Consider the following 72,089-nt stretch of genomic DNA (forward strand, 5'->3'; position numbering starts at 1 on the left):
TATATTATCTATTTTTGAGTGACCTTTGGTAGTGCCATCTTTCAAAGAATTTTTCTAATTTATTTAACTGTCAAATTTATTGCATAAAGTTCTCCATACTAGTCCCTTAACATCTCTTAAATCTCAGTGGGTGTTTAGTGGTGTCTCATTGTAGTTTTTACTTGCATTTCCCTAATAACTAATATGTTGAAAATATTTTCATGTATTTGTTATCCATTTGTATATCTTCATTGGAAAAATGTCTATTCAAGTCCTTTTCCCCTTTTTAAATTGAATTGCTTGTTTGCTGTTGTTGAGTTGTAAGAGTTTTTTATATATTCTGAATACTAGATTCTTGTCAGATATGTTATTTGCAAATATTTTATCCCATTCTTTAGATTATCCTCTCACTTTCTTGGTAGTGTCTTCTGCACAAAAAAAATTTTAATTTGGATGAAGGTGAATTTATCTATTTTTTATTTTGTTTCTTGTGTTTTTGGTGTCATATGTAAAATCCACTTCCAAATCCTATGTCATAAACATTTATCTCTGTTTTCTCCTAAGTGTTTTATCATTTTATCACTTACATATGGCTTTGATCCATTTTGAGTTTTTAAAAATATATAGTGTGCAATAGAGGTTCAATATTATTCTTTTTCATGTGGATATCCAATTGTCCCAGCACCATTCATTGAAGAGACTACTCTTTCCCTACTTAATGGTCTTGATGCTCTTGTCAATAATAGATTTATGGGTTTATTTCTAGACTATCAATTCTCTTTCATTCATCTGCATGTCTATCCTTATGCCTGTATCACACTGTTTCGATTACTGTAGCTTTGCAATAAGTTTTGAAGCCACATAGTACTCAAACTTGTTTTTCTTTTTCAAGAATAGTTTGACTATTTGGATCCCTTGCAATTCCCAATGAATTTAAGGATCAGGCTTTCCATTTCTGCCCCAAACAAACAAACAAACAACAACAACAACAACAAACAGCTGGGGGTTTGATATAGATTGTGTTGATTGCATTGATCAATTTGGGAAATTTTGTAATCTTAATAATATTAAGTCTTCTGATTCAGGAATATGGGATATTTTTCAATTTAATTAGAAATTCCCTAATTTCTTTCAGCAATGATTTGTAGTTTCCAGTGTAAAAATCTTATTACTTTTGTTCCTAAGTATTTTATTATTTTTGATGTTCTTGTATAGGAGTTGTTTCCTTAATTTCATTTTTGAATTGTTCATTGTTGGTCTGTAAAAATACAAATTACTTTTGTGTGCTAGTCTTGTGTCCTGCAACTTTATGAGCCCTAAAGTTTTTTGTGTGGGTTACTTAGCATTTTGTATATATAAGATCATCATTTATGAATAGATAAAATTTTATTTCTTCCTTTGCAAATTGGATTCCTTCTATTTTTTTTTTCTTACCTAATTGCACTGGCTAGAACTTCCAGTGCAATATTGAATTGAAGGGAAGAAAATGGGCATACTTATCTTGTTTCTGATATTAGAAAGCCTTCAATCTTTCATCATAAATATAATGCAAGCTGTAGGTTTTCTGCAAATGCCCACTCTCATGCTGACGATGTTAACTTCTATTCCTAGAGCAATGAATTTTTTTTTTTAATCATGAAGGGGTGTTACATTTTGTCAAATTCTGTTTCTGCACCAATTTATGTGATCATGTGATATTTTCCTTTATTCTACTTTACATGGCATATTATATTGACTGAGTTTTGCATGTTGAACCAAACTTCCACACCTGGAATAAATTCCAGCTGGTCATGATATATATAACCCTTTTAATATGATACTAGGTTCAGTTTGCTAGTATTTTGTTGAGGATTTCTATATTCCTAAAGGATATTGGATGATAGTTTTATTTTCTTGTTACATCTTTGTATGGCTTTTGTCTCAGGGTAATGCTGGCATCATAGAAAGAGTAAGGAAATATTCCCTCCTCTTCAAATATTTGTAAAACTTTGAGAAGGATTTGTGTAATTCTCTTTTAAATGTTTGATAAAATTTACTAGTGATGCTGTTTAATCTAGGATTTTCTTTCTTGGGAGCTTTATGCTTATTGATTACATTTCTTACTTGTTATTGGTCTGTTGAGATGTTCTATTTCTCCTTGAGTCAGTTTGGCAATTTGTGTTTCCTAAGAATTTTTCCATTTCATCTAGATTATCTAATTTGTTATGATTTCAAATTGCATATGATTGTTAAGAGTATTTCTTTATGATTCTTTTTTTTATTTTTGTAAGTTTGGTAGTAATATTCCCCCATTATTTCTGATTTTAGTAATTTGCATTCTTTCTTTTTTTAACTTGTCAAGCTAAAAATTTGCCAATTTTGTTGATCTTTTCAAATAACCAACTTTTAGTTTCATTAATTTTCTGTTTTAATTTTCTCTGTTTTTAATTTTATTTATCTATACTCCAATTTTTATTATTTTCCTTCTGCTGCTAGCTTTCAGTTTAGTTTATTCCTTGTAGTAGTTTGGTACAGTTATGAATTCCAAAAATAGATATTGGATTATGTATGTAATCTGGTCTATACCTGGGCATGATTAAGTTATGATTAGGGCTTTGATTGGGCCACATCATTAGGGTGTCCCCACTTGGTGGGGACTCACAGATAAAAGGTATGGCAAAGGACAGAGTTGAAGCTTTTTGATGCTGGGGGTTTTTGATGTTGGAGTTTGATGCTGAAGTCTTAAGGTGGAGCCCCAGGAAGTAAGCACACAGAGGAAAGAGAAGCAAGCCCTGGGAAGATAGAAACTGAGCCAGGAGAAGAACACAGAGAAATAGAAACAGCTCCTTAGACATGGCAGAAATCCCAGGAGGAGAGACAGAGCCATTCACCTGATAGTCTACAGCTGACCTTGTGGAGAAAACAGAGGAGCTGAGCCCAGAGGAACCCAGGAAGCCTGAACCCTCACAGATGTCAGCAGCCATCTTGTTCCAACACTTGAAAATAGACTTTGGTGAGGGAAGTAACTTATGCTTTATGGCCTATTAACTATAAGCTCCTACCTCAAATAAATACCCTTTATAAAAGCCAACAGGCTTCTGGTATTTTGTATTAGCAACACTTTGGCTGACAAATGCACTCCTTTTTCTAGATCTGCAGTTGTGAGGTTAGGTTAATGATTTAAGATATTTCTTCTTTTTTAGTATAGATACTTACAGCTACAAATTTCCCTATTACCCTGCTTTCACTACATTGCATAAGTTTTGGTATGTCATTCAAGGTATTTTCTAATTCCCCTTGTGATTTCTTCTTTTACCAATTCATTCTTTATCAATGTGTTATTTCCACATATGTGAGGATTAGCTGGTTTCCTTTTGTTATTGATTTCTAGTTTCATTCCATTGTGATTGAAGAAGATACTTTGTATGATTTTAATCTTTAAAATTTATCAAGACTTGTTTGTGACCCAACATACATTTGTCCTAGAGAATTTTTCATGTATATTGGAGAAGAACATGTATTCTGCTATTGTTGGGTGGAGTGTTCTATATATGTATATCGGGTATAACTGATTTATAGTCTTTTTTCAAGTCCTTTATTTCCATAATGATCTTCTGGTTGTCTGGTTGTTCTCTGCATTACTGAAAGTGCAGTATTGAAATCAGTAACAATTATTGTAGAACTGTTTCTTCAATAAATTCTGTCAATATTTGTTTCATATATTTGGGGCTCAATTGTTAGGTGAATATATATTTTTAATTGTGAATTGATCTTTTAGCAATACATAATGTCCTTCTTTGTCTCTTGTAGCAGTTTTTGACTTAAAGACTATATTGTCTGATATTAGTATAGTAATCCCAGCTCTATTTTGGTTACTATTTACATGAGATATCTTCCTTCATTCTTTCATTTTCAACCTATTTGTGTCTGGAACTAAAGTGTGTCTCTTTAGGACAGCAAATATTTGGGTCATGTCTTTTTATCCATTCTACTAATCTTTGCCTTCTGATTGAAGAGTTTAATCAATTTACATTTCATTTAAGGAAATTACAAATAAGGACGGACTTCTGCCATTTGTTTGTTTTCCAAATGTCTTATGTCTTTTTGTTTCTCAATTCCTCCATTACTCCCTAATTTGTGATTAATTGATTTTTTTCCCTAGTGAACACTTTTGGTTCACATCTCCTTTCTTTTTCTATATTCTTTGTTATTTCCTTAATTGTTACCCTATGTAGCTACTTTTTTAAAAAAGATTTATTTTTAATTTATTTCTTTCTTCTTCCCTCTCCTCCCCCCCAGTTGTCTGCTCTCTGTGTCCATTCACTGTGTGTTGTTCTTCTTTTTTTAATTACTCTACCTAACTTATCCACTTTATTTTTATTTCTTTCCCCTTCCCATCCCCCCTCCCCAGTTGTCTGTTCTCTGTGTCTATTTGCTGTGTGTTCTTCTTTTTCCACTTCTGTTGTTATCAGCAGCATGGGAGTCTGTGTTCCTTTTAGTTGCATCATCTTGTTGCGTCAGCTCTCTGTGTGTGCAGCACCATTCCTGGGAAGGCTAAACTTTCATGCTGGGTGGCTCTCCTTACGGGATGCACTCCTTGCGCATGGGGCTCCCCTACATGGGGGCATTCCCTGTGTGGCACAACACTCCTTGTGCACATCAGCATTGCACATGAGCCAGTTCCACATGGGCCAAGGAGACCCGGGATTTGACCTTCCATATGGTAGACAGATGCCGTAACCACTGGGCCAAGTCTGCTTCCCCATGGTTTCTGAATAGGTATTGACTACTAATTTTATTGAAGATCCCTTGTACATGACAAGTCACTTCTCTGAACAATTCAAGATTTTTTGTCTTTGTCTTTTGATAATTTGACTATAATGTGTATTGGTGTAGATCACTTTGTGTTCCTCCTGCTTGGAATTTGTTGAATTTTTTTGATGTGCTGCGGTCACCCCTCGGGCTGAAGCGTGGTTTGCTGGCCTGGCAGGGGAGCGGCCGCGGTAGGCCAAGCTGCTGCCCCCTTAATAGGGTGGTTGGTCGGGCCCACCGCCACCCCTGAAGGGAACTCAGCATGGGCGCAGAGTGCCCTCGGGTCTCCCCTTCTCGGCAGCCATGCTTCCGCGGCCGCCCCTCCTCCCGGATGGCGCCACACGATGCCTGTGGGGCGGCACCCTTCTTCTTCTTTCTCCCTGGGCAGGCGCAGGGCGGAAAATTCCAGTCTGCCCTTTTCCCCTCCCCCGACAGCAGCAACAGCCAGGCGTGGGCGGAAAATTCCAGTCTGCCCTTTTCCCCTCCCCCGACAGCAGCAACAGCCAGGCGTGGGTGGAAAAATCCAGTCTGCCCTTTTCCCCTCCCCCGACAGCAGCAACAGCCAGGCATGGGCGGAAAAATCCAGTCTGCCCTTTTCCCTTCCCCCGACAGCAGCAACAGCCAGGCGTGGGCGGGAAACTCAAGTCTGCCCTCCACCCCAGCAACAGCAGCCACCAATCCCTAAACCCTGCCCCTTCCCCCAGCAACAGCGACAGCCAATCCCTAACCACCACCCCTCCCCCGTCCAGTACCGCCCACTGACCTTTCACCAGCAACCAATCAGAACAGGGCGTGGCTTCGACCAATCAGCCTTCCCCAGCCCCTATAAAACTGTTGCCTCTCCCTCAATAAAGTGGACTTGCGTGTTTACCTTGTCTCCGCGGTAGTTCTTCTGCCGTGCGCCCTCCAGTCCTGAGAGCCCCCGACAAGGGCCTGGCCTCCCTTGTCCCCAGTTCGTCGCCTGCTTCGCCGGGCGACCCCGTCAGCCGAACCACGCAACCCCTTGTGAGACCGATCCCTCGTCTGCTGCCGGACCGACCCCTCGTCCCAGGTGGGACCGACCCCTCGTCCCAAGCGGGACCGACCCCTCGTCCAGAGCTGGACCGACCCCTCGTCCGCAGCCAGACCCCACCTCTACCGACCGAGCAAACCGTCGCAATGTGCAGATTCATGTTTTCCTTAAATTTAGGGAGTTTCCAGGAATTATTTCTTCAAGCATTTTTTTTTAGAGATTTATTTTTTTATTTTGCCCCCTTCCACTCCTCCCCACTGCTGTTTTTGCTGTGTTGTCTTCTCTCCTCTAGGATTCATTGGGATTCAATCCTGGAGATCTCTGATGTACAGAAAGGTTCCCTGTCAATTGTGCCACCTCAGTTCCTAGTTTCTGCTGTGCTTCACCTTGACTCTCCCCTTGTCTCTCTTTTGATGCATCATCATCTTGCTACATGACTCACTTGCACAGGCACTGGCTCACCATGCAGGCACTTGTGCTCACCACATGGGCACATATTCTCTTCTTTTTTTTCACCAGGAGTCATCAGGGATCAAACCCAGGTCCTCGCATATGGTAGGCAGAAGCTCTATCACTTGAGCCACAACTGCTTCCCTCTTCAAATAGTCTTTTTTCCCCCTTTCTCTCTCTCCTCTCCTCTGATACTCCCATTATGATTGTGTTGGTATGCTTGATGGTGTCCCACTTCAAGGCTCTGTTTATTTTCATCCATTTTTTCCTATTTCTGCTCTTCAGACTGAATAATCTTAATTGACCTATCTTCAAGTTCATTGACACTTTCTTTTGCTTGCTCAAATCGAACACATTTAGTGAATTTTTTCAATTTATTGTACTTTTCAACTCCAGAATTTCTATTGGTTCAATTTTTAAAATTTTCATCTCTTTATTAATATTCTCTATTGATGAAAACAGTGATCTCTTGGTGGTTTCCTTTAGTTTTTTTCCCCCCATAGGTTCCTTTACTTCTTTGAGTATATTTGATACATTTGATTTAATATCTTTGTTTTATAAATCCAATGCCTGGGATTCCTCATGAATAATTCCTATTAAATTTTTCCCCTGTGAATGGACCTTTATTTCTTGTTTCTTTACATGTATCATAATTTTTCACTGAAAGTTGGACATTTTAAATATTATAATATGGCATCTCTGGAAATAAAAAGGTACTCTCCTCCCACAGCTTTTTGTTGCTGCTTGATGTGGGTTGTTAACTGACTTTTCTAAACTACTTTTGTAAAGTCTGTATTTTTTGTCATGTGTGCCCACTGAAGTTGGTGTTTCATTAGCATAATGATCAGTTAGTGCTTTGGCAGAGATTCCCTAAATACCCTGAGGTAAGGGGATGTGGGTGGAGAAAAAAATTTTTAAAAAAGAAATAGAAAAACTCTTTCAGTCTTTGCAGATTAGCTCTTTGTTGGTACATTCCTTCCATGCATGGTCAGGCCCTTTATAACTTTACTTTGGCCTTCACTCCTTGCTTATGTGAAGCATGAATGTCAAACAGAAATTAAAACTTAGTGTCTCCCAGGCAGGTACATGCATATGGACTTATTTCCTGGTATATACATGAGCTCTTAACAGTCCTTATTCCTCCATACATGCCTGTTTCTAACCTTTCCTTCCCAGGCTTTTCAATGTGTCTATTGCTTGTCCCAACTATTGTTTCTTGTTCTAGGCTGTTGTCACTAATACTTTGGCCATTAATTGCATCTGAAAATGTCATCCAGGAGGTAGTCGCAACTCTGGAAATACTCTTGAGTCAGGCAAAAAAAAAAAAAAAAAAAAAAGGCATCTCTCTGTGCAGTCCTTTAGATAGCTGCCTGACAGGTTTAAAACATAACTACAATTCTTTGAAAGTAAGTTCCCTATTCTTCTGGCCATTGACCTTCATCAGGAATGTGGACTTTCATCCTCATGGCAGCTATCATCTGCATTATGGGGAATGGTAGACAGGCATTAAGAAATGCCAAACTTTTCTCTTGCCTGAAAGTAGCAACTTCTCCACTAAGCCTTTTCCTGCTTGTTTTTTTTTTTTCTTTTACTAGATTCCAGAGTTCTGCAAAAGTTGATTCTGACAGGTTTTAGTTGATTCCAACAGGTTTTGCTAGCCTCTTAGGGTGCTTTTATGGAGGGATGAATCCCTGGAGTTTCCTAGTCTACCATTTTTTGGTAACTTCACCCCCAAATTACGCTTGAATTTTAAAAGTTCTTTATATATTTTGGATACAAGTCTTTTTTCTGATTTTGTGATTTGCAAATATTTCTTCCAGTTTGTAGCTTGCTTCTTCTTTTTTTAAAAAATCTTAATGGTGTCTTTTATAAAGAAAAACTTTAAATTTTGGTAAACTCCATTTATAAGGGTTTTTTTTTCTTTTATTGATGGTCATTTTGGTATCATATTTAAGAATACTTTAGCTGGGAAGCAGACTTGGCCCAGTGGTTAGGGCGTCTATCTACCACATGGCAGGTCCGTGGTTCAAACCCCGGGCCTCCTAGACCCGTGTGGAGCTGGCCCATGAGCAGTGCTGATGCGCACAAAGAGTGCCTGCCACGCAGGGGTGTCCCCCACGTAGGGGAGCCCCACATGCAAGGAGTGCACCCCATAAGGAGAGCCGCCCAGTGCAAAAGAAAGTGCAGCCTGCCCAGGAATGGCACTGCACACACAGAGAGCTGATGCAACAAGATGATGCAACAAAAAGAAACACAGCTTCCTGTGCCACTGACAACAACAGAAGGGGACAAAGAACGTGCAGCAAATAGACACAGAGAAAAGACAACTGGGGTGTGGGGGGAGGGGAGAGATATAAATAAATAAATAAATAAATAAATAAATAAATAAATAAATAAATAAATAAATAAATCTTTAGGAAAAAAATACTTTAGCTAACATGACAGAACATGAAATTTCTCTCCTGCCTTTTTTTTCCTAAAAGTTTTATAGTTTTACATTTTATATTTAGATGTATGGCTTATTTTGCATTAATTTTTTATAGAGTATGAATTATAGGTTGAGTTTTTTTTTCATATATAGACCCCAGTTGTTCCATTTGATGAAGTCTGCCTTCTTTCCAATGAATTGCTTTGTACCTTCACATATTTGGTATGTTATGTTTCCATTTTTTTCTGTTTGAAATATTTTTTCATTTCTCCTCCTCTTTGACCTATGGATTATTTAGAAGCATGTGGATTAATTTTCAAACATTTAGAGTATTTTAAAGTTCCATATAACTTTTTAAATTAGCTTGCCTATATTAAAAACATATCAGGGAGATGTGGTTCCAAGTGGTTGAGCACCTGCTTCCCACATGGGAGGTCCCAGGTTTGGTTTCTAGTGCTTCCTAAAAACAAACAAACAAAAAACCAAAAAAACAACAAAGAGTCAAATGAAAAAACCAAATCAGGGGAGCCAATGTGGCTCAGTGATTGAGCTCTGGCTTCCTATTTATGAGGTCCTGAGTTCAATCCCCAGGCCTGGTAACAAAAAAACAAAACAAAACATATCCTGCTTGTATTTTGTTTGGAATTGTATTAAATCTATTGATCAATTTAGGGACAACTGGCATCTTAATTATAAATCTCTCCATTTCTTTGGGTGTGCTTTGATTTTCTTCATGAACATTTTGTAGATTTCATCATACAGATCCTGTCCATGTTTTGTTTGATTTATTCCTAAATAGAGGTTTGGGGAGAGCTATTATAGATCATATTGTTTTTTGTTATTTTTTTAAACTTTGGCTTACAATTATTCATTGTCAATATACATAAATATAATTGATTGGCTTTGTATCCTGCAAACTTGCCTTATTGCACTGGCTAGGTCTCCCAATACAATTTGGAACAGGAGTGGAGAGAGTGGACATCCTACTTTCTTCTCAGTTGTAGGGGGTAACATATTTAGGCTTTCCTCATTAAGTAGGATGTTAACTCTAGGTTTTTATTAGATGTCCTTTATCAGTTTGTGGAATTTTCTTTTTACTCTTATCATAAATGGAGGTTGAACTTTGTCAAAATGTTCTTGTATCAACTGATATAATCATGAGATTTTTCTTTAGACTATTAATGTGGTAGATTATTTTGATTGATTTTTGAATATTGAACCAACCTCAGAGCCCTGGGATAACCCTGTGTGGTCTTGTTGTTTTATTGTCTTATTCCTGGATCACTTTGTGTGGCATTTGATATTATTTATGAATTCCAAGAGAGATATTGATTATATTTGTAAATTGGTCTGTTTCTCTGGGTGTGATACCGTTTGATTGTATTAGATTCAGATAAGATGTCTGATTAAACTATTAGGGCTTTGATTCAAACACATCATTAGAGTGTGACTCAGCTTTGAGTCCCAGCCCTCTTGGACTTATAAATCAGACTCTCACATGGAAGTAAACACACAGAGAAGAACACAAAGGAAGAGAGACAGCTCATTCAATACAACTGAGGCCCTGGGAAGAGAGTTGAGTCATTTGCCTGATAGTTTACAGATGACCTTGTGAAGAGACCAAAACAGATGAGCCTGGAAGAAGAGGGGCCTGGGAAGAGAGATGAGCATAGGTGCCAGCCTGTAGCTGAGATAAGAAGAAATTGGACTTAAGAGGGAAGAGGAAGGCTGAACCCTTGCAGACATGACCCATCATCTTGTGTCAATATGTGGCAACAGACTCTGGGTGGGAAAGTATCTCTTACAATACCTTGAGTTGGACTCTTTAGGGCCTTGTCACTGTAAGTTTCTACCCCCAATAAATACCGTTTATAAAGGCCAAAAGATTTCTGGTACTTTGCGTCAGCACCCCTTTGGCTGACTAATACAGTTTGCTAATATTTTGTTGAGGATTTTTTTAACTATGTTCGTGAAAGATATTGGTTTGTAATTTCCCTTTTCTTGTACCTTGTCTAATGTTATGTCTTCTTTAAAGATTTGTTAGAATTTGCCAGTGAAGCCATTTGGGTGAGCAGGTTTCTTTTTAGAAAGGTGTTTTTGTTTTGTTCATACATAAAGCACTAGACAGGTTTTCTCTTTCTTTTTGACTTAGTTTTGGTATTTGGTGACTTTTAAGGAATTGGTCCATTTCATCTGCATAGTTCAGTTATGTGTATAGAGTTGTTTGGAATACTCCCTGTTATCCTTTTCATGTGTGTGAAGTTTTTTGTTTTTTTTTTAAGATTTATATTTTGTTTATTTCTCTCCCCTTCCCCACCCCCCCCACTTGTCTGCTCTCTGTGTCCATTTGCTGTATATTCTTCTGTGTCCCCTTGTATTCTTGTCAACAGCACCCAGAATTTGTGTTTCTTTTTGTTGCACCATCTTGTTGTGTCAGCTCTCCGTGTGTGCAGCACCATTCCCGGGCAGGCTGCACTTTTTTTGCACTGGGCCGGTCTCCTTACAGGGCGCACTCCTTGCATGTGGGACTCCCCTATGCAGGGGACACCCCTGTGTGGCATGGCACTCCTTGTGCATATCAGCACTGCATGTGGGCCAGCTCATCACCTGGGTCAGGATGCCCTGGATTTGAACCTTGGACCTCCCATGTAGTAGGCAGACACCCTGTCCATTGGGCCAAATTGACTTCCCATGTGTGTGAAGTTTGTAGATATTCCCTCTTTGATTCTTGATATTGATTTTTGTCTTCTGTCTTTTTGGCTTGTCATTATGTCAGTTAAAAAAAAACACCTTTGGTTTCACTGGGTTTTCTCTGTTGCTTTGTTTTCAAAATCACTGATTTCTACTCTTAATATTATTATTTCTACTACAATGTAAACTATTATCCATGTGGTGCAGTAGTGCTCCAAAATGTATTCATCAAATGCAATGAATGTGCTACATTGATGAAAGAGGTTGTTGGTGTGGGAGGAGTGGGGAGAGGGTGTGTGGGGGGTATATGGGAACTTCTTATATTTTTTTAATGTGACATTTTTAAAATTTTAAAAATTATTATTTCTTATTATTTCTTTTGAATTACTTTCTTTTTATTTTGCTTGCTCATATTTTTCTAGTTTCATAAGTAGAAAAATGAAGTCATTGATTTCAGACATTTCTTCTTTTAAATATAAGCATTTTAATGTTATAGACTTCCATATACATTCTGCTATAGTGGCCTCACATATTTTGGTATGCTATGTTTCCATTTTTTAATGTTTGAAATATTTTCTCATTTATCCTCCTCTTTGACCTATGGATTATTTAGAAGCATGTGGTTGAATTTTCAAATATTTAGAGTATTTTTAAGTTGTCTTTCTGTTTTTGATTTCTAGTATAATTCCATTCTGCTAAGAGAAGATACTTTACATGATTTCTAATTCCTTTATATCAATTTAGATATGCTTTACAAGCTAGGATATGGTCTGTCTCGGTTAATGTTCCATTTGCATTTGAGAATGTGTATTTTGCTGCAATAAGGTAGATCATCTATAAATGCGAATTTGATCCAGTTGGTTAATAATGTTGTTCCATTCTTGTCAAGTCTTTCTTAATCATTTTCTGTCTACCTATTCTGTCAACACTGAGAGAACACTGTTGAAGTCTTCGGGTTTCTTTTCAGTTCTGTCCTTTTTGCTGTAACCCATAGGTTTTGATATGTTGTATTATCATTTTCATTCATCTTCAGGTATTTACTGATTTCTCTTGCAATTTTTTTTCTTTGACACACTGATTATCTAAGTGTGCATTGTTTAATAACCATATATTTGTAAATTTTCCCTTTTTCTGTTTATTACTGATTTCCAGCTTCATTCTTTTAAGATCAGAGAAAGCACTTTGTATAATTTCAATCTTTTTAAATTACTGATACCTGTCTTGTGACCCAACAAATAGTCTATCCTGGAGAAGATCCCAGAGTGCTTGAAAAGAATGTATATCCTGCTGTTTTGGGGTATATTATTCTATAAATGTCTGTTAGGTCTAGTTTATTTATCATATTATTCAAGCAGTTTCTGTATTTATCCTCTGTTCAGATGTTCAATCCAATGCTGAGAGGAGAGTGTTGAAGTCTCCAAATATTATTGTAGAGACATCTATTTCTCCATTCAGTTTTGCTATTTTGTGCCTCCTGTATCTTGGGGTACCCAGTTTACATGCATAAATATTTATTACTTCTTGGTGAATTATCACTTTTTCTTCTTGGTGAATTATCACTTTTATTAATATACAATGACCTTATTAATCTCTTGTAACAGTTTTACATTTAAAATCTATTTTGTCCAATATTAGTATCACTACTCCAGAACTTTTTTGGTTCTTTGTGTGTGGAATATCTTTTTATAACCATTAACTTTCAACCTGATTGTTTTCTTACATCTGAGTTCTTTTGTACACAGCATATAGAGGGTTCATTTAAAAAATTTTTTATTATCCATTCTGTCAGTCTATGACTTTTGATTGGAGAGTTCAATCCATTAATGTTCAATGTTATTACTGTAAAGGTATTACTTCATCCATTTTATTCTTTGGATTTCTGTTGTCACATCTTACTATTGTCTTTTTGTTTACCCTTTAAGTTACCCTTACCAATAAACTTAATTTCCACATTCTTCTCCGTGTCTCTCATCATCTTTTCCATTCAGGCTGTAGCACTTCCTTTAGTATCTCTTATAAATCTGGCCTTTTGGTAACATGCTCCCTCAGTTTTTGTTTGTCTGTGAAGACTTTAAATTTACCCTCATTTTCGCAGGACAGTTTTGCCAGATATATTAGCCAAAGGGATGCTGATGCAAAGTACCAGAAATCTGCTGGGTTTTATAAAAGATATTTATTTGGGGTAGAAGCTTACAACTACCAGGCCATAACGCATAAGTTACTTCCCTCACCAAAGTCTGTTGCCATGTGTTGGAGCAAGGTGGCTACTGAAGTCAACTATAGTTCAGGCTTCCTCTCCCTCTTAAGGTTCCATGGTCCCACCTTCTTCCAATATCAGCTGTAGCCTGGGATAAGTCTAGTCTCTCTCCCAGGGCTTGTTTCTCTCCAGGATCAGCTGCTCTGCTTGCTCCCCAAGGCCACCTGTAGGTTATCAGGCAAATGGCTCATCTCTCTCCCTGGGGCCTCTGTCATGTCCAATGGGGCCTTCTCTTTTTCTTCAGGTATCTGCTTCTCTGTTTATTTACTTCCTGGGCTCCAGCATTAAAACTCTAATTTCCTTTCTCTGTGGTGCAGTTTCTCTGTAAGTCCCTGCCCACCAAGGGGGTGGGGACTCCATGCCTTCCTGATGTGGCCCAAACAGAGCCTTAATCATTATTTAATGAAGTAAAAGTGAAACCTGTGAATATAATATAATCTAATATGCCCAGAGAAACAGACCCGTTTACAAACATAATCCAATGGCTATTTTTGGAATTCATAAATAATATCAACCTTCTACACCAGAAAAAGAATTCTTGGCTGGCAGTTTTTCTCTTTCAGGACTTTAACTACATCATACCATTTTCTTCTTTCCTCCATGGTTTCTGATAAGAGATCAGCACTTAGTCTTACTGAGGTTCTTTGTATGTGATGCTTTGCTTTTCTCTCGCTGCTTCAGAATCCTCTCTCTATCTCTGGTATTTGTCATTCTGCATAGTAGGTGTCTCAGAGTAGGTCTACTCAGATTAATTATCTTTGGGCTGCATTGTCCTACTTGGATATTGATATATATGTCTTTCATAAGGATTGGGAAGTTTTCAGTCATTATTTCTTCAAATATTCTTTCTGTTCCTTTTCTGTTCTCTTCTCCTTCTGGAACACTGATAATGTGTATGTTTGTGCATTTTGCATTGTCATTCAATTCCCTGAGACATTGTTCAATTTTTTCCCTTTCTTTTATCTTTCTGTTCTCTTGTCTTTTTGAGTTCAGATGTGTGACCCTCCAGTTCACTAAATCTGTCCTCCACTAACTCAAATAAGCTGTTATAAGTCTCTAATGCATTTTTAATCTTATATATTGTATCTTTCATTCCCATAAGCTCTGATATTTTTATTTTCAGGCTTTCCAGTTGTTCTTATGCTCATGCAGTGTCTCCTCAATTTCTCTTTCTTGCCTAGTGGTTTTATTTCATAGTTCTTCTTTGATTTTTGGTTCAACTTATTCTGTCTTTAAAATTGCCCAGATTAAATTATCTAAATAGGGCCAGGGACTCACTAATGGGGTGCAGATCTGATCCAAGGGATTTGGGATAAGAGTTACCAAAAAGCATTTTTCTCCTTGCAGTGTCCCTGTTGGCGAGCAGATGGCACTTGTTGGCAAATCTTTCCATGAGAGGTCTCTTTCAAACTCTCTTGCCTGAGAGTCTAGTTTGGTCAGAGCTGACATTCAAAGCAGGCTCTGCTGGCTAAACTCACTGAAGAGATATCACTCTCCACCCTCCACCACACCCTGTCTCTTCCCAGGGAGGAAGACATCCATTCCCCTCTCTGTTGGCTGTATTGAGACACAGGTTTTATTCAGGCTGTTAGCCTTGAGTGTGAGTGACAGGGGCCATTTCTGCCATGGAGACTAGTAACTCACAGTTTTCATTTCAGTCTTTTTGTCCCTTGCCTTCCTGGATGATGTGTAACATTCTCCTGGTCTGCAGATCCCCAAAGTAGCTCCCTTAGATAACTTTTTGCCCTTCCTCCATTGATTTTTTTGTGAGTTAAGCCCTGCCTTCCTAATCCAATGCCATCTTCCCAGAAGCCCCCAGTTCTATCCTTTTTTGTTTCATGTAAATTGACTCTGTTCTCTGAAATCTCCACATTTAGCAGTTTAATGTCTTCTTAGTGAACTGATGCTTTCACTAGTCTGTAAATCCTTCTGTATCCCTGGAATTTCCTTGTTGTGAAGTATATTTTACCTGCATTAATAGAACCACTTTGGCTTCCTTTGATTAATGCTTTTATTTCTTAGTCTTTTGCTTTTAATCTACTTATTATATTTAAAACGTGTTTCTTCCTATGCTAAGTAATATGATATAGTTGGATCTTGTATTTTTTTATACATTTGGATAATTTCTGTCTTTTATTTGGTGCATTTAGAACACCTTTTAATGTAATATGATATATTTGGATTTAGGTTTACCATTTTATTTGTTTTCTTTTACTCTGTTTTTCATTCCTTTTTTCTTCTTTTCTGTCTTCTTTTGGATTATGTAAATACTTTAATATTGTTTTTTAATTTTTCATGTGATTTTGACAATATTGTTTTATTAATGGCTGCTCTAGACATTAAAATATACATAACTAATATTTTATATTCTACTTAAAATTAATAGACTGCTTCTTCAAGTGGAATATAGAAACTTTACAACCACAAAGGACATTTTATCCTCCCAATTCATGCTGTAGTTTTTATATATATATTACATCTGTATACACTGGAAATACCATCAAACATAATTTTTGTTTTCAACTGAAGAATTTCTTTAGCATGTCTTTTAAAGTAGATTTGCTTTTGACCAGTTATCTCAGTTCTCCTTTATCTGATTTCATCATCATTCCAGAAGGATATTTTCAATGCATATAGAATTCTGGGTTGACAGTTCTGGTTTTTCATTACTTTAAAAAATGTCAGGGGAATGGGGGTGGCTCAGTGGTTTGACCACCTGCTTCCTGTGTACAAGGTCCTGGGTTCAATACCTGGTACCTCCTAAAAAAAAAAAAGTTATTTTACTTCCTTTTGGCCTCCATGGCTCCTGATGAGACATCCTCAGTCATTTACATATATATTTTTCACTATATGAAATGTCAGGTTTCTCTGGGTGCTTTCAGGAGTTGTCTTTATTTGGGTTGGCAACACTTTAATTAGGATATGTCCAGGTATGAATTTATTTGTTTTACCTGTTTGCTGAGCTTCTTAAGTATCTAAGCTTATGTCTTTTGTCAAATTTGGTGGGTTTTCACTTTTTCTTCCATATTTTTTCTGCTTCATGTTTTTTTCTCCTCTCATTTTGTAACTCTAAAGACATAAATGTTAGACATTTTAATATTGTCCCATGGGTTTGAGAGACTCTTTTTCCCCAAAACTTTCCCCCCTCTATTATTTAGGTTGGATAATTTCTATTATCTTTTTTTTTAAAGATTTATTTTTATTTATTTCTCTCCCCCCCCACCCCCAGTTGTCTGCTCTCTGTTTCCATTTGCTGCATGTTCTTTGTCCACTTCTGTTGTCAGCGGCATGGGAATCTGTTTCTTTTTGTTGCATCATCTTGCTGTGTCAGCTCTCCATGTGTGCAGCACCATTCTTGGGCAGGCTGCACTTTCTTCCGCGCTGGGCGGCTCTCCTTACAGGGCACACTCCCTACGTGTGGGGCTCCCCCACGTGGGACGGCACTCCTTGCGTGCATCAGCACTACACATGGGCCAGCTCCACATGGGCCAAGGAGGCCTGGGGTTTGAACCACGGACCTCCCATGTGGTAGATGATGCCCTATCTATTGGGGCAAGTCCACTTCCCTCTATTATCTTTTAGTTCACTGATTTCCTTCCTCTTCATTTTGCTATTGGGCCTGTCCCTTATGTGCACTACTCAGTGGCCAGTATGGAGCCTGGGTGGTAGTCTACTCTGTAGCTCAGTTCTCAATGCCTGTAGCCTACTATTTAGGATCAGATCCTCACATGCATGGTTCAGAAGTGAGCAGAGGAGTTTATATACAAATTTAGAGGATCATACTTGATATTCCTTATCTTCACAATAATCCCAATATTCCAGCTTCCTGGGCCCTCCCTTTCTAGTCTTCCAGCTAGAAACCTGGGGTTTTAATTTCCCTTCCCTGTTGCTTACTTCTCCAAATTACATCTGCATCTACAACCAAGCAACGAGATGACACATTAAAAGCAATAGGGGATTTGCACCATGCTTTAGTATCGAACCTTCTCTGATCAGAGAGAGGGGTTCTCCTACTTCTGAGCTTAAGGTTCTTCCCAGCTACCATTGTCATTGCTTTGATGACAATGTAGCAATTGTCACTGTCACTGCTACTGCCACAGTATTCCTTGGTGGCAGGGGTGGGAAAGAAGGAAAAAACGACCAAAAAAAAGAAGCAATTTCTCCCATTTTCTTCGGACCCACAGGAACCCCCTTTTCTGCTCCTTGGATCAGAAACAAATCACTTCTCTCAGAGCTCTTTCTCTTCACCTTCTGTGTGCACTTGTGAATTTCAGGTTGCCTTTGAATCTAGGCAAGGAGATGCAAAGGAAGGAAAAAGGTAAATTCATTGCCAATTCAGTGGAACTTCAAATTCTGGTCATCTTCCCCAATCTGCTTTCTATAGTTTATTTTGAAGAATTCCCAGATAGCTTCTCCAAGCATTTAGCTCAGGATTTATCACTGCATTCAACAGGAGAGACAGGGTAGAGTGTGCTTACTTAATATTCCTGCAACCAGAGCATCTGCTCTTATTTTTTTAAGTCCTTTTTTCCCTTCTATTTATTTTACTTTTAAATTGCACTCCCCCCAACCACCCTGCCTTCTTAAGGTGGATAATTAGATTGTTGATTTTAAACCTTTCTTCTTTTCTAATATAAGCATTCAAGAGAATCATACATTTGAGCTTCGTCCCTACTTCTTTGATGTTTGCTTACTCTTCACTCTACTGTGTTGGCTTTATCTTCCAGCTGTTGCAACATTTCTTGTTTTCATAACCAGTCACAACAACATATGGAGATAGAAAGGTATTATTTTTTTCTGTGTGTCTCTCTCTCTTTTTTATAGGAAAGCAAACTTTTCCCAGAAGGCCCCAACAGGCTTTCCAACATGTCTCTTTGGCTCAGATTGTATGACATGCCCATTCCTAAACCAAAATCACTTACAGGTGGATTGGGATTACTGTGATTGATTTAAAAATCTGACATAGAATGGATAGAGAAGTCAACCTGTAACACCACAAAAGTTACAAAATTTAATAGTTAATGAATAAAAAGCAAAGTATAACAGGCCAATCCAGTTGTGATGCAGTGTCACTGACATTACTAGAGTTATTCTGCCTAAAACCTTGACAATTTCTTCTGTGACAATAGAATAGAGGCAGTAAAATTGCATAGGAAATGACAGATGTCTAACTGGCTGATCATAGCTCTGACACTAGAGGGCCACGCCTTATTTAATTTGCCTCTCAATGTGTCTGTAGCCTTTGAATAAAAATGACCCTTCAGTTTAAGATAAGCCAGCTAATCTCAGCTAAATTTTACTCAGCTAAAATTGAGATCCAGACAATATGGTACAATTTGCTGGGTAAAATTTCAAGAATCAATAAAGTAATTAATTTAGCTTTATACAAGGAAATATTTTGAATACACAATGGAAATCACAAGAAATTTTATTTTATTTTTTTTATTTTTTCCTTATTTCCCCCCCTCTGTTGTCTCCTCTCTGTGTCTGTTGTATTCTTATTACGGCGGCTCCAGGGACTCATCCTGGGACCTTCTGGATTGGGAGAGAGGTGAACATTCTCTTTCTCCACCTCAGCTCCCTAGTTCATTGTGTCTCATATTGTCTCTTCTCTGTGTCTCTTTTTTGTTGCGTTATCTTGCTGCGTCAGCCCTCCGTGTGGGTGGCTCCACTCCTGGGCGGTGTGCCCTCCTGCATGGGGCTGCACTCCTTGCACAGGGGCCAGTACTTGCGTAGGGGGGCACCTCTGTATGGGGGGACATGCCTTGTGCATGGCAGCACTCCACATAGGACAGCTCTTTATATGGGCCAGGAGGCCCTGGGTATTGAACCCTGGACCTCCTATATGGTAGGTGGAAGCTCTATCCATTGAGCCATATCCACTTCCCATAATTTTAATATTACTAGATGTCCAGTGTTTGTGGCCTTTCCCAGGGCTCCTCCAACAGTCTTATCATTGCTTGTCCTCAATGTTAGTAGCAAAAAAACCATTATTCAGGGTCACATACAATCAATTCTTTCACCAAGCAACTTGCCTGGATTTTATCTCCCAAATCCTTTGCTTTTTAACAACATTCATTTCATTTTTGGCCAGGAATTGTGCCAGATGTTTGGGAAACAATGGTGAATGTGGCAGGTCATACTCTAAAGAAGCATAAACCACTGAGGTCAATTCAGAAATACAGTGTCCATTTAGTGGGGGTAAAACAGTATCAGATTGTTTCTTAAATATTCAAAGATAAATGTAGTTTTGTTTTGTTTTTTAAATAAATGATAAAGTTTTAGTTTTTGAATCCCTACCTCATTAGAAGTGGTGGTAGAGTGGAATTAAATCATTCAGTACATAAGAACATAAGTTCAATCCTCTATCATGACTATTTCTCCTTCTCCACTTTTCTGCTAACTGGATTTTGGGGGAAGGGAAGCTTATGCTTCCTTGTGGTGGGGTAGTTTCGGGGAGAGGGTCTTAGATGGGCTTGCTGTCCTCTTGATCTTCTCTAGTTTCTATTCTGAGCAGCTGGTCTGCTCTTATGCTTACTCATCAGATCTGTAGCAACAATTTTTCTTTTCTTTTGGTTAGGTTGGGGCCAATATTCCTTTCTTGGTGATTTGACTCCACCTTGGTTCTAGGAGAAGCTATATATAGATCCCCTCAAAGGTTTGACTGAGGCTACAGCTGAGTCCAGTCCTGGTGGTCCTAAAGCTCTTAGCTACAAAATCCACAGTTACTTTGCACAACCTACCCAACTCTCCAGCTAGTACAATCTATTTCCAAGGTCCCCATTGGGCAGGGAGAACTGCTATTTATATTCCAAGCCACATACCAGCTGTCAGAGGATCAGGAGTATTAATTCAGGCCCTCTGCCTAACACTGCATTGCCATTTTACAAGAGTCCGGTGTTGGAACACAGACCAGCCTGCTCAGCAGTTGTCCTCCTAATACACTCAGTGACAAGTGGGCACAGTCTTTTTCCCCTTCAGCTTTCTACAAACCCCCTCCAGAATTTTTATAGGGGTTGGGGTGCAGAGGTAAAAGGATACCCTGTGTCTCACCCTATCTTTATCTCACTGTTCCCAGGGCAGAAGGACTTTAAAATTCTTCCTTTTGCTACCTCATGTCTCCTTCCTTCTCAAGGTGTCATTCATCATCCTGCCCTTCCTTAGAGCATATTTGCACTTTAGTATTTTCAAAATACTGTATTTCATTTTATAAATGTATTGTCAGGGATAAGAACAGATTGCTATGGAATCGACAACATGAAAGTGTGGTGGTGATTCCCAATCTACTCTCAGGGTGTTAGGGATGACTGGAAGAAGCAGTATCTAAACTAAGACCTGAAGAATACACAGGAGTTAGATGAAGTGTAGAAAATGGGTAAGAGTATAATGGGCAAAAGGAGTAGATACAAAGTCCCAGAGGCAGAAGGACTTCTGATAGCTTAGAATGGCTATAGCATAGAGTCTAAGAACAATGGCAAGAGATAAAGCTGTAGAGGTAAACTGTGATCAGATCATGAACAGCCTCAAATCCTTAAGGAGTTTTGACTTTATCTTAAAAAGAGTGGGAAGCCTATGTTTTCTTGTTTGTTTTGTTTTTTCTATCTGATTGCATCTTTGTCATTTTTGGTGCATGTTGCCTCGTTGGGCGGGGACCTGTGCCTCACTGCTGCAGGTCTGGGATACCGTTTTTCTTTTTTTTAAAAGGTTCCGGGGATCGAACCTGGGTCCTCTGTAAGGTAAACAGGAGCTCAAGTGCTTGAGCCACAGCTGCTTCCTGAAGCCTATGTTTTAAAACAGGAAAGGACATGATCATATTCGTGCTTTAGAGAGCCCACTCAGATCGAAGAGATGGATGCATATGAAAAGGGCAAAATTAGGGGCGGGCCTTTACCCAGGGATTGCCAGGGATAGCTACTATCCTGAATTTTGCAAGGATATGCTGGAATAATATAAAGCTGGATCAATGTATTTAGTGTATATAGGCTTGCATCAGTGTATTTAAATGCTGAAGGAAAAATCCTGAAGGAAGGCACAGGGCAAAGAAATAGCAAAAAGGGAATAACTGATGATTGTTAAGAACCCTCAGAGGTGGGAAGGAATGCTGAAGGATCAGAGAGGAATGGTCCCCCTTTCATTCTGAGAGGAGTGAGAGAGGAAGTGATGGGTGAGGATGTGGGTAAATTGGCAAATTTGGTGGCAGGAGGTTGTAATTTTCATCTTTTTTTCTTTTTTCCCCTGTAATTTAGGAGGCAAAAATCATAGTCATCTGCCCATAAAAGAGGAAGGTAGCAAAAGGGTCGTAGGGCACTGTTTTTGAGCCAACAGTTGTTACCAGTCCCCTTCTGCCCTGTGACTTTCCATTCTAGAGGCAGAAAAGACTGGCTGTACCAGACATATTTGTAGGAAGGGAACATAAATCGATTTTTGCTGGAGTTTCTTGGAAAGGTTTTCCTTTTCCTGATAAAGGAGGCAGGCATGGCTGGTGCCTCTCTTCCTAGCTCTTTCTAATTTGACCCCAGATATACTTCCTGGAGCTGGGGACAAGTGTCTTACAAATATGAGAAAACAAGTATGAGGAAAAAAAAAGCCAAAAGAAGGGCAGAGGTGCCAGCCAGATAGTCATCATCCAGCGGCTGACTGAGAGCCAGCAGCAACTTACCTTCCAGATTTCTGGTTGTAAGCTCCTATTGTTTAAGTTACCAAAGGTTCAAACATTCCTAACTATTCAGAAAGGTTTGAGTATGTGGCAAACATCTTTGTCTCTGAAGAGAACAGGAGAAAGATAACGAGGGAACACAGGATTACCAGGTAACATTGAAGACTCAGAGGAAGAAAATCACAAAAGTAAACCAATTTCATTGGAAATTAATCAATTTAAGAGGGATGCTAACATTTTTTTTATCATACCATTTTTTATCTAGGTCAGGCCAAATCAGATGTGAATAAGAGCTCTCCTTTTTGGATAAACTAATACCTTCTTCTCAATTAGGAAACCAATGTTAGTGCTAGATAACTCAGAGTACAGGGGTTCCTATACTTTTTTGTTCCATGGACCCCTTTGCCAGTCAGATGAAAACCATGGACCCCTTGTTAAGTCCATACTATACTGTGTATTATTAAATAAATAAATCACACCTGCACCAAAGCATCCCCACAAGAATGTTTTTTTTTAAAAATTTCAATTCAAGCTCACGGACCCCTTGTTAGGAACCCCTGGTATAGAGCAACACCCATTTTAAAGATTAACTCCCCAATTTGGACTTAGATTATATGATTAACACTACTTTCTGGGGAAGAAGTTCATGTTATTTACAATGAAGAGAAGACATCCTTACAAAATTTATGGCAGTACCAATTGAAGGAAGACACTCCAGAATAATTGATTTAGATTGTCTTTTTTATTCACTGGGTACTTAAGAAATCCTGTCTTTCCATAATTAAACAGTTACTTTACAATGTATATATCTCTAAGGCATTTGTTGCTTTGCTAGATGGCTTGTCTCTTCAATGGCAAAGAGAATGAGGCCAAAGAAAAAGATTCCCATATTCAAAGTAATTGAAAAAAAAGCCAAACCCAATATATATTCATATTCACTAGAGCTACAATTCAGTCACTAACTATCAGAAAATTCTATAATCAAAATTTGCATTATTTCTCCCCCTATTAATCTTATATTTATTAACAAACTAACTAACCAGAACATATCAATCCCACATTCATTTCTGGAGTTATTCTAAGCACTAGGTGAGGTTCTTTTTGAGAATGAAATGTTGACACCTCATGAAGACCCCAATCAGGCAAAGTTCACTATGAGCTTCCCCTTCCCTTTTCCTTCTAAGGACTTTCACTTCTGATGTTTCCCTCCATATTTAACTGTAGCATCTCAGGAAACAAAAGTGTATTATTATAATATATTACTACCCGCCTCCTAACAATGACCCTGGACAACTCAGCCTAGTCTTGAGGTACATATTCTTTTGGGTTTCCTCAATCCTATTCTCATATTGGGAGGCAAAATGGGAAGGGAAGAAAAAGGTATTTTAATCTTTGGTCTTTAGAATTGTACTGTGCAAATTATGATATAGAGAATATAAATTTTTACATTAACTTACATATTCCTTCTCAACAGGGAAAAAACAAAGAGTATACTAGTTCATTATTTGTGTTAATAATTGAAAATAGTAAACTAGTAAATAGCAAAACAATGTCTTTTCACAGGCAGACTGGGGAAGGAAATCTGAATTAAGAGTTTTGGAATTTCAATCATCTGAATTGACACTGCATTGGTAAGCAGAAGAGCAAACAATGGCCATAGAAAATATTCTAACTTTCCCCTCTGGCTTTCAGGAGCATTGATGTGAAACCTGTGCCCACTAAGACTGCTGATTAATACCAAAAGAATGTTTGTGCCTCATGTCTTTTTCCCTTTTTGAAATTATGTGCTTTGATTCCCTCATGATACTGATGGGACCTTCTCCCTAGTGTGTCTTTTCTTATGTCTGAAAAGATTCGAGCTCTGACTGAAGGCCTTCCCACATTCGTGGCATTTGTAGGGCCTTTCGCCAGTATGGGTTCTTCGATGTTGAATAAGTATTGCGCTTCGACTGAATGCCTTTGCACACTCGTCACATGCATATGGCTTCTCTCCACTATGGATTCTCTGATGTAGAATAAGAGCTGAGCTCTGACTAAAGATTTTTCCACATTCATCACACTTGTGTTGCTTTTTTTGAGAAGGGTTTCCCTGTCTTCTTTCAAACTTGCCATCTTGTTCACAGGTTCCTCTATATGTGAAATTCTGAAGGGTGTTAGAAACATTGTAATGCAGTTCTATGCCTGAAGAAATCTTCTGCCCTGAAGCTGATTCCACATTTCCAGTTTTGTTGTCTCCATCTGAAATAAATAGAACAGCGAATATTACCAGTTCTCTGTTCAGAAAAAAAAGGGAAACTGGAGTGATCCAAATGAAATGCACATGGATTAATTGTTCGTTAGTGTATTTATAAAAGAGCATCACAGGTGGATAATGGAGATGGTTAGAAAATACTGAGATGAGCATAAGGCAAAGAAAAAAGTTATATACTGAGGAGACTGTCAATTGTAAAGAGCCAAAGCTCTGTGGAAAACATAAAATGGTGACTGGTAGGGGTAATAGATTGGTCAAACTGAGGAAAACTTGAAGAATTACTGAAGAAGCAGAGAAGCAACCAGAAGGAGTCAAATGTGATAGTGGGTAGTAATAAGCAAGATTTAGCATGAGTATCAATAAACAAAAGCTTAATGATATATAAATGCATAATTAAACAAAGAAAGGGGCTAAAGAAAGCCAAGAGGTTGAAAAGGACTATGAAAATACAAGTTGGGCATAAAAAGGGAGGATTACAGAGTAGGATAACTGACGCCTCAAAGGACTAAGCATAGCACAGAGTAGCTCTAATCCTGTATGCATTTTTTTAGTACTGGTTGAATGGCTATGTATGCTACATTATTTGGGGTAATATTTAATATCTATGAAAAAATGTACATGGCTGCTTTGGGTCTGCAGCCATTCAGATCACACATAAATCTGGTTAGATACGGAAGGACTTTGGACTCAGGATATTAGGGGATCTGAAGCTCCAACGCAATTGTTAACTTGGATGTGAATACGCCAACCTAATTTACACGTATCAGCTGAAGGAATCACTTAGTGATCCTCATGGCAGCATATTATTTGAGGCTGTTGAAAGACAGCAGATTGGGAAAAGGACTTGGCCCAGTGGTTAGGGCATCCGTCTACCACACGGGAGGTTCGCGGTTCAAACCCTGGGCCTACTTGACCCGTGTGGAGCTGGCCCATGCGCAGTGCTGATGTGCGCAAGGAGTGTTGTGCCACGCAGGGTTGTCCCCCGTGTAGGGGAGCCCCAGGCGCAAGGAGTGCACCCATAAGGAGAGCCGCCCAGCGTGAAAGAAAGTGCAGCCTGCCCAGGAATGGCGCCGCCCACACTTCCCTTGCCGCTGACGACAAAAGAAGCGGACAAAGAAACAAGAGGCAGCAAACAGACACAGAGAACAGACAACCGGGGGAGAGGGGGGAATTAAAAATAAATAAATAAATCTTTAAAAAAAAAAAAAAGAAAGACAGCAGATTAGAATATAAGTCTGTAAAAGGAAAGTGTAGCAGTTTTTGTACATGGCTGTAGAAATGGCTTGGCTAAGGCTGACTGTATCTGATGGGGTATTTATCTGAGGTAATTATGTAAATGAAATGGAAGGGACTCCAGAGAGGATCTGCTGATTGGCAACCCATCTGAAGGCCTACTCAAAAGGATGATGTGAGATAGATGGTTTGGGAAGAGAAGTCAGTGAGTGAGTGTAACACTGGCTGAGAGAATTATGAATTTTTTTCTTAAAGATATGTTTTTCTTCCCTCCACCCCCCAGTTCCCTGCTCTGTGTCCATTTGCTGTTTTTAAGATTGAATCTTTTTTTTTAAAGATTTATTTATTTATTTCTCTCCCCTTCCCTCCCCACCCCAGTTGTCTGTTCTCTGTGTCTATTTTTGCTGCGTCTTCTTTGTCTGCTTCTGTTGTTGTCAGCGGCATGGGAATCTGGGTTTCTTTTTGTTGCGTCATCTTGTTTAAGTTCTCCGTGTGTGCAGTGCCATTCCTGAGCAGGCTGCACTTTGTTTCACGCTGGGTGGCTCTCCTTAAGGGGCGCACTCCTTGCGCGTGGGGCTCCCCTACACGGGGGACACCCCTACATGGCACGGCACTCCGTGTGCGCATCAGCACTGTGCATGCGCCAGCTCCACACGGGTCAAGGAGGCCCAGGGTTTGAACTGCGGACCTCCCATGTGGTAGGTGGGCGACCTATCCATTGGGCCAAGTCCGCTTCCCAGAACTTTGAATTTTTAAAAAGCTTAATGAAATTAATTTTAAATGGGTATAAATATAGTTATTACAAAATGAATTTTAAATTATTTCTTGTATTTGTTCAAAGTATAATATTCACTCATTAATTATTACTGGTTTAAATAGAAATCACTTCATAAATGGTAAGGATTCTGTCTCAAATTCTTTTCTTTGTAACTCATATTCCAAAGTGACCTAAATGATTAGTCACTACTATCAAAATCTTGGCAACAGTTAGCGCTTGACAGCAGAGACCAAGGTCACATGCAGTTGCTTTGATATGACCCAGTACCACAGATAGCATTTTACATACTTAAGAAATGGTTCTGTTATTCTATAATATGATAGGATCTGCCTTGTATTGCAGGATCTTGGGCTGTCTGATTTCTCTTTCAAATTTCTACACATCTTTTAAAATATAGGAGATTTTCTTCCATATATTCCTCCACTATCTTTTTTTTTTTTTTTTTTCATTTTATCTTCAAAGAAGCTTTAGATACAGAAAAGTCACATAGAGAATACAGGTGATTCCCATATTCCCAACACCCTCCCCTTTTCCCCCTCTCCCTTATTATTATTTTATGTGCAGATGGTACATTTATTGCAGTTGATGTACAAATATTGAAGCATTGCTACTAATCATGGTAAATGGTTTACATTATGGTTTACATTTTGGATTGTACACTTTTACAGGTTTTGATGAAACTGGAAGTGGCCTGTATCTTTTTTTTTTAATCCTCCCCTCCCTCTCCCCCCACCCCCCCGCCCGCTGCTGTGGCTTTTTGCATGCAGTCTGCTGTGTCCGCTTGCTGTGCGTTCTTCTGTGTATCTATTTTTATTTACTCCTGCCCTCTCTTGTGGCTTGCTTGCTGCCTGCTCTCTGTGGCCATTTGCTGCACTCTCTTCTGCGTTTTCGCTTGTCTCCCTTTTTGTTGCATCACCTTGCTGAGTCAGCTCTCCGTGGCGCTTGCGGGCCGGCAGCACTCCATAGTGCTTGTGGGCGTGCTGGCAGCACTCCATGGCGCCTGGGCCAGTGGCTCTCTGCAGCATGCGGGCAAGCCTGCCTTCACAAGGAGGGCCTAGGACGTGAACCCAGGGCCTCCCATATGGTAGACAGGAGCCCAACTGATTGAGTCACGGCCAATTCCCCTGTATCCGTTTTTGCAAGATCATGCTGAACAATTCTAATAGCCTAAAATGTCCTATGTTCACCATTCTTACTAGACAACAGATTTTACAGTGATGAAAGACACAGTGGCTAAAAAAAATTATTTCACTTAAAAATTTTTAATATTTTATTGGCTATTTTTAAAATTATTTCATTTTCTTATTGATTTTATTTGGTTATTGTGTTGCCTTCATTTTTGGAGAGGTTTTGGGTCACAACAGTGGTGGGGAAGGATCACTGGTGTGGGATATCAGTGATGAGGGGATGCAGGAAAGGGGTTTACCTGGGGTAAGCCTCTAAGGCATATGAATACATTCATGTGTTCATGGGGCATTGTCTCGGTGAGTGAAGATCCACATAATAACTGAAAGAATATTGAATTTCCATCCTAGGGAGTTCTGCTACATTCTCTAATAGGACAGCAAGAATCCCCAAGTGCAAGGGCAGTGCCTCGTGAAGGAAGACAGACTTATGCCAGGCCCTTGATATTGATGACTGTACTTATGAACTTTTTCTTGTGAAACTGAAACTTAGCCTACTATTATATACTGCCTAAGAGTTAAACTACTGAAAGCCTCCTTGTTGTTCAAATGTGGCCTCTCTCTAAGCCAAACTCTACATATAAATGTACTACCCTCCCACCAGAGTGACATGACTCCCAGGGATAAGCCTTCATGGCACCAAGGGATTATTACCAAGCACCAACTAGCAATGCATCTGGAAAAAGACCTTGGCAAAAAGGGGGAAATGGTAAATACAATTGAAGTTTTATGGCTAAGAGATTTCAGTGAGTCAGGAGGTCATTCCAGATGTTACACTTATGCAAGTCTCAGCAGGATCTCTTTGACTGCCACAGTAAACAGTGCCTCCAATAGGGGGGTTCCTGAGGGTTCTAGAGTCATCCAGATACTATAAGCAGGGTAGAGAGCTCAGGAATTTAGCAACCTGTTAGTGGGCCTTACTTTGGAATTTAAGCTTCCCAGTGTAACAGAGTTAGACTAATTTTTTTTTAAAGCTATGATCTCCTTTATTCCAAAAATAAATACTTTACTTTAGAGTTGACATATTTCAAATCACATTAAACACAGAGAAGAATCACAGTCTCTTTGGAAACTGTGAACATGTTCAGAATCATGGGGATGGGTGAGAACAGTTCCAACTGATTCATGACCCAGACGCCACCTCTAACCAGGCATAGCCACTACATTTAATGACTGTAGGAGAAAATGCTCTGTAGTCTGAAAGGCACATGAACAGGACCATAAGGTGCATGGCAAATTCACTGATAGAATACTCCTGTTCTTTCCCAAGAAAGTGGAGAAACTTTAATTGAGTCAAAGATGAGAAGACAGGGTGCTCCTGCTTGGAAGGTGGCATGGTGAGGCTCTAGGTGTGAAAGCCATGGCCAGGCATCACCTGGTGGGGGTGGGGGAGCACATGACCACGTACATGATCACTACCATCAGCAGCACCAGCATGGCCAGCATGGGTAGCACCATCATGGTGACCTGCTACTGGGCCTCCTGCATGGCCTGCTTCTGCTCCTTCTTGTCCCGATACACCTCCTTGGGCTTCCCTTTCAGCTGCCGCATCTTTCCACAGGAAGCTAGGAGGGTGTGTCCAGGGAGTGCTTAGAAGAAAGGGTGGCCCTGCTTTTATAAAGGTCCAGAATCCCTTTTTTCAAGAACTTCTCTTTTAATAGTTTAAGCAAACTGGACTTGTATTAAAGGTGACTTGAGCGTTATTCCCCCTCTCACTACAGCTGCCTACGCTCCTCTGCTGCTCTCTCCTCTCAGCACCCTAGCAGGTGGTTCTGGACCACCAGTCACCCTCACTTTAGGTTCTCTACACATGGCTCTTTGCCTCTTTTATTTGAACCTATAATTAGCACTATACTTGATATTTGTCCCAGAGGCTTAAATCTTTGGTCTATCCATGTGCTGGTTGAACCCTTAACTTCAGCAGAGTTGCAACACCTACTTGCCAGTTCACTGGATTCACCCAGAACAACAAGGAGATGACAATGGACAACACTTATCCCAAGGTAGAGAGTGTCTGCAACTGCAAGCAAGATAGTTCCAACCATCTGCCCCATGGGATCTAACCCCCTCTCAATTAGAAGCCAGGTGGGCATCACCATCCCCAAATCTCAAGACTGCGTAATGAACAATGGACTAAAGTAGACCTATTATTATTCTAGCAATGGAAGAACTCTAATCATTGATATAAAGGCAGTGGCCACCAGAGATTGAGAGAAGGGAGAGGGAAAAATTGGTGTACTATGGGGGCATTTTCATGACACTGGATTTGTCCTGCATGACATTGCAATGATGGATACAGGCCATTGTATATTTTGTCATAACTTACAAAATGGTGCAGGACCAAGTGTAAACTATAATGTAAACTGTAGCATGGTTAGCAGCAATGCTCCAATATGGTTCATCAATTATAACAACTGTACCACACTAATGAAGGATGTCGATGTGGGAAAGTGTGGGAGGGGGAGGGAGTGGGGCATATGAGAATCCTTTACATTTTTTTATGTAGCATTTATGTAATCTAAAGCTTCTTTAAAATAAAAAAAAAAATTTTTTTTAAATATATAGGAGAGACCTCTATGAGGACAGTCACAGGAAGGACATTTACAATGCAAGGCTGATGGCTCTTGTAGTCACCACCAAAGGGAGCCGCTGAGGCTGAGATGGTTTCCCTCCCTTATCCTGCGGGAGTGTGAAGAGACTTTCACTTTTCTCCTAGTTAAGCCAGGATGATTTCTAGACTGGAGGCGTTAAATGGTGCCAGTCAAGCATCTTCGGAGCAGGCACTTGTCCGGTAAGGATGAGACATCTGTTTTCTAAATATGTAAATTTTGTTGTTTTTCATTTTGTTTTTGTTTTACCTGTAGTTTCTTGTCAAAATGACCTTGAAAAAAATCCAACCTTGTTCAGCTCATTGGCCACCTCTGGAATACAGAAGCAGTAGTGAGGGGAGAGGAAGACATCCTCCCAACTAGGGTTTTCCTTTTAATCTTGGGCTCCCATTTTATTCAGGATCATCCCCTAGAAGGAAGGTCTCAGCTCAAATGTCACTTTATTCGAGATGCTTTCTCCACCACTCTATTTAAGACCCTGTCCCCACCCCATCTATCCTCCTTTAGGCTGCATTGTTTTTTTCCTATAGCATTTATTTATTTGGTAACACAAGGGAAGAACAGATGGCTGTGCCAGCCATTTTTCAGTGCTTTTATAAAAAGAGATGCAAAGAGGAATGGAATATAGAAATGTGTTTAAAATGCCACAAGAGAGCAAAGTGATCTTAGTAGCAACAGGGTGATTTTGATACTAGATCCCACCACTAGCTGAGCAAGAAGTTACACAAGAAATGATGATGTAGATCAGTGGCCTTTAAACTGTGTATCTTGGAGCCCACAGCAGGATCTCAGGGCTGTGTAAAAGTGAAAAAGGTGGGCATGAGGCTGAGCTGAGACCTGGTGGGCTGGGTTCGTTCGCGTTCGCTCCTTCTCTGGCCACAGGAGCTATTTTTACATTTTAAATTGTTGGGAATTCAAGTAAGATTTCATTGAGAAAAGGGTCAGGTAGCTTAAAACAAGGTTTGAAACCCAAATGGAGATGATGGCAAGGATTTAAAAGTCCAAGGATTGTTAAAGAATTTGTGAGAAAGAAAAAGAACAAAAAATGCTGAAAATGTTCATTTGGTGGAACAAATAACAGTGGAAGTTCCCACAGTGAGGAGAAGGGAGGGGAGGCTTGACATTTTTCACAAAAAGCAGCCGAGATATATACGGTGGGCTGAGAGGCTACCTTTTTCCTCTACAGTGAACTGACTCCTGCCCCTTACCAGTTTTTCTTGAGTGGAGCTCCCACGATGCCCACTGGAGCTGCTTCTTGGTGGGCTTGAGTTGGCTACTTGGTAAGCCCTGAGATAGTCCCCAAGGCGACAGGTTCTCTGCAAGCACCTCCTCTCTTTGTCCAGAAAATAAGACCTGGAGACAATTAGGTATAACTGGGCCTAAAGGAATCATGTTGGAACTTGATAAAACAGAGAAGAAACTATACAGAAAATATCCTGGGACACAGCAGAGGAAGGAAAGAAGTAAAGCCACATTCTATTTTCTGGGATACCTGTGAGGGCATTCACCATCCTACACATCAGGGTTAGCTGAGTGGGAACACAATTTTATAACTCTACCCTCAGTGACGTGCTGCTACCCCTGACTCAACCAGGCTGTTCATCCCCACAGATGCCCTTCTTACCTGCTTGGCTGGCCCATCAAGCTCTCTCTTCACATCTTCCAACACAGTCACTGCTTCCTCTCCGTTCTGTGGTTGATGCTCTTGCACCCAAGCCTGCAGCTCCTCAGGTAGGATGGCCAGGAACTGCTCCAGCACCACGAGTTCCAGGATCTGCTCCTTGGTGTGCACCTCTGGCCTCAGCCAGAGCTGACAAAATTCACGGAGCTGGCTTAGTGCCTCGCGGGGCCCAGATGAATCCTGGTAGCCAAACTGCCTGAACCTCTGGCGGAAGGTTTCTGGGTTGTTGCAGTTGCTCCAGTGGAGGCTGGAGTCATGATCACAGGCTTGCTCTTCCTCTTCCATCTTAACTATCAGAATCCTGTGGGGCTCTTCCGAAGTTTGTGGAAGGAGCATTGATGACTTTCTCAATTTTGCAGACATTTTGACCTGGAATAGCTTAGGACGGCTAGGCTTTAATCTTCAAGGAGGTAAAGCTTTCCTTACAGATACTCTTTGAATATGATTAAAGAAACAAGTGGAAACAAAGACAAATGACTAATGAAAAAGCTCTAATAATGATTGAAGTGATGAATGCACAATTATGTGATTATATCAAATATCATGGATTGTATACTTTGGATGAATTGTATGCTTTATTATATGTATCAATAAAATTGATTTGTTTAAAAAAAGACAAATGACAAATGCATCTTAGGACAACAATAAATCTAAAAACAGAAACATAAGATTGTATAGAAACTACTGACCTTAATCTTAACATATACCATGCTTTAAAGGAATATTTCTTTAAAAGAATCAAAGCACTACAATGGATTAATTCATATGCAAAGTAAATTCCCAATTTAATTTTGAAAACCATGCCCAGGAGGCTGACTAAAAACTACTATATAATAATAATAAAAAAAAATTACTATAAGTGATCAGCTAGCATTGCATAAAAGCTTCCAGAAGTAGAAATAAGAGAAGCCTATAGAAAGCTATGATTCTGGAGCAAGTTCAAGGTAGCCGATTAATTTTATCTAGGCTGCAGCAGAGAGTCCTATTAAAAAAGTCTCATGAGAAGTATTTTTGTGTGGATTTTTTTCAACTTTTAATAGTTGTATAAAATTACAATATTATTTCAACTTTAAAGGAAGCATTAAAAGAAAAAATAATTGTATATCCCTTCATCTTAATGTATTTTCATTTTTTCATAAAATTTCTTCTTCCTATAAATAGCATCTATTTTAATTATCTCTTTATTGTAAACTAAGTTGTTATGAATTTTTACTATTATAAATATAATGCTTGGCGGCATATCTTCATGAAATATATTATTTTTCTCCTTTCAAATAATTTCCTTCATATATGTTCCAAGGTCTCTGTCAAATAAAAGTGGCAAATTCTGTCTTGCTGTGTATTAAAAAATAAATTGCCAAAAAGACTATCAATTTCCAGTGCCATCAGCAACACAGCCATGTATGAAGGCAACAAGTTTTCCAAGAATTATTAGCTTGGCAGGTGAGGAGTTGCTTTTCCTAGTACCAATGTAGTGTATGTCTCACCAATAATTAATCAAAATTTTTAAATTGTGCAGTAAATATGTGACAGTGTTTTGTACAAGTTTGGTAAATAATAGCTAATTTAAAAATTGCATATGTGACCTAAATTTCTGAATTTACCCGCCCTTCCCACCCGACTTTATCAAGTGCTATATTCTAGGCCCTGAAGATAGTACAGTGACCTGGATCAAGTCTGTGGCTTCATAAGGCTAATACTCTATTAGGGGAGAGATGCAACTTTATACAGTGATGTGCTATGATGCAAATGTTAATACTTATCACTTAGACATTTATACAGAATTTACTATGTACCAAGCATTGTAATAAATATAACCTCATTTAATCCTCACAGACGCCCTGTGAGGTTATTTTTATCCCCATGTTGTGGATGAGGAGCCTGACACAGCAAGGTCAGGTAAGGTGACACGGGCAGGGTGGCATGGCTTATCTACATCCGGGCCATCTACACTTATCCAAGGTGCTGCGCGGTCGACGCCAGAGACCAGAGAGGCTCCAGAGAACAGAAGGAAGAGGCCAGGATGAGCCTGGACCTGGGACAGTCTAGGGAACCACCAGTGAGGCGGGAAGGGACGAGGACTGTGGATTCGGAGCCGTCAGAGAGCTTTACACTTGAGGGATCCTAGAACCAAATACGCCTTCTGGAAGTCACAAAGGAGATCTAGGAGCAGCCAGAACACACACTGCCTCTTCAGCACCAAAAGCAGAATCTGTGCAGTGGACTCAGTTGCCTTAGGCTCTAAAATAGAGGCAGGCGAACCAAACCCCCAACACTTCCCAACGGCCTGTAACTAACACAGTCCCTCAGATGCAGGGGTCTTTCCACCGGGGAACGACGCCCCCTGCCACCTCTGAGGGGCGCCTCAGAGGTGACTCTGGGAGGTCTGATGTCCTAAGTCTGGCGCCACTCGGGTGCCCGGGCCCGCTCCTCCACCAGGAACAGCCTCGGCGACGCCGCGGTGGGGTACCGTGAGGGGGTTCCAGGTAGGGGGTCGCGCAATTGCCCTGGAGAACACTAGGAGGGGGTGCGCGGAAGCGGGGACGTGCGCCGAGACCGGAGCCTGCAGTGAGGCGCGGCGGGGCACGCGCAGGGGCGCACGGGCGTGAAGGGAGGGGCGGGGAGGGGCGGGGAGGCGGCGCCGAGGCCCGCAGCCAGCCCTCTGGGACACGCGTCTTCCCCACGGTCTTACGGGCCCTAGCGAGGCCTCTGCTCTCACCTCCCGGCCGGGAAGGACGACCTCGTGCTTTCAGGCAGAAGCCGGAGGTAGGGCCCGGCTGGAAGCGGCTTTAGGTCCTCGCCACGGGGTGGAGGGCGGGTCGCGAAGCGGGAAAGGTTGCCACGGCGACGAGCGCCGCGGCCTCAGGCTTCCGTGAGGAGGCGCCAGGAAGGCGGAAGCGAGGGGCGGAAACAACCCTGGCGGTTTCCAAGTGCTCGGCAGCACCGTCCAGACAGACGTAACGCTTTTTACTCTCGTGGTGTTTTCTCCTATATTATTTCATTTAGTCTTTCAATAACCCAGTAAGACTATTCCAGTATTACAGAAAATAAATCCAAAGGTTGACTTGTCTAAGGGAGGGTCCTGTCCTTTCGACTGCAAAGCACAATTCTCCCTTAATAACAACATCCACTACAGGAGGGAGTTCAAGTCCAAGTTCCCACGTACTTATGAACCGTTTTGACACTGCCACCCCCTGCTTTCACAGAAAACATAATGTCCTTTTGAAAGATAAGAGCTTGTTCACGCAAATTTTAGCACCAATATATACTTATATTTCAGATAATCCTAGTACTGTTACCAAACAAAGCAGGGTTCTTTTCTGCCCGATACACTTAAATGGCCAATTCCTAAGACACCAGAGTTTCAAAAACAGAAAGTTTTATTGCTAGTGCCTAGCAAGGAGCTCAGATGGCCTACTGGCCTAAAGTCTATCTCCCTGAACTGCGGTAATTCTGATAGTTTTATAACAGCCAAAAACAGGCAGCTTTATGCTGAGTAATTAGGGTGGGGCTGGGTCAGATTCCCTCATTAATCAACATTAAGGGGCTGTCTAGTGATTATAAGACTTTAAAGTTGTAAAAACAGAATGGGGGTACAAAACTGGAGGTCACAATTTTTTTTTATAATCACAAGATAGAGGTTATATAGTTTTACAATCATTATCAGGGATCAAGGTATCTGGATTCTGGTTCAGCACATCGCAGAAATTTTGTGTTCACTTTTGGCTATTCCACAATATATTAGAAAGTAAAAACGCATCTGTATAATGATGCAGTAATCATGATCACTTTTTAATTCTTACCCTTGCTTACAGTACAAATGAAAAATAAGTTTGTGGCTAAATGAGCTGAAAGGCTACAACCCCCACATATTGACTTCCTTTTCTACCCACTTTCCCTAGGGATTCCTGGAAAATGTAGAGGGAAGTGGGGGTTAGACAGGAGACAGATGCTTGCAAACCACTTGCTGATTAAACCCCATAAAACAAAAAACAGTTATATGACCAAAAAAGGATAATTTTAGTACTGGAGTCAGTACTGATGAGAGAGAACACTAGTTTACTCAGTCTGTACCAGACCAGAAAAAGGAGCAAATATAAAACATTGATTATAAAAAATTGTCACATCAGGGTATATAGAGCAAGGACAGAGTTTTTTGTTTGCTTGGTATATTAGTCAGGGTTCTCTAGAGAAACAGAATCAACAAGGGATATCTGTCGATAGTAAAAAAATTTATCAGAGTCTCTCAGGCAGCCGTGGGGATGCATGAGTCCAGGTTCCGCAGGCAGGCTACAAACCGGCGCTCCGATGAAAGTCCAGTGAAGATTCTTGATGAGTTCTGGGAGATGTTGGCTATCCAAAGATGAACTGGGAAATTCTCTCTCAATGCTGAAATCACTTCCCCTTTTAAGGGATTCAACTGATTGTTTTTTAAGATTTATTTATTTATTTATTTCTCTCCCCTTCTCCCCTGTCTGTTCTCTCTGCTATTTGCTGTGTCTTCTTTGTCCGCTTCTGTTGTTGTCAGCGGCATGGGAATCTGTGTTTCTTTTTGTTGCATCATCTTGTTGTGTCAGCTCTCCCTGTGTTCGGCACCATTCCTGGGCAGGCTGCACTTTCTTTCGCGCTGGGCGGCTCTCCTTAAGGGGCGCACTCCTTGCGCGTGGTACTCCCCTAGGCGGGGGACACCCCTGCGTGGCACAGCACTCCTTGCGCGTATCAGCACTGCTTATGGGACAGCTCAACACGGGTCAAGGAGGCCCGGGGTTTGAACCACAGACCTCCCATGTGGTAGATGGACGCCTTAACCACTGGGCCAAGTCCACTTCCCCCTCAACTGATTGTTAAACTCACTCACTGCTGATGGCAATCTCCTTGATTGATGTAATTACAACCAGCTATCTATGATTTACCATGGCAGTAAAGTCAATGGTGACTAAAGTCCATAAATGCCCTTGTATTACAGTTAGCTCAGTGCTTGATTGACCAAACAACTGGGCATAATTACCTGGCTGAGTTGACACAAGAGCCTAACCATAACACTTTGTTTTTTGTTTGTTTGTTTTGATTTTAATGTTTAGGAGTACAGTGGAAAGAAGTTAGGAAAAACAAGGTCCCCATGGAGTGAGCATCTGCTACAGGCGTATGTCAGAGATACTGCAACTTTGATTCTAGACCACTGTAGTAAAGCAAGTCACATGAATGTTTTGGCTTCCTGGTGATATAAGTTATGTTTAGACTATATTGTAGTCTGTTAAGTGTACATTATATCTAAAAAACCCAATGTATATACCTTAATGAAAAGATACTTCATTGGTTAAAAAAAAAAGGTAACCATTATCATAAGCTTTTTACTTGTGGAGGGTCTTGCCTCAGTGTTGATGGCTGCTGCCTGGTAAGGGTGGTGGCTGCTGAAGTTTGCGGGGGTGGCTGTGGCAATTTCTCAAAACAAGAAAACAATGAAGTTTGCCACATCGATTCTTCCTTTCATGAACGATTTCTCTGTAGCATATGATGCTGTTTGAAAGCATTGTACCTGCAGTAGAACTTTCAAAATTGGAGTCACTCTTGTCAAACCCTGCTGCTGTTTTACCAGCTAAATCTATGTAATAAGCTAAATCCTTCATTGTTATTTCAATAATGTTCACAGCCTATTCACCAGGAGTAAATTTCATCTCAAGAAGGCACTTTCTTTGCTCATCTGTAAGAAGAAACTCTTCATCCCTTAAAGTTTGTCACAAGATTTCAGCAATTCAGTCTATCTTTGGATTCTACTTCCAAGTCTAGTTCTCTTGCTATATCCACCACATCTGCAGTTACTTGAACCCCTCAAAGTTATCCATGAGGGCTGGAATCAACTTCTTCCAAACTCCTGTTCAGGTTGATATTTTGACCACCTCCCATGAATCATGAATGTTCTTAATGGCATCTGAAGTGAATCCTTTCCAGAAGCTTTTCAATTGACTTCGTTCAGATCCACCAGAGTAATCACTCTATGGCAGTTTTACTTTATGAAATATATTTCTTAAATCATAAGACTTGAAAGTCAAAATGACTCCTTGATCCATGGGTGAAAGAATGAATGTTATATTAGCAGGCACAAAAACAACATAAATCTTGTACATGTCCATCAGAGCTCTTGGGTGGCTGGGTGCATTATCAATGAGCAGTCATACTTTGAAAGGGATCTTGGTTTCTGAGCAATAGGTCTCAACTGTGAGCTTAAAATATTCAGTAAACCATATTGTAAACATGCTGTCATCCAGGCTTTGTTGTTCCATTTATAGCGTTCAGGCAGAGTAGATAAGCATAATTCTTAAGGGTCCTTGGATTTTCAGCATGGTGAATGAGCATTGGCTCAACTTAATGTCACCAGCTTCATTACCCCTAACAACAGAGTCTGCCCATCTTTGAAACTTCAAAGCCAGGCACTGACTTCTCCTCTTTAGCTATGAAAGTCCTAGATGGCATCTTCTTCCAATAGAAGGCTGTTTCATTTACATTGAAAATCTACCTATATCTTCTGGATAACTTGCTGTAGCTTCTACATCAAAACTTGTTGCTTCACCTTGCACTTTTATATTAGGTAGATGGCTTCTATCCTTAAACTTTATGAACCAACCTCTGCTAGCTTCAGGCTTTTTTTCTGCAGCTCCCTCACCTCTTTCAGCATTCATAGAATTGAAGAGAGTTAGGACCTTGCTCTGGATCAGGCTTTGGCTTAAGCCTTAAACCTTAAGGGAATGTTGTGGCTGCTTTGATCTTCTATCAGACCAGTAAAACTTTCTCCTTATCAGCAATAAGGCTGTTTTGCTTTCTTGTCATTTGTTCCTTTGTATTCACAATCTGGCTAACTGGTGGAAGAGGCTAGGTTTTTGGCCTACCACGGCTCTTGACATGTCTTCCTCACTAAACTTAATCATTTCTAACTTTTGATTGAAAGTGTAGAGGCCATTGTAGGGTTAGTACAGTAATTGGCCTAATTTCAATATTGCTGTGTCTCAGGGAATAGGGAGACCCAGCAGAGAGGGAAACTGGAAAGGCTGGTCCCTGAGTCAGTCAGAACACATACAACATTGATTGATTAAGTTGGCCATCTTACATGGGTGTGGTTTGTGACACCCCAAAACAGTTACAAGAGTAACGTCAAAGGTCACTGATCACAGACCACATAATGATATAATAAAAATGAAAAAGTTTGAAATATTCCTAGAATTACCAAAATGTGACACGGAGACATGAAATGAGCATATGTTATTAGAAAAATGATGCTGATAGATTTGCTCAATGCGGGGTTGACACAAACCTTCAATTTGTAAAAAATGTACTATCTGTGAAACACAATAAAGTGAAAACTAAACTTTTTAAAAAACAAATAAATATTATTGATACACATTAATAAAGCATACAATTCATTCAAAGCATATAATCAGTGGTATTATGTGTAATCATTGGTTGTGCATTCATCACTTTTTGGCACTCCATTTGTTGAATACTTTCATTAAAGATTTCCAGTTGATATTGAATAAAGGCAACAAAAATTTAGGATATTTGTTTACAAAAAGTTTAATACCATCATGGGACATTTGGATGAATTTACAAAGTAGTCCTTCAAAGTTTCAAACATTTCTAAAATCTCATTGACAAAAGTGCTGCCATGCTGAAGTATTTTTTTATTCAAGATCAGCTGCATTAGAAAATTTTGTAGTTCAGGTAACCTAACTGATACATATAAAAGTAGTTATTTCAATTGGAATATCTCGGCTTGTTTGGACACAGTTATGAGTTGATTGTATGCAACTAATTCCAAGTACATTTCTGCCCCACAGATTACTTAAGTTATTAAGAACATTGTTTTTACCATCATGCTATGTTCCACCAAAATTTGTATTCTTACAATCACTACAAAAATATCTTCAGTATTAAATTATAAACTGAATTTACAATTGCATTCACAATAGCATCAGATATTTTGCTTGAAACAGAATGAACTCCAAAAGATTTTGTCTGAGTCTATCAACTGGATTGCAAAAAAAAAATTCAAACTATTTTGGTACTAACTGGTTTTCTACTTAAAGAATCTGACTTTACCTATAAATTCTTCTACTAATGAAGTGAATATGTTAATAACTATTATTTTATTTTTTATATGAAACTAAATTAGAAGAGCCATCATTTTAGCTAGATGAAAAGTCATACTTTACAGCATGCTAAGTAAAATCACCTTCTGCTACTGTATGTGTTACAGCTTCTTTGGGCACATTCTTCTCAAAACACCTTCTAATTTTGAAGTAGATGTTGATGCTTCTTCAGCAGATTCGTGTATTCTGGTTTTCATGATTACCCCCATGGTAACTGGTAAATTTCGATAAACACTTTGTCAAGTTACATGATTATTCTCACCTTTCCTGAGAACTGGAGACTCGGCACTCATTTTTTTTCCCTTTACATTTGTATTTTTCTTTTTTCTTTTTAGCTCATTGTTGCTGAAAGGATTTGTTGAAAATTCTTTAACATTACCAATTAAATGCCTGATTGTAGATTTCCCCATGCAATAGATGACAAAACCTGACTACTCCCCATAGGCTCTTTGACAGGACTGTTCCTGTACACACTTAACAAACACTTAAACTCTAATTTTCTACATTCCCCAAGAAGCCTGCTGACTTCATACCTCTTGCAGGCCATGACCTGAGCCATGGTCCAGCCAGCAGATAGACCAAGTGGCTGACAGGGCCAGCAGCACCAGCTATTTCTCCCAACACACCCTAATTGGAGCCAGCGGTCCCTTGGCACACATCTGTTCAGCACTTCCTTCCATAAGTAGGTACCCTACATGCTGTCCTGGAAAAGGTGGGGCAAGTTACTTTGCACCTGGAAAAGGTCAGGAAAAGAGAAAAGAATGAAAGTGAGAAAGCTGCTCAGTGCACAGGTATCTCACACTACTAGACCACATTGGGGCTAAACTTCACTTACAACGTGGAGATCTAACAAAGCCATTATGGTTCATTTTATTGCAGTTATTGATAGTAGTTTAAAAAAATATTTTTAAATGGGAAGATAATGCTAAATTGAATAGGATGCTGGGATGACATATAAACTGAGAAAGTCCCAAGTATATCAGGCCCGTTCCAGGTTACCTAAGACATGGCAATCCTACAAATAATTGATATAATGAACAAGAAAGAGTACATTCTGCAGATCTGCAGAAATTAAAATAATGGTAATCTGAAATTTTAGTTGAAATGGATAATTTCCTAGAACTAAAAACAATTTACCCAACTGATGAATGCATGAGTTAACTGTGGTATATATGTACAACGGCATATTATTTAGCTGTAAAAAGAAATGAATGAGACCACATGGGTGAAACTTGAAGACCTTATGTTGCATGTAATAAGTCACACACAAAAAACAAATATTGTATGATATCACTAATAGCATCTAATATAGTGAGCAAACTCATGGAGTTAATAGCTAGAATATTGGGTACCAGGAGATAGAATGAGGGTAGAGAATGGGGAGCTGAGGATTAATTTGTACAGAATTTTTCTTTTCTTTTTTTTCACCCCAGGTACTGGAGCCGGGGAATGAACCTGGGACCTCAGACGAGGAAGCCGACGCCCAACCAATGAGCTACACTGGCTCCCCGAGTCGGTTTTTTTCCCCATTTGTTTGTCTGTTTTTTGTTGTTGTTTTATTTTTAGGAGGTACCAGGGATCAAACCGAGGCTTCATACATGGGAAGCAGGTGCTCAGCCATTTCAGCTACATCCGATCCCCTGTGTAGAATTTTTGATAATGTTGATTGTAAATGTTTGGAAGTGGATAGAGGTGATGGTAATATGTTGTCCTGAGTGTAATAAACAGTGCTGAAATGTGGGTGTGATTGTGGTTGAAAGGGGAAGTTTTGGACCATGTACGTCATTAGAAGGAAAGCTAGAGTATGAAACATGGGACTGTATAACATAGTGAACCCTGTAGTGGATGATGAATGTGGTTAATTGTACAAATATAAGAATGTTCTTCCATGAACTAGAACAAATGTACGTTACTATTACAAGGTGTTAATAATAGGGAGGTATATGGGGAGAAACACAACTAATGCAAACTCTGGACTATAGTGAATAGTAATATTAATATTCTCTTTCATCATTTATAACAAAGTGTGTTAGTCAGCCAAAGGGGTGCTGATGCAAACTACCTGAAATAGGTCAGTTTTTATAAAGGGTATTTATGAGGTAGGAGCTTAAAGATACCAGGCCATAAAGCATAAGTTGCTTCCCTCGCCAAAAGTCTATTTTCACGTGTTAGAGCAAGATGGCTGCTGACATCTGCGAGGGTTCAGGCTTCCTGCACTCCTCCCTTCCTGGGGCTTGCTTCTCTTTCCTCTGTGTGCTTACTTCCTGGGGCTCCAGCTTAAGGCTTCAACATCAAACTCCAACATCAAAACTCCAACATCAAAAACAGAGGGCTTGTGTAACAAACATAATCCAATATCTATTTTTGGAATTCATAATCATATCATGCATAATCATGCTATACAAAGGTTCCACACTTAATGCTAAGAGTCAGTAATGGGGGCCTATAAGATTATGGGGTTTATCTTTTTGAAGCAATGAAAATGTTTTAAAATTGATTGTAGTGATGAAAGTACGACTCTGTGATTATACTGGGAGCCATTGATTGTACACTTTGGATGGATTGTAGAGTGTGAATAAAACTGCTTTAAAACAAGCAAAAAACAATTCACTAAAACTGATACAAGTAGAAATAGGAAATATGAGGAATCTGTAGTTTAAAATGTTCTCGCAAAGTAAATTCCAAGCCCAAATGACTTCATTAATGAATTTTACCCAAATATGTGAAGAAGAAATAATGCCAATCTCAAAAATTCTTCCAGAGAATAAAAAAAGAGAAAATATTCCCATTACCAATTTATTAGGCCAGGATAACTTTAATAACAAAACCTAACAAAAACATTACAAAAAAAGAAAAATTGCAAGATAATCTCAGTTATGAACAGATGGGAAAAAATCTAAACAAAATATTAGCAAAAATAATCAGCAATATATACACCGTGATGAAGTAGGATTTCTTCCAGGCATGTAAGATTAACTTAACATATTGGAAAACCATTTATTATAATCTACTGCATTAAGAGAACAAGGGAGAAAAATCATATGATTATCTCAATGGATGCAGAATAAGTGTTTGATGAAATCAAATATCCTTTTTTTTTCTTTCAACAAATCTCTTAGCAAACTAGAAATAGAAGGGAACGTCCTTAATCTAGAAGTTAATCGTAGAAAATCCACAGCAAACATCATATTTAATAGGAAAATAATAGGGAAGCAGATTTGGCCCAACGGATAGGGCGTCCGCCTACCACATGGGAGGTCCAAGGTTCAAAACCAGGGCCTCCTTGACCCGTGTGGAGCTGGCCCACGCGCAGTGCTGATGCGCGCAAGGAGTGCCCTGCCACGCAGGGGTGTCCCCCACGTAGGGGAGCCCCACGTGCAAGGAGTGCGCCCCATAAGGAGAGTCACCCAGTGCGAAACAAAGTGCAGCCTGCCCAGGAATGGCGCCGCACACACGGAGAGCTGATGCAGCAAGATGACGCAACAAAATGAGACAGATTCTGGGTGCCGCTGACAAGTATACAAGCGGATACAGAAGAACACGCAGCAAATGGACACAGAGCAGACAACTGAGGGGCGGGGCAGGGAAGGGGAGAGAAATAAATGAAAAAAATAAATCTTAAAAAAAAATCAAAGCTTTCTTCTGGAGATGGGAAATAAGACAAGGATACCCACTGTCACCATTTCTATTCCGCACTGTCTTGGGGGTCTCAGGCAGAGCACTAAGGCAAAGAAAAGAAAGCTAAAAATTGGAAGAAAGACATTTTTATAAGATATGGTTGTATTTTTAGAAAACCCAAAATAACCTATAGATAATCTAAAAATGAGCATTAATAAGTGCATTAGCAAGGTCAATATGCAAAATGCAATCGTGTTTCCACATAGCAACAGAGTTTGAAAATAATTTATTAAAATTTAAACACCTAAGAAGACATAACAAAATATAGGCATCTTTTAAGCAAAAAATTAAAAATATTATTGAGTGAAATTAAAGAACTAAATAAATGGAATGATATATCACTATGTTCATTAATTTGAAGGGCTGATACTGTAAAGATGACAATTCTCCACAAAGTAATCTTTTGACTTAATGCAGTCCCAATAAAAATTTTAAAGCTTTTTGTGGAAATGGAAAAACTGACACTAATATTTATGTGGAAGTGCAATGCATTTAAGAACAGCCATGACAAGCTTGTAGGAGAAGACTGAAGTAGGAGCTCTTGCTTTATTAGCTATCAAGGTTTATTTAAAAGCTGCAGTGATGAAGATACTAGGTATTGATGTAAGTATAAAGAAACTGGATCAATGGAACAGAATAGAGGTGACAGAAATAGATTCACACATGTAAGACACTTGATGTATGCCACAAATAGCACTGCTGAACAATAGAAGAAAGATGGCCATTTCACTAAATGATGCTTGTTAATTAAATATCCATACAGAAAAAGTAAAGGAAAATCGGACCCCTACCTCATACCATATACAAAATATAGGCTACATCTTAAAGACATTGGGGTTGGGAAAGATTTTTAAAATAGACCCCTGTAAGCACTAACAACAAAGGAGAAAATTTTAGATTTGACTTATTAAAACTCAAAACTTCTATTCATTAAAAGACTAAAAAGGTGAGCAAGTGTGTCATCTTGGGATGATAGCTGTGCAGTGAGAGGGTAACTAATTAATCCCAATTTGAGTAGTAACACTGAGGATAGCTCCAATGTTTTTGGAAAGTAGAACTGTCAGAGAATCTCGATTTGTTTGACAATATTGAGAGGGCTTACAACTTCACCAGAGAAATTGGGGATTCATTTCGGTATCTAGAAAACAAAGTAAATAAAAATGAAATGTAGGATTCCAGGAGCAAAAGTACACAGTAGGTTACCAGAAAGGAAACATAAATAAATACTACTTCCTCGCTCATCTGTGAACAATATTTACAAAATCATAATTTGGTAAAGACGATCATTAATACTGTCGTAGTAGTATATTTAGAGGAGGAGGTAGGGAAATAACTTCCCATCTTCCTAGGTAGTAGGATGGTGTTCTTTGCGCTCTTGTCCACAAGAGGGCGCCAGGTGAATGAGGTTTTTAACTGGCCTGCTCTTCGCTGGCCTTAACTACCACCTGCAGACGACGGCCTACTTACCGTTTTGGTGGGGTTGACAAATTGACGTTAATACAAAAATAAGCGTCTTTAAATCCAGGGCGCTCTACAAGGGATACTCAGAGGAATAAGACATGATTCAAAACACTCACAACCTGAATGATACCTGCTGAGGGCCCAGGGAGCCCCACAGAAAATGAGTTGGGCCTGTTCCTGCAGGGACGGGGGAGCCGTGGTGGGGAGGGAGCGGGGCGGGCGTGAGGGGCGGGCTCGGCCGTAACTGCAGCGAGGCTTTTGGACTTGGCTGTGGAGATGGGAGAGTCTGCAAATCAGTTATGGGGCACTGAGGGCCCTGGACGGCTGTGAGAGGGTAGGAAATAGTATGCAAGAAGACTGCGGAGCCGCAGGGAAAAGGCGAAGGTCCCTTAGCGAAACTCTGCTACCAACACTGGGCTAATTCCAAGGTCTCCTCTCTTCTTTTAGCGGCCCAGCATCTCTTACAAATCCATCTAGCACCTTCTGTTCGCCCTTCGTGCGCCTTGCATCCTGTTTCATCGCGGTCCGGTGGCCTTCACCCTCCCCAGGTGGACCTTTACACCCCTCCCATGGCTTTCCCCCCTTCCCCCTGGGATTCTCCACCCCACCCCACTCCCTTCTCAAGGCTATACTTTACCTTCCCCTCACAGGGGCCATTTTCTCATGTAGGGCACTTTCCTCTTAGAGACACATTTTCTTTCAGGCCTTACCCCGTTCTCTGAGGGCTTGCTCTCAAATACCAAGCCCAGGCTGCCTTCCTACCAGCACCTCAGAGCCTCTAGCCAGCTCCCCTCCCTGGTCTTAGCCTGTTTCCTCTCTTGAGCTTCCCTGGTGTCTAGGCCTCTTGCGGGCTCCCACCCACTTCTCTTCCAACACCGGGATTGCCACCCTGTTGTGCTTGCTTCTCCCTTGGTCTGTCCTCTGACTCCAGGTCAGCTCGCCTCTCTTGGGGCCTGGCAGTGGACTGACCCTCAGGGCCTGTGGGCCCTGGCAAGAACTGCTAACCCTGATTTCACAGCCTCCCTTTCCTTTTGTAGCCTCATCTGCTCTGCCCTTGGCATTTGCACCTATTCCCATAAGGATTTTCAGAGCAAGGACTTGGCTGGTGGACTCTAAACTTGGCAAATGGAGGCGTGCCCTCTGTTTCAGACGTTCAGCCTAGTTGTTAACAATGGAACTTGTCGACTGCACCGCGTAACGGGGTAATGGAAACCACACCACGCCACAGTCCTAAAGCACAGACTCTCCTGCTGCTGCCCTTCTGGGTCTGAGGACCTGGGGCAAGTGACCTTCCCTCTCAGGGCCTCAGTTTCTTCATCTGTAAAATGTGGCATGCTAGCAATTACCTCACAGGGGTTTCCTGAGAAATGAGGAAGGTAATGCACATGAAGGGCTAGCAAAGCTCCAGATAGTCAGGAAACCCTAAAACATTTTGCTATTATGATGATGACCATGATTCGTATTATTCATAATAGTCTCATCTGAGGAACTTAAGCAGAATTGCAAAGGGGGGGGTGGTGGATGATCTCCAAGAGGCTCCTTCAAGCTCTTTTCTCGAAGTTGATCAAATGTTACTTGCCATCTATGCTGGTCATTTTTTAGAACTCAATCCTTATAGCTACTCCAAAGAAGATAAGGGAGATTACCCCACAGGCTGTTCCACGAATCTGCTCTGGTTACATTTCAGTCGGCCCTCAGCCCCACACACCCTCTGTGCCTGCTTTGTATTTGAGGCTGGAAGTCTCCCTGGGACTGGTCTCTGTTTGGTCAGCCAGTGGGAGGCACTGGTGGAAGGCAGCTGAAGCCAGCTGCTTAGGCTCTGATCACCGGCCACTCCCAAGCCAGCTGCAGCCCGAGGTGCCTCTGGCACCACAGCAGTGGGGCAGTAGCAGGTTCTTTGCTTCTAGCTAACCCTCATCTTTTTTACCTCTCTGGCATCCCACACTCCCAGGCCTTCCAGCATCCTGCTGAACAATTCTTTGCGCTAAATTCATCGCAGCTTTTCCAATGGATATTGTGGTCTCACCACCTGGGAGGCCAGTCCCGGCCAGTCAGGGCATACAGGCCAAACGCCAAAAGTTACCACCATCTCTGCTCACATCCAGGTTTCTAGGTGTTAATAGAAGCGAAAGGATGCCGTGCTGGTAGCCAGGACATTCCACCTGGTGTACACAAACATATTTACTTCTGTTGCGGAACAAAATCTGCAGATTGAGACGGGGCACCCTTTCTGGGTCTGAGGGAAGGGCTGAACCGTCCCTGGTGTGGTAAACTCATCAGGTTGCCTGCTGCCCCGTAGGCATATGTTTCCTGGCTTTTTGCTGCCTTCCTGCTCTAGATCAATAGCAGCCTGGAAGGAACAAACTCCTTCGTTTATTACATGTGCAGCCGGGCATGACAGGACTTAAAATGGAGCTATAGTCATCTCAGCTTGGGCAGAAGGACTGGTGCTGCATGCCCAAGTGACGTTCAGGATGACCTTACAAGGTTTCCAAAAACTGGTTTGGGGACCCTACTGACACTCCTACCTCTGGCCTGAAAAAAGAGGTTTAAAAGGCTAAACAACAACAACAACAAAAAGCTGGAGATGAGAAAGGGATTTTGGAGAGCCTGTTGGGCTGCGGGAAGGGGGGTGGTGGTTCCTGGCTTGTGCTGTGCCAGGAGGAAGGAGAGGCGGCTGCATTGGGGACCTGCATTCCCACAGGTTGCAGGGGCAGAGGGGATGTGGGAGGGTTCCCCAAGGACCAGGCTTAGGCTGCTCAAGTGAGAAAGCTGACTATCAAGTCATTTGTTATTCTGTCCAAGAAGGCTCTGCCTGAGCAAACAACCGCTGCCAAGTACTGAGCCAGCCGAGGCTCCATCAGATACATAAGGCTGAGGAAGGTGTCTCGAAGGACCAGCTGGAAAGAGGTGGCTGGAGACTAGGGGGTCTCTTAAAAAAAAAATCTCAGGGTGGAAAGAATTTGCTGTACAGAAAGGGCCCAGACTAGATCACTGAAAAATTCCAAGTGGTGTGGGATGTTTCCTGCTCCACCCTCAGAGCTCCACCCTGGGTGAGGTAAAAAAACCACAGGGTGGAGCTAAAGCAATGAAAGTGCTTACAAGGGAAAAGAAGGGCAATGTATTAGGACTTTTCTCTCAGTGGGTGATTGGTCTGCTGTGGACTCCAGCACAGCAGGGAAAGGGAGCCCAGCCCCTATGTGAAACTTGGTTATTACACTTTAATTACTGTACTTATCGTGGCTAAAGGACCTTCTGTTACTCATAAGTCACCAGAAAAATTTTAGTTGCTGCCAGAGATTTTATTCACAGGACAGAGAAGAATTAGCCACCCTGTAGAAGAAATGAATGACATTTTCTGATCCTACCTCCAGGAAGTCCATTTGCTCCATGTGAAAATGATGTGAGCAAATTCTTTGGCAGAGTTAAGAATTCAGTGGGGTTGTTCATTTGAGGCTATTCAGAAAGCAGCGGGCTGTGGGCTCTGTATTGGTGCAGGAGCTCGAGCCCATCCTGAGGCGCAGAGGACTTCTGCTTCTACCCTAAAAGCTGTAGATCTGCCTGCCGTGAGGTCCCTTAACAGCTGCCCTCAGGTCAAGGCTGGAGGGCTTGGCTAATCTGCACTGGGGTTTGCCCAATGGAGGGAGGGCACAGGACAATGAAGAACATCAGAAGGCAAGTGGCGATGTGCTGGACCCTAGATAGCATCTCAGCCGGATGAGGAGGAAGCGAAACTGACCCGACAGACCATGCCCTGTGCGTGGAAGTCTTGGAGCTGGGATTCTGGAATGTGTGGGCAGGAACCATAGGAGATGGTGGTGTCAGAACAGGAGGCTTCCAATCAAGCATTTGAAAGTGGCACATTTACTTGTGAAAATAAGATCTAGGGATAGGCTGTAGGATCAAGGGGAGTTGAAGTGTTGCTGAGAGAATGGCTGCCACGGAGTGTGGGAAACTCATTGCGTGATATGGAAATGACAGGAGCGACCAGTCATGTGGGTGCTTAAGCCGGCCCTGAATGAGTAGAATGGGATGTGAATGGGATGTGTAGAATGGGATGTGAGTAGAAGTCAGCCACAAGGAGACACCTGGGAAGCCTTCAGGGCGTGGACTTTGAGGCTCGGCTTCAAAGGAGGAGAAATGGATTAGAAATGGTTTCGGATGGTTGGGATGACTGGAATACTGCAGAATAATATCCTTTTATTAAACCCTCGTCCTCTCACCACCACACACACATGCGTGTAGACTGAGCTGACCAGCCTGGACCAGTCCAGTGCAGACTGACCCGCCATTCTTACTCCCCACTTCATCACTGATGCTCCCCCAGGGCCTTTGGGGTGGATTGTTCTGCACAGTGAGCTTGGGGAAGGCCTGATCTAATTAGGGGCTTTCTCCTCAGCAACACCCCACCCCATGCTTCATCTGGAGTTGAGAATTAGTTACCCAGCACAGGGGCTGGCAAGGTGCCATAGCAGTGCTCTCCAGTGGCACTTTGTGGCTGATGGGGTTGAGTGGGGCCGGGGTGAATGGCCCTAACCTGCCATTTCTCTGCGGGAATCCCTGTCCTCCTGCAAGGATTTACAAGCTTCAATTCACAAATACTCACTGAGTGCTCATGGTGGGTGAGGTTCTTTGCTGGATGATTCAAGGGACCAGTAGCCCTGGCTTCAAGAAAACCTACTGATGAGCTGAAGAAAGGAGACTTGTGTATGAGTCATTTGGTCACGGCAAAATAAAGTGTGAACCACCACTTTATGTATAAGGGGCCAGCAGGGCATGGAAAGGTGGAAGACTTCCTGGGAAAGGGAGCTTCATGCTAGGTTGGGAAGGATTCTTGCAAGAAGGGAGATTTCGAAACTGAGCTTGGCATACAACGCAGTGGTTGTTAATAGGCCTTTGGTGTTTGAGCCCCCAGCCATAGAAGGGCAGTGTCCTGTTTCTTCTCTATATCACATGCACATGTGGAAAGCAAACTGGAACAAATACATCTGAATGGTTCTTTGTCCCCGGGGAGGGGAATTTCAAAATGTTAAAGTCATGCTTCTCTTGGCAACTGAAACAAACAGCATTCTGGTTTGCTATATTGTTCCATGCTTAGATGAAATATCAGAAGTGATAATAATGCATCTGTGGGAACATCTTGCATTACCTATTTTACATTTTCCCTATTTTGAATCCCTAAGTGCTATTGACACATCAGTGTGAGGCATTACACCTGGCAGCAGTAGGCATGCCCTGAGAGTTCCCACTCTCCTCCAGGTGACTTAATTTTCCTCGCCAGCACCCATGGCCTGGCACAGTCCTCCGATTTACAGTCTCATTCTTCATCCCCAGCCTTCCATCAGTGGTGGGCTCAGCAAAGCTGTAGGAGCCCATGTGTTTTCCTGGAAGAAGAGAAGGGGGCTGGGACACAGTCCCAGGAATTTCACAACACAGGGAGGGAACAGAAAGGGGGGACAAAAGAGAGGTGAAGGAGTAGCAGAGAAGTAGAGGAAGAGGAGGGGTGGATCTGCACTGTCAGAAGCTGCCTGGCACTGCCAAGCAGGATGAGACCTGAAGGGCGACGGCTGAAACTGAGAAAACCTCTCAGCAAGTGTGGGTGTAGGGCAGAAAAGCCAGATTGCAATCAGGCAGGTGTGAGGAATTGGAGGGAGCAAGTGTAGACAGTTCTTTCAAGTTTGGCTGAGAAAGGGCTGGGAAAGATGGGGCGATAACTGCAGGGAGGGTGTGTTCACGATGGGCGAGATGTGAGCATGACGAAAAGCCCCTTTTTGTTTGAATGTTCTTTGGTTGTAGCAGATTAAAGTCAACGTGTTGTCTCATCAGCCTGGAGGTAGGGACTCGTACATGGTTCCACCCCTGGCAAGACCGTCGATGGCACCTGACCTACAGCCAGGGGTTCTCAGTGTTCCAAGAAAGTCTGCACCTGGGAAGTGTCTCAGTTTTCTAGAGTTGCCATAATAACAAAGTATCATACCCTGGGTGACTTAACAGAAATCTTACTGTCTTACAGTTCTGGAAGCTGGACATCCAAAATCCAGATGTCGGCAGGGCCACCCTGCTTGTGAAGTGTGGAGGGAAGAATCTAATCTCTGCCTCTCTCTTGGCTTCGGGCTGTGGCTTCCTGCAGTCCATGGTGTTCTCTGCCTCAGCCACTGCATGCTGGTTTCCCCTCTGTCCAATTCTCCCCTTGTATAAAGACACCAGTCATATTGGGTTAGGGCCCACCGTAATCCAGTTTGATTTCATCTTAACCATAACATCTTCAAAGACGTTCAGGAGAATGGGGGTTGGGACTTGAGCATATCTTTTAGAAGGACACAATTCAACCCATGTAGGGTGAAATAAAGTCTAGATTAGTGAGGACTACAGGCTGACTGCAGTCAAACAAACAATTTTGAGAAAGGAGCAAATAACCTAGAAATATCTTCATGCACATGCAGGTTGTTTTTAAAAATCTACAAACGCCTGAAAGTTAATTATACTGGATTTTAAAACAAATATCAAAAACTCCTGGAGCTCTAAGAGACTTGCAGAGAACCCAAGGGTTCTGTGGGCATCTTGGGAGTGGGGGTGGGGTGTAGGGGTGATAATCCCAGTTTTAGAAGAGATGCCAGCTGTAGTCAGAGCGCATCTGATAACCAGGGACTCCTACAGCAAAGCTCCTGGGAGAAGAGTGTGGAAGATGGCATTTAGTGGTTACAAGAAAATGAGGTTAATGGAAGAAGTGGGGATATTTTATACAATGCAAGCTACCAAGGAAGGATTTTAAGATGATCAGTGTCTTGGTAAAAATGTGATCAAATGACGCCATGTCTCAAAAAAAACTAGAATGAAAATTGTATTAATTAATTAAAATTAAAATCAAATAGAATTAACTTTTGAACCAATACAAAGCACATAAGTTTTTTTCCAAAGGGAACCAAACTTTGGCTTTTAGCCAAGGTGGAGCAAGAAAGACCATATTTGTATTTATCCTCATGCCTCAACCACAAAAGGAAAACAGACAAAATATATGAAACAGTAGTTTTCAAAACACTGGAAATCAGGCAAAAAAGGAGCATGATTTCTGAGATAAGGAAACAAATTATTTCCCCAGCTTATTGCCTTGGGAGTTTTCTGTACACAGTAAAGGAAAGGATCCCAAACAAAGCAGGACCCAATTACATGCTGCCTACAAGAAACCTACTTTAAATATGAAGACACGAGTAGTTAAAAGTAAAGGACAGGAAAAGATAAACCATGCTAACGCTAACCCAAAGAAAGTTGAAGTGGCTATATTAATATCAGACAAAGCAGATTTCAGAGCAAATAATGTTCCAGAGATTAAGAAGGTTTTTCATAATTGTGAAGGAATCAGTTCACTAAGAGGACCTAACAATACTAAAAGTTTATGAACCTGGTAACAGAGCTTCAAAATACATATAGCAAAAACTGAAAGAACTGCAAGAAGAAATAGACAAATCCACAAGTATAGTCGTTCAATATTGATGGAATAAGCAAACAAAAAAATCAGCAAAGATGTAGTAGACTTCACCAATATTATATTGACCAGTTTGACCTAACATTTATAGAACAGTCCACTTAACAACAGCAGAATACACATCCTTCTCTAGTGCACATGGAATATTTACCAAGGTAGACCATGTTCCATAAAACGAACCTCACAATAAATCAAAAAGGATTCAAGTCATATAATATATGTTCTAATTTGGGATTATAAGTGAATAACAAAAACAACTCTAGAAAATCCCCAAATATTTGGAAATTAACAATTCTAAATTCATAGGTCAAAGAAGAAATCAAAAGGGCAATTTTAAAGTATTTTGAGCTGAATGAAAATGAAAATACAACATATGAAATTTGTGGGATGCTGCTAAGGCAATATTTAGGGGAAAATTTATAGAACTTAAACCCCTCAGCTTCCACCTTAAGAAATTAGAAAAAGAGCAAACTAAACCTAAAGTAAGCAGAAGAATGGAAATAATAAAGATCAAAACAGATGTCAATGAAATTAAAAAGCAGAAGGAGAATAGAGAAAAATCAAAACAGTTTCTTTGAGATTGAAAAATTGATAAACTCCTAGCCAAACTGATAAGTGCAATAAAAAAGAGAGAGAAGACACTAATTACCAATGAGAGAAGTGATATTACTGCAAATTCTGCAGGTATTATAAGGATAACAAGATATTATTAACAACTCTGCCAATAAATTAACTAAACTTCTTATCTTTTCATTAGTCTTTTTTTCTGCTATGTCCAATCTATCATTAATCCCATCCAGTGTATTTTTCATTTTAGACATTTACTTTCCATCTTTAGAAATATAATTTGGATCTTTTTTATGTCTTCCATGTCTCTGCTTAACCTTTTGAACATATAGAATCACACTTATAATAACTATTTTAATATCATTGGCAGCTAATTTTAATATCTGTGTCAGTTCTAGTTTCATTAAAAATGATAGATTTTTCTTTTATATTTTATATTTTCCTGCTTCTTTGCATGCCTAGTAATTCTTTTTTTTCTTTTTGAACCAGGCAGATGGTATTCATGCAGGATTACCATTTCCACTGGGACAAAGAAGTTCAGGACTATGCTGACTTTTTTTAAGTAAATACTATTCAGTTTTCATTTATTTAATTATTAAATTAAAACACCGTGGGCTTTGCTAAAAGTCTTAGGTTTGAGAGCAATGAACAAAATCCACAAATAAGACAAAAAATAGCAATAATAACAGTTATCTAAGGGAATTGTGAGTTTTGCATAGAAACTGAACAGGCTCAGTGCAGTGGGAACTTCTAAAGGGGCGACTATAGATACAGCCCCTTTGAGGGCCACCCTGCTTGCACGCACATTAAGGAGACTCCAGCATGGATCTACCGTCGTTACAAAGTTAAGCCTCCTGAATATTGATCTTAAGACGTGAAGCACTGCCTCTTTGACAGAAGTAGTGAGCTAGTGAACTGACTTGTTTTTTTGGTTTTGCTTCTGAACCTGGGACCTCATATATGCAAGGCAGGCACTCAACCACTAGCTACACACACTCCATACGAAATGGCTATTGATGGAGATACCAGAGTCCCATGGTGATCAGCTGCTGTATGGGTCTGCCCTGGTGCAGCTGTGGAAGCTGCCGTGCGGCCTCCAAGGGAGCATCTGGATATTGTACAGCGAAGGCCTGTAGTTCAGCACACCCATTTGGGGCTGCCTTATGACTTAATGAATCCTGCAGAACTCCATTCTCACCCTGAACTGATTCTATTAGACTGTCAATCCTGCCTGAGACCTTCACCCAGTCCTGACTTAAAGTTACCTGACATGAGAGCTGTAGTTGCAAAGGACTTGGGCTGAAACCCTTCCAAACACATTCCTTAGACTGCCCAACCCCTGTGTCTCCATTGTATGCCTGGTAATTTTTGACTGGATGTCAGACTTTGCGAATTTTAACTTGTTGGGTGCTGGATATTTTTATATTCGTATATAAGTTATGGGATACAAACTTGGAAGCACTTTGATACTTTTGGGCCTTGATTTTAAGATTTTTTAGGTGACTCTAGAGCAGAGTTCAGTCTAAGGCTAATTATATCCTATTAATGAGGCAAGACCCTACTGATTATTTTACTCAGTGCCCTGTGAATTATGAATTTTTCCAGTCTAGTTGATGGGAACAGGGTCTAATCCTGGCTCTATGTAAGCACTGAGTACAGTTGCCTCTAATCTTTTCAGTAGGTTATGCTCCTACACTTGGGTCTTTCCCTTACAGGCGTGAGCTCTATTAGTTTCCTAGGGCTGCTGTAACATGTTACCACAAACTGGGTGGCAGTTATGGAGGTTAAAGATGAAAGCCGGGTGTCAGCCATGCTCCCAAAGGATTCTAGGGAAGAATCCTTCCTTGGCTCTTCCTAGCTTCTGGTGGCTCTGGGCAGTCCTTGGTGTTCCAGCTTATAGCTGCATCACTTTGATCTCTGCCTCTGTCATCACATGACCTTCTTCTCTGTGTCTCTCAGTCTTTGTGTATCCTCTCTTTTTCTCATAAGGATACCTGTCATTGGATTTAGGGCCTACCCTAGACGAGTATGACCTTATCTTGATTAATTATGTCTGCAATAGACTCAGTTCCCAAATAAGTTTACTTTATGAGGCTCTAGATGGATGTGAATTTTGGGTAGACACTACTGAACCCACTAGATTTGCTGAACAATCTTGTTCTGAATACTGTTAGATGATCATCTGCAAATCTCTATAGTTCTCTCTGTGCAGCTCTTCTCTTTCTGATATTTACTCTGTCCTATGAACTCTGCCTTTGCCCCTTTAGATCAAGGGTTCTTAACCTTTTTTGTTCCATGGACCCCTTTGCCAGTCAGGTGAAAACTACGGACCTCTTACTAAGTCTACACTGTACTGTGTATTATTTAATAAATATATCACATCCGCACCAACATGTCCTATAGCAGTTTGGCATTGTTTATGAATTCCAAAAATAGTTATTGGATTATGTTTGTAAACTGGTCTGTCAAAGGTATCACTTTTTTTCCTCACTTTTTATATTTTTGAAAAGATACTTCAATTACATAAATGTTACAGAGAATATATAGGGGATTCCCATATGCTCGCTCCCCACACCTCCCACATTTTCCCACATTAGCAACATCTTTCATCAGTTTGGTACATTCATTGCAATTGATAAACACATTCTGGAGCATTGCTCCTAAGCATGGATTATAGTTTACATTGTAGTTTACACTCTCTCCCATTCAACTCTGTAGGTTAGGGCCAGATATATGACAGCCTGTATCGTCATTGTAATGTCATTCAGGATGATTCCCAAGTCCCGAAAATGCTTCCTTATTACACCTGTTTTTCCCTCTCCCTAACCCCAGAACATCCATGGCTCACTGCCTCCACAACAATGGTATTAATATTTCTTCCATTGCTAGAATCACAATAAGTCTATAGTAGAATACTAGCAAGTTTATTTTAGTCCATAGCTTGTTTCTCAGTCCTGACAACTCTGGGATCATGAGGCCTAAACCATCATTAACTTAGGGGGGCTTTGATCCCCCTCTTGCTTGCAATTGTAGGCACTCTCAGTACATGAAGTTACTTATGGCTTTTCTAGCAGCTTGCCAAATTCCTAATTATTTAACTATCAGTTCCAACACTCTACTGCATGACTGCATGGACTGACTTAGGTGTAAAGTATCCTGTGGCTGTTTACAGCTAACCCTCAAGAAATATATATGTATATGTAAATGTACATATATAATCATTCATATACATATGAATGCATTATGTACTACATACACACACATACACACACACAGAAACAAACATAGAGAAAGAAAGCAGATATATAAAAATGTTGAGGAGTTGTTGTAGCTTAGTGGTTCAGCACCTGCTTCCCATGTATGGGGTTACGGGCTCAATCCCCAGTACCTCCTTAAAAAAAAAGTTAACAATTGATGAATCTAGATAAAGTGAATGTGGGTGTATATCATACTGTTCTTTCAATTTTCCTGAAAGTTTAATGTGCAAGAAGTGCAAACAATTTTAAATGTAAATACTTTGAAAGCAGAATATCTAGCACAAATTAAAAACTAGCCAAAATATAGAATTTATCATGTGACCCAGCAATTCCATGCCTAGATATATACTCAAAAGAATTGAATACAGGCACTCAAAGAAATACTGGTACATGAATGTTCACAGTTGCTTTATTCACAACAGCCAAACAGTGAAGCTCTAGAGAATGAGATTGTAAGCTCCATACTTTAAGATAATTATGCGTATTGTTTTCACTTAGAGATGAAGGATGAGATTGAGTATTTTGGCAGAGAAATATAAACTATAAAAGTATTGAATGGACACTTCCAGGAAGATGACATTGAGTAGGTAAGAAGGGCTCAATGCTCTCACAAAAATAATGGAGGAAGGACAAAAAGCTGTTGGGGATCTGCAGACCAGGTGAGTGCTGCACATCCTCCAGGAGGGACAGGGACAGAGAGATGAAGAAGCTGAAACAAAAATTTGAGTTACTAACCCCCGTATCCCAGAAAGGCACTTCTCCCCACCCTCACGACTAACAACTTAGATAAAACCTGTGGCTCGCAACAGCCAACTGAAAGGGAAACAAATGTCTTCTTCCCAGGGAAGAGGAGGAGTGTGGTGGAGAGCAGAGGGTGATTTCTTTTCTGTGAGTTTAGCCAGCAGAGCCCGCTTTGAATCTTGGTTCTGGCCAGACCAGAATCACCAGCAAGTGGAGGTTGAGACACCTCCATGGAAAGATTCACTGATGATTGCCATCTGCTGGCCAGCCGGGAAACTGCAAGAAGATAAAACGCTCTTTGGAGTGTTTTGTCCCAGACTCCTTGGATCAGATCTGTGTCCCATTAGTGGGTCGCTGGCCTATTTAGATAACTTAAGCTGGGCAATTTTAAAAACTCAGAATAAGTTGAACCAAAAATCAAAGAAGATCCGTGAAACAAAACCACTAGGTAAGAGAAAGATATTGACAGAGTAAATCCACCAACATATTCAGATGCCTAGACATCACCAGAAAATTACAAATCATACTAAGGAACAGGAAGAGGTGGCCCAGCCAAAGGAACAAACCAAGTGTCCTGACAAGATACAGAATTTAAGACAACTAATCAATGATAATCACACAAATCTCCTAAATCAATTCAAGGAGTTAAAGAAAAATATGACCAAAGAGGTAAAGGATATTAAGAAGACATTGGGTAAGCATAAAGAACAATTCGAAAGCCTGTACAGAACTGTAACAGAGCTTATGGGAATGAAAAGCACAATGGATGTGATTAACAATGCATTAGAATGTATGGTATTTGAATATATCTCAATAAAACTGCTTAGTAAACTTTTAAAAATTAAAAATGCAGTAGAGGCATATAACAGCAGATTAAAGTTCATGGAAGACCAAATTAGTGACTCGGAGGGCCAAGTGTCTGAACTAAAAAAGACAGAAAACAGAAAGAAAAGAATGAAAAAAATGGAATAGGGTCACAGGGAATTGAATGACAATGCAAAAGGCACAAACATACATGTTATTGGTGTCCCAAAAAGGGAAGAGAACAGGCACTGAAAGAGTGTTTGAGGAAACAATGACTGAAAACTTCCCAACCCTTATGAAAGACATAAATATCACTATTCAAGAAGGGCAGTGCACCCAAACAGAATAAATCTGAATAAATCTCTAACCAGAATGACACCTACTATTCTGAATGAAAAATACCAGAGATAAAGAGAGGATTCTGAAAGCAGCAAGAGAAAAGCAATACATCTCATACTAGGGACCCTCATAAGACTAAGTGCCAGTCTCTCATCAGAAACCATGGAGGTGAGAAGAAAATGGTGATATATTTAAGGTACTGAAAGAGAAAAATTTCCAGCCAAGAATTGTTTATCTGGCAGAACTTTCCTTCAAAAATGAGGGTGAGTTTAGACTTCACAGACAAAAAAAAAATCAAATGGACATTCTAGAACTGAAAGTAGAAAAATCAAACTTAGTAACTCAGTGGATAGGCTTTTTTTTTTTTTTGTAAAGATTTATTTTTTATTTATTTCTCTCCCTTTTCCACCCACCCCCTGGCTGTCTGCTCTCTGTGTCCATTCACTGTGTATTCTCCTGTGCCCACTTGCATTCTTGTCAGCAGCAGCGGGAATCTGTCTTTTTGTTGTGTCATCTTGCTGCATCAGCTGTGTGTGTGTGTGCAGCGCCACTCCTAGGCGGGCTGTGGTTTTTTCATGTGGGGCAGCTCTCCTTGCAAGGCGTGGGGCTCCCCTATATAGGAGACACCCCTGTGCGTGTGGGGCTCCCCTATGTAGGAGACACCCCTATGCGTGTGGGGTTCCCCTATGTAGGGGACACCCTTGCGTGGCATGGCACTCTTGCATGCATCAGCACTGTGCGTGGGCCAGCTCACTACATGGGCCAGGAGGCCCTGGGTTTGAACCCTGGACCGCCCATGTGGTAGGTGGACACTCTTATCAGTTGAGCTAAATCCACTTCTCAAAGGGTAGGTGTGGTCGCCCCTCGGGCTGAAGTGTGGTTTGCTGACCTGGCAGGGGGCGGCGGCCACGGTAGGCCTATTCCAAACCACTGCCCCTGTAATAGGGTGGTTGGTCGGGCCCACCACCACCCCTGAAGGAAGCTCGGCATGGGCGCAGAGTGCCCTCGGGTCTCCCCTTCTCGGCAGCCATGCTTCCGTGGCTGCCCCTCCTCCCAGATAGCGCCGCACGATGCCTTCTTTCTCCCTGCGCAGGCGCAGGGCGGAAAAATCCAGTCTGCCCTCTTCCCTCCCCCTGACAGCAGCAACAGCCAGGCGTGGGCGGGAAACTCAAGTCTGCCCTCTACCCCAGCAACAGCAGCCACCAATCCCTAAACCCTGCCCCTTCCCCCAGCAACAGCAACAGCCAATCCCTAACCACCACCCCTCCTCCGTCCAGTACCGCCCACTGACCTTTCTCCGGCAACCAATCAGAACAGGGCGTGGCTTCGACCAATCAGCCTTCCCCAGCCCCTATAAAACTGTTGCCTCTCCCTCAATAAAGTGGACTTGCGTGTTTACCTTGTCTCCGCGGTAGTTCTTCTGCCGTGCGCCCTCCAGTCCTGAGAGCCCCCGGCAAGGGCCTGGCCTCCCTTGTCCCCAGTCCGTCGCCTGCTTCTCTGGGCGACCCCATCAGCCGAACCGCGCAACCCCTGTGAGACCGACCCCTCGTCTGCTGCCAGACCGACCCCTCGTCCCAAGCGGGACCGATCCCTCGTCCCAAGCGGGACCGACCCCTCGTCCTGAGCTGGACCGACCCCTCGTCCGCAGCCAGACCCCACCTCTACCGACCGAGCAAGCCGCTGCAGGTAGGTTTTATAGCAGCTGAAGAGAGAATCAAAATACAAAGAAATGAATCAGAAGATAATATCCAGAATACGGTACTGAGAGATGAAAAGATGAAAAAACAAATAAACAACACCAAAAAAGAGAAAGTAAGAGACGAAGAAATTACAGAAAGGAGTCCCAGAAAGAGAAAAGGGAATAAATGGGACAAAATCAGGATTTGAAGAGTTAATGTTTTAGAATTTTCAAAAATTCATGAATGATATTAAGCCAGAAATTTATAGCTGATTTCTTAGAAAACAACAACAACAAAACAAAACCGAAAACAAATAAACCCCAAAACACAATAGAATCTGGAAGACAATAGAATGGTATCATCAGAATGCTTTAAGAAAATAACTGTCAGCAAATGAATGGTTCAGACAACAAGTGTTGTAGCAGTTCAGAAATGGGAACATTTACTCAAAACCAGAAAGATATGAAAAGGCCACAGAAGAAGGGTTAAGACTGAGCGGCCACTACAGAGGTGTTAGCAAGTGATGCTTCCCAGGCAGGTGGTAAGGAACCTTCAAGATTTGTTGATGGAACATTGAGTCAGCCTGTTTGGGTGAAACTGAGCTCTTAACATTAGGGTTGTGATGGAAATTGAGGCTGGAAAGTCTCAGTAGCAGCATGATGGCACATGGCCTCATTCTACAGAAGATGGGAAACACTGAAGGTGTTTTCGTGGCATCCCTGCCTTGTTTCTTGGTAGGATCCTGCTACTAAAGGCTTTCTCACATTTTCCTGATACAGGTATAAATCATGCTGTCTCTTGCTACTTTACTATGAATGGAATAAAATTTAGATAAGTGCCAGGCTCAGCCTGAACTGTACTTTTTACTCCCTTGGGTTAAATATTATCGAATTGCTGTTTTTTAAAGAATCCAATTGCAGTGAATCTTATTTCCTCTTTGAATGGTTCCTCTGGAGTCAGCATGAGACAGTAGATTAAGGGAGAGAACAGAAATCAAAGAAATTACCCTTCAAAGTTATTTCCACATGGTTGACTTTCTGATTTATTTTCTCCCTTCCTAAAACTCCACACGTCAGTCAAAAGCTTTTCCTTTCTGTCTCCGTAAGGGCAGAGATTCTCCTTACAAACCCACACCGCAGAGATTCTCCTTACAAACCCACACCGTCTTCATCGCTCCTGGTTTTGCTTCAACTGTTTTCTCCTCACCTCTGAGCCCCTCTCTCATTTTCCCCTCCTCCAAAGTCTCCAATTATGTGCATCTGGTGTACAACCTTGCATAATTCATGAGTCTTTAAAATCTATGGTGCTTTTTTTGTACGCTTTAAATTATATCAATGTCACTGTGATTTTAGGATCCTGTAATTTGACTATTGGACTGAGACTAATTTTCCAATCTTTTCTCTTCCATTTGCATCTCTTGGCATTTTTTTGTTTTATTCATGTCTCTTAATATTCCTCAGTTTTAACCTATAGTCCTTTTGTTGGTACTTACAATTTCTGCTATATATAAATTTGATATAATGTTGTGCTTGTCACTGCTGTATGCAATGTGTAACTTTTCAGGCAGGGATTACAGGGTCACAGATATATACACACATTTAATTGCACTAGATAGTGTTAGGTTGCTTTTCAGAATAGCTGCACCAGTCCTCACTCCATCCGAGTGAGGCTGCACCATCAGAGCATGATTTTTTCATTTTCTACAAATTCATCACAGTTGGTATCAACTAACTTTTAAAACTTAATCCATCAGATAAGTATAAGGTGATACTTCATTTCTCTCATTACTAATGGAGTTGAGCTTCTCTTCATATACTTATTAACCATTTGGATTTGCCATTGTTATATCCTTTGCCCATATTTCTAACAAGTTCCTTATCTTTTTTTCCTGTTTTGCAAAATTTCCATGTATACTTTAGAACAATTCTGTCCAAAAGAATTTTATGAGATGATAGAAAAGTTCTATATTTGCACTGTCCAATATTGTAACTGCTAGTCCTGTGTGGCTACTGAGCACTTGAAAAGTGATTAATGCACCTGAGAAAATAATTTTAAATTTTACTTAATTTTTAAATAAATGTAAATGTAACCAGACAAAAGCTAATGGCTGCTGTGTTGGTCACCACAGGTCTAGGTATTAATTCCTTGTTATTTTTTGGCATTGCAATATCTTCTCATGGCTATCAACTGTCTGATAAGGGTCTATCGAGTTCTTTGTCAAATAGAAATCTTTAATTTTGATGTGCTCAAATCTATACATCCTTTTGCTATGGTTTGGTTTTTGGAGTCTTCTTTAGGAAGGAATTCCCCGTCAATGTCAATTTCACAGGGATATTCTCCAAAATATTTTCTATATTCTCTAAGTTTTATCTTTAATATTTAGTTCTTTAATCCAACTGGGGTTCTCCTTTGAATATAGCATACGGTAAAGATTTTGCTTTATTTTTCTCCAAATTGTGAACCAGTTTTCTCAACACAAGCTATTAAACAGTGCATTCTTTCCCTGGTGGACTGTGGAGGCATTTTTTTTTAAAGATCTATTAATAGCTAGACCCACTTTTCAGTCCTTTAGTCTGTTCTGTTTGTCCATTTGCCTGCTCTAGTGCCAGCAGCCACTGTTTTAATACTGTACCTTTATAGTATGTCTTCATAATTAATTGGTAGTACAATTTGCCCTTCTTTGCTTTCATTTCAAATTGACTTATCTATTTGGGAAATTTTATTCTTCATTAAATTTTAGAATAAGTTTGACAGTTCTCTCAAAAGTCTTGCTGAAATTTTAATAGTGTATTTAATTTACAGATTATTTTTGGAAGAACTTAAAATTTATGGGTTTGCATACCTGTGCATTTATGAAAATCATCCTTTATTTTATGCTTAACAGCTTTATAGAAGCAAAATATGCACATACTTAAAGTATACAAACTAATAAGTTTTAACATATGGATAAGCTCATGAAACCATCACCAATATCAACATAGTGAACAAATCCATCATCTCTGAAATTTTCCTCATGCCTTTTTGTAATCCCTTTCTCCTATCACTTCCTACACACCCCTCCCCTTGCAACCAGTGATGTACTTTCTGTCACTATAGATTAGTTTACATTTGTGAAAAATTTTAATAAATGGAATCATACAGTTTTTACTTTTCTTTCCTGGTCTTTAAGCATAAAATTTTTGAGATTCATCCATTTTGTTGCATGAATCAATAGTTTATTCCTTTTTTGGCTGAGTAGTATTTCATTGTGTGGATGTACCACAATTTATCTATTCACCTGTTGATGGACATTTGGATTATTTTTAGTTTTCAGTTATTACAAATAAAGCTGCTATAAACATTTGTATAGAAGTACTTACAAGTTGTATTAGTCAGGGTTCTCTAGGGAAACAGAACTGATAGTGTGTGTATATATATTTATATATTCTGTGAATTTTAGGAGATTTTTAAAATTGCAATTGGTTCATAAGATTGTGGGGATGGACAAATCCAAATTGGCAGGCCACAAGCTGGGCACTCTGATGCAGGTTTTTGATGAAATCCCCAGGAGAAGCTGACTGCCTGACGTAGACATGGAAACTCTCCTCTCTGTCCTTTTAGTCCAGGCTGGCAGTGGTTCCATTCATACCAATCTCACAAAAAAGCATGCCAGTTTTGCATGTAGTTCACATGAATCCAATCCATCAGACAGAAGGACTTTCCACAGAGCCTTCCTACATAACTGCATTTCCAATCCTGACTTCCAAGGAAACTGCTGACTGCTTCCATGTTCAGTATGGAGGATTTTTTTTGTTTTGTTATTAAAATGCTTAGGACACAGAATGACTTTCTTTTGTGAATCACTGTTTTAACTTTCCCTGAACTAGGGCATACATGCACTCTGATAAAACAGAATGAAAAGTCCTACTTCATGGGAGTTCCTCTACAAAGCTCCAATCCTCATCTGAGGGAGTTCAGTTCTCAGATAATCCCTTTCTTCTTGCTATTTACTATAAGCTGCAAGGAAAAACCAGGCTGCACTTTCCACACTTAGCTTGGAAATCTACTCAGCTAAATAGTCAAGTTCATTGCTTTCAAGTCCTGCCTTCCATCCTCAATTTTACCAAGTTCTCTGCCACTTTAAAACAAGGATTGCCTTTCCTTCAGTTTCTAATACATTACTCATTTTCTACAAGGCCTCATTGGTAGTACCTTTAGCATCCATATCTCTACCAGCAGTCTCTTCAAAGCAATCCAATCCTTTCCTATCAAGCACCTCACAATTTTTCTAGCTTCTATCATTAGGCAATTCCAAAGTCATTTCCACATTTTTTTTTTTAGTACACCAGCACCCTACTTTTCTGGCACTAAAATCTGTTTTAGTTTCCCTGGCTGCTCAAACAAATACCATGAAATGGGTTGGGCTAAACAATGGGAATTTATTTGCGTAAGGTTGTGAGGTTAGGAAAAAGTCCAAATCAAGGCATCATCAAAGTTGATGCTTTCTTCCCAGAGACTGGCATTCTGGGGCTGGTGATCTTTGGTCCTTGGCTTGTCACATGACAAGGCACATGGCAGCATCTCCTGGTCTCTGCCTTCCCTTCCAGGTTCCATTGATGTTCAGCTTCTGCTTGCCCCCTCTGTTGTTCACTCTCTCTTTGAATTTCATTCTGCCAGTAATAGGATTAAGATCCATCCTGACTGAGGTGGGCTACCCCTTAACTGAAGTAACCTCATCAAAAGGTCCTACTTAAAATGGGTTCACACCCAAAGGAATGGATTAAGTTTAAGAACATGTTTTTCTGGGGTACATACAACTTCAAACCACAGCACATGTACATATGCTTTCTTTACTCTTGGGTAAATATATAAGCTGGAACAGCCAGGTCATATGATAGATGTATATTTAACTTCTTAAGAAACTGCCAAACTGTTTTTCAAAGTGCACCATTTTATATTCCCACAAACAGTGTGGGGCGGCTTGCTCGGTCGGTAGAGGTGGGGTCTGGCTGCGGACGAGGGGTCGGTCCAGCTTAGGACGAGGGGTCGGTCCCACTTGGGACGAGGGATCGGTCCCACTTGGGACGAGGGATCGGTCCCACTTGGGACGAGCGGTCGGTCCGGCAGCAGACGAGGGGTCGGTCTCACAGGGGTTGAGTGGTTCGGCTGACGGGGTCGCCCGGAGAAGCCGGCGACGAAGGGGTCGCCCGGAGAAGCAGGCGACGAACTGGGGACAAGGGAGGCCAGGCCCTTGTCAGGGGCTCTCAGGACTGGAGGGCGCACGGCAGAAGAACTACCGCGGAGACAAGGTAAACACGCAAGTCCACTTTATTGAGGGAGAGGCAACAGTTTTATAGGGGCTGGGGAAGGCTGATTGGTCGAAGCCACACCCTGCTCTGATTGGTTGCCGGAGAAAGGTCAGTGGGAGGTGCTGGACGGGGGAGGGGTGGTGGTTAGGGATTGGCTGTCGCTGTTGCTGGGGGAAGGGGCAGGGTTTAGGGATTGGTGGCTGCTGTTGCTGGGGTAGAGGGCAGACTTGAGTTTCCGGCCCACGCCTGGCTGTTGCTGCTGTTGGGGGCAGGGAAAAGGGCAGACTGGATTTTTCCGCCCACGCCTGGCTGTTGCTGCTGTCGGGGGATGGGAAAAGGGCAGACTGGAATTTTCCGCCCTGAGCCTGCGCAGGGAGAAAGAAGAAGAAGGGTGCCGCCCCACAAGGCATCGTGTGGCGCCATCCAGGAGGAGGGGCGGCCGCGGAAGCATGGCTGCCGAGAAGGGGAGACCCGAGGGCACTCTGCGCCCATGCCGAGCTTCCTTCAGGGGTGGCGGTGGGCCCGACCAACCACCCTATTATGGGGGCAGCGGCTTGGCCTACCGCGGCCGCTCCCCCGCCGGGCCAGCAAACCACTCTTCAGCCTGAGGGTTGACCGCACAGTGTATAATAGTTCCAATTCCTACACATCCTTGCAAGCAGTTGGTGCGGTCAGTCTTTGTAATTTTAGCCTTTCTAGTAGATGTGTAGAGATATCTCATTGTGGTTTTAATTTCCATTTTCCTAGTGAACAAAGGTGTTGAGCATCTTTCCATGTGTTTATATGCCATCTATGTATCTTCTTCAGTGAACTGCATGTTCAATTTTTTGCCTATTTTTAGTTCTTTGTTTTCTTTTTATTGTATGTCAAGAATTTTAAAAAATGTATTCCAGAAAGAAGTCTTTTTATCAGATATGGAATTTCAAATATTTTCTCCCAGCCTCTGGCTTGCCTTTTCATTCTAATAATAGGGTTTTCTGAAGAATAGAAGTTTTATTGATGAGGTCCAATTTATCAATTTGTTCTTTTATGGATCGTGCTTATATCCAAGAAGTTTTTGTCTAAATCCTGGTTTATAAAGTTGTTCTTTGTGCTTTTTTCTAGATGTTTTATAGTTTTAGATCTTACATTTAGGTCTATATATTTTCTATTGCTGCATAATACATTACCACAAATACAGTGACTTAACACAAATTTATTATCTTATAATTCTTTGCTGAGTCACTGGGCTAAAATCAAAGTACTGGCCATGCTGCAGTTCTCATCTGGGGTTTGGGGTCCTCTGCCAAGCAAACTCAGGTCTCTGGCAGAATTCAGTATAAGGAACTGAACCATAAGGAGGTTATAGGACTAAGATTCCCCTTCCTCACTAGCTGTCAGCCAGGGCCCTTTCAGCTCCTTAAGGCTGTGCATAATTTTTCTCATATAGCCTCTCCATCTTCAAACTAGCAATGGTACATCAAATCCTTATTTTGCCTGAATCTCTCTGACATCCCTTCTGCCTTCCTCTTCTGCTTTTAAGAAAACTTATGATTCTATTGGGCCCACCTGGATAATTGGCCCTCCCTACTTTAAGAGCAGGGTTTAATTATATTGACAAAGTTCAGTTTGCTACATGACATATTCACAGTCCTGGAGTTTATGGCATGAAGTCTTCTGGAGAGAGGTAATTCTACCAACCACAGTCACTGATCCATGGTGAGTTCATTTTTGTATGCAGTGCCAAATATAGATAGGATTTTTTTTTTCCTGAACAAAGTTTATTGTTTACATTTGGTTCAGAGCTTGTTGGAGGGATGCAAGGTTGCAGTTAAAAAGATACCTCCTGGCTGGAGGGAGGGGTTCAGCCAGAAGACTGGGTGTCAGAGGAATGCAAAGGGAACCCCCCAAAGGCCTCTGGGCTCCGGAGTCTCCTAGTCGTGCTTGAGGGTGAGCCTTTCAGTGGCAGTATCGCAGGCAATGAGGTTTACCCAAGGCGCTAAGATTATTGCTAATTGAAAACTTTTCCCAAAGAGATACTTGCCGGGCCAGCCTGTGTAGGTTAGTCAGGTGGTCGCCTATCTTCTTGATGAGTTTCACCTCCTTCTCTAGGAACTGTTTTGCCAGCAAGTCACAGAAATGAGGGTATGTGTTGGAAGAACCCAGGGCATATGGATTCGAAAAGCCCTGGTTCAGTTTCTTCTCCAGGACCAGAGCGGCTTCCATGGCATCCAAGGGTTTACCCCACTCCCCTCTGATGGCTTCCATGTCCTGGAAGAGTGCACAGCTGCTGCACTGGTTTTGCATCTTCAAGAGACACCTAACACCCTCCGGCTTCTCCTTCACCAACCTGTGGAAGAAGTGGTCCATGCCCTAAAGGGCAACATCATCCTGGTGGAAATAGTAGCCCAGAAAGAGGTAGGTGTAGGAGACCTATAGACGCAGGTTGACCAGGTGGTTAACAGAGGCCTTCACTTGGGTGGAATAATTCTGATGGATCTAGTTGCTCATGGTTGGTTGACAAAGAGGAGCTAACCATGAAAACCTTTGTTAGCTGGTCCAGGAAGCAGGGGATGGCCAAGAAGTTGGTTCTGGAAATTCCAACTGGAGAAGCAGTTGGAAAGTGGTCGATGCTGAGAGAAGGGGGAGATAATCCCCAAGCCTGTTCCATTCAAACACTGTTGAAGCAAGAGACTGATCCGTGGGACCACCGATAGCGCTGTCAAAATTCATTTTTTTAAAACCGTGGATATTCAATTGTTCCAGCACCATTTGTTGAAAAACCTATTTATCCTTTCTCCACTGAACTGCCTTTGCCTGTTTGTCAAAAATCAGTTGTCCAATTTGTTTGCGTCTATATCTCAGCTCTCTATTCTGTTCCATTAATCCATTTGTCTATTGCTATGCCAATATAACACTGTTTTGATTACTGTAGCATTATAATACGTCTTGAAATTTGGTAGGGTTAGCCCTCCAACTTTTCTTTTTCAAAGTTGTTTGAATATTTCAGGTCCTTTTAATATCCATATACATTTTAGAATCAACTTCTCAATTTCTGTAAAAGTAATGCTGGAATTTTGATAGGTATTGCATTGAATCTGTAGAAAATTTAGTGAGAATTGACATCTTAACTATACTGTGTTTTCCAACTGTTGACAAAATATATCTCCCCATTTATTTATATTTATTTCAGTTTTTTCCTCAGCAATGCTTTGTACTTTTCAGTGTACAGATATTTCACATATTGGGTCAGATTTATCCCTAAGTATATCATGGTTTTTTAAATGGCATTGTATATTAACTTCAGTTTAAGGTTGTTCATTACTAGTGTATATAATTACAATTTATTTTTATACATTATCTTGTATCCTGTAACCTTGCTAAACTTTCTTATTAGTTATAGTAACTTTTTTTATAGATTCCCTCAGATTTTCTACATACTCACTGATATTATCTTGAATAGTTTTCATTTCCAATCTGAATGCCATTTATTCCTTTTTCTTGCTTATTGCACTGACCAGAATCTCCTGTACAATGTTAAATATAAGAGGTGAGAGAGGACATCCTTGTCCTGTTCCTGATCTTAGTGGAATAGCACTAGGACTTTGACCATTTAGAATGATGTTAGTGGGAGGGCTTTCATAGATGTCTTCTCAGGTTGAGAAGTTCCCTTTTCTCCAGGCTTGCTGAGAGTAGTTTCTTTTGTTTTGTTTGTTTTGTTTGTTTTGTTTTTAACCAGGAATGGATATTGGATTTTGTCTAATGCTTTCACTGTGTCTGAGATGATCATGTGGTTTTCTTTTTTAGTTTGTTAATATGGTGAATTACATTGATTGATTTTCAAATGTTAAACCAACCCTGTTTTCCTGGGATAAACTTCATTTGCCATCATCTATTATTTTTCTTTCCTTTTCCTTTTCTTTTTACCAGGACCTTATTCATGGGAAGCAGGCACTCAAACTGCTGAGCTACCACTTGTTCCCCATCTATTATCTTTTATATACATATTGTTCGCTTTGATTTGCTGAAACTTGATTGAGAATATTGGCCTGTAAATTTCTTTTTTGTCATGTCCTTGTAGGCTTTTGGTGTCAGTGTTATATTGGCCTCAAAGAATTAATTGACAAGTATTCCCTCTGTTTTAACTTTTTTGAAAGAGTTTGTGTAGAACTGTTATTTTTTTCCAAAAAATGTTTGGAAGACTACACAGGTGAAGCCAGATAGGTCTGGAGTTTTCCTTGCGAGAAAGTTTTTAGCTACAAATTCAGTTTATTTAATAAAGCTGCTCAGGTATCTATTTCTTCTTGAATGAACTTTGGTAGTTTGTGCCTTTCAAGTAACTTATCCCTTTCAATGAAGTTGTATAATTTATAGGCATAAAGTTTTTAAATATTCCCTTATTATCCCTTTAATATCTGTAGATTTAGAGTCACCTTTCTCTTTCCTGATATTGGTAATTTGTGCCTTCTCTCCCTTTTTCCTGATCAGTCTGAATAGAGGTTTATCAATTTCATCAATTTTCTCAAAGAACTAGATTGTGCTTTCATTGATTTTATTATTTTTCTGTTTTTTAAAAGTTCATTAATTGTATCATTTCAGCTTTGACCTTCATAATTCTTTTTTGGGCTTCCTTTGGGTATGTGCTCTTCTATTTGTATTTGCATAAGTTCGAAGCCAAGTCATTGATTTGAGACCCTTCTTTTCTGAAACAGGTGTTTCTAAGTATTCCTGCAGCAGCCCACAAATTCTGATATGTTGTGCTTTAATTTTCATTTACTTCAAAATACTTTGTAATTTTCCATTTGATTTCGTTTTTGATTGGGTTATTTAGAAGTGCGTTATTTAGTTTCCAAATATTTAGTTTTCAGAGTTGTTCTATTGATTTCTCCTTTAATTCCACTGTTGATCAGAGAATATACCTTGACTGACTTGAATCTTTTTAAATTTGTTATGACACAGATTATGATCTATCTTGGTTAATGTTCCATGTGCTCATGATAAGAGTGTGGATTTTGCTGTCGGGTGAAGTATTCTATAAATGACAATTAAGTTATTTGATAGTGTTGCTCAAGTATACTATAACCATGCTGATATTCTGAACACTTGTTTTACCAGTTATTGAGGCAGGGTATTGACATCTCTGAACATAATTATTGGTTTGTCTATTTTCACTTTTAAGTCTATCAGTTTTTGCTTCATGTATTTTGCAGCTCTGGTATTAGGGGCATAAACAGATAGCATTATGACCTTTTGATTAATTTATCCCTTTATCACTATGCAGATATATTCTTTATCCTTGGTAATATTCTTTGCTCTGAAATCTACTTTGTCTGATATTAACATAACCATTAAAGTTTTCTTTTGACTAGTGCTTGCTTGGTGTACTTTTTTCTTTTTCTTGTACTTTTAAGGTATAGGTGTTTTTATACTTAAAATGTGTGTCTTGTAGGTAGCATATAGTTGAGTCTTGCTTTGTTTACCCAAACTGACAATCTGAGCATTTATATTTAATCTGATTATTGGTTTGGTTTGGTTAGATTCAAGTCTCTCACTTTGATACTTGTTTTCTATTTGTTTCATCTGTTTTTTCTTTTTCTGTCTTCTTTGGGGTTATTTTTATTATGATTCCATTTTATCTAGCCTTCCTAGGTATAATTCTTTGACATTTTATTATTGTGCTTGCTTTAGGGTTCATAGTATACATCTTTAACTTTTCTAGTGATATTATACTACTTATTTATATTATGAAAACCTCACCACAAGATACTTCCATTTCTCCCCTCCAAGCTTTTGTGCTATTGTTGCCACATATTTTCCTTCTTCATATGTTATAAACCTCACAATATATAGTTGTTATTTTTGCTAGAAGCAGTCAATTATCTTGTAATGAAATTTAAAGACTAAAAAATTATTCATATTTACCCAGATAGTCACTGTTCTGGTGCTCCTCATTCCTTTGAATACATCTAATATTCCATCTGATATCTTTGCCCTTTGGCCTGAAGGATTTTCTTAAACATTTCTTGTAGTATGGGTCTGCTGGTGATGTATTCTTTTAACTTTTGTTCATCTGAAAAAAAAGTTTTATTTCACCTTCCTGTTTAAAAGATATTTTTGTTGGGTAAAGAATTTTATGTTGACAGATTATTTTCCCCATTACTTAAAAAATGTTGGCAATACTTTAAAGATGTTTTCTTTTGAAATTTTTCTAATGAGAAATTTTATCTTTGTTCTTCTGTATGTAATGTGACTTTTTATCTCCCTCTGGCTACTTTTAAGATTTCTTTAAATTTTGAGAAATTTAATTTAATTAATGGTGTGCCCTCTTAGATATGTGGATTTATAAATTCAGTCAAATTTAGAAAATTTTTGGCCATTATTTCTACAAATATTTATTTCTGATCTTCTTCTATTCCTTCTCCTTCAGGGACTCTAATTGCATGTATGACCTCTTGAAGTTGCCCCACAATTGACGATGCTCTATTGATTTCACTCTTCTTTCTCATTGTGTCTTATTTTGTACAGTTTCAATCACTATCTAAGATCATGAATCTTCCTTCTGCAATTTCTAGTAGTTGTTTTGGAGTTTATATTATATTTATGTTATACATATATTATACATCTTTAACTTATTATACATATATTATACATCTTTAACTTATTACAGTCTAT

General features: G+C 40.4%; 1 protein-coding gene and 1 pseudogene across 2 annotated transcripts; both read right to left on the reverse strand.

Moving 5' to 3' along the window:
• Positions 1 to 22,987: 22,987 nt before the first annotated feature.
• On the reverse strand, positions 22,988 to 34,899 carry ZNF396 (zinc finger protein 396). 2 transcript variants are annotated; one of them, XM_012527560.3, is made up of 4 exons: positions 34,720 to 34,899; positions 31,944 to 32,433; positions 31,528 to 31,672; positions 22,988 to 24,502 (listed from the first exon to the last, which is right to left on the reverse strand). In XM_012527560.3, the coding sequence occupies exons 2-4, from the start codon at positions 32,361 to 32,363 to the stop codon at positions 24,063 to 24,065; spliced, it is 1,005 nt and encodes a 334-aa protein (XP_012383014.1). In that variant the 5' UTR covers positions 32,364 to 32,433; positions 34,720 to 34,899; the 3' UTR covers positions 22,988 to 24,062. The 2 variants fall into 2 exon arrangements, with proteins under 2 accessions (XP_012383014.1, XP_012383015.1); XM_012527561.2 differs by lacking the exon at positions 34,720 to 34,899 and adding an exon at positions 30,569 to 30,631 and having other exon boundaries at positions 24,422 to 24,502; positions 31,944 to 32,432.
• A 32,477-nt stretch (positions 34,900 to 67,376) lies between these two features.
• On the reverse strand, positions 67,377 to 67,928 carry LOC139436640 (ferritin light chain pseudogene; annotated as a pseudogene).
• Between the last annotated feature and the right edge of the window lie 4,161 nt (positions 67,929 to 72,089).

Source organism: Dasypus novemcinctus, chromosome 16 (assembly GCF_030445035.2).
Source record: "Dasypus novemcinctus isolate mDasNov1 chromosome 16, mDasNov1.1.hap2, whole genome shotgun sequence".
NCBI classification, from domain to species: Eukaryota; Metazoa; Chordata; class Mammalia; order Cingulata; family Dasypodidae; genus Dasypus; species Dasypus novemcinctus.

Excerpts from the sequence above, each read along its gene's own strand:
- ZNF396 (XM_012527560.3), bottom strand. The coding sequence starts at position 32,363 with ATGTCTGCAAAATTGAGAAAGTCATCAATGCTCCTTCCACAAACTTCG. Across the intron at positions 31,673-31,943 it reads TTGATGGGCCAGCCAAGCAG|GTCTTATTTTCTGGACAAAG; the intron begins GTAAGAAGGGCA and ends AATTGTCTCCAG. Across the intron at positions 24,503-31,527 it reads GCTCCACTCAAGAAAAACTG|ATGGAGACAACAAAACTGGA; the intron begins GTAAGGGGCAGG and ends TATTTATTTCAG.